Below are 57,617 nucleotides of genomic sequence, written 5' to 3'. Positions count from 1 at the left end.
TTTGAACCCGTTCTGCTTTGCATCTATTCTAAGGAGGATTTTTCCACACGAGGATAAAGACTCTGACCAAGGGTTCTGGATGTTCCTGTTGCCAAAGATCCACCATCAACTGGGTATGAGTTGAATCTGCTCCCTAAAAGTCCATCTCAGAACTTGCGACATAGGTTAGGGAAAAGAGGCAGGATAGTATGATTATACATGTTGATTTTATTATACTGCTCTTGAATTATATACAATTGATTATTGATTTGTATGTCACAAATCCCTGCTTAAGCTTGCTCAATAAATTCATATTATAAAATTCTAACGAGGTTAGTGGACATTGTGGTTAATTGAGTCTATTAATCATCTTTCAGTTCTTTTAAATTGAGGTAAAATTAATGTACATGATTCTAGTAAATAGGTGGCTTCATAATTTCCTTTAGTGAGAATAAATAATGACCCTGGGACTTATATCTAAGTCACTAAAATAAATCTAGCCGGTTCCAAGAGCAAGTTATATTTTAGGAGGCGAGCTACCATTAACAGAAGTGGTTATTGGAATTATGCAGCTGCGAGGGCTACTCAGCTGATTGTTTCTTAACTGTAAAGGGTCGTAGCTTCTGGATTGGAGGTAGTTAGAGCTAGACAAGTCGCTTTCGCCACCAGTTTGAATAGACTATCTCTTATAGATCTCTCTTAGGGTAATACCCAGGTCTCAGAGATTTTCCGGACCTGTTAGACAGAGAACTGGTCAGTAGTCAGCCCAGGGGAGTTGTGAGGAGTGGGCGGGGCTGGCTATTGCGCAATAACAGACACAGCTCAAGTTCAGGCCTGTGGAAGAAATTTTATTGGAAAAACTTGGTGAGTTTTTTAGTTTCCTCCAACATTAAGAGTAAACGATGTAACGACCCTGAAAAGGCAAAATGTTGGAGGAACTGTGGGAATGTGTCTGCAAGACATTTTCATGCCTTTATAGGAATGTATTGAGATCGCCCCCTACTGGTCGGAGGTGATAAAGGAAATTAATATATGATGGACTTAAATTTAACCTGTGATTTTACTGAGGTCTACTCAGGTAGTTTACGTCAAGGACTGAAGAAGTCAGACAGATCTCTAATATTAATATTACTAGCAGCTCAAAGAAAGCTGTAACTCACAAGTGGTTGATGTGGAACCACCATCATCTTTGGACTGGAAGGAAATAATTAAGGAAATTCATCCAATGGAGAGACTGACTTTCATTAAGACTTTCTGCTGATAAATAAAAAATATTGGAAGAAATGAAACGTCCACCTGAACCTGGCACCAAATGTAGGATCAATGTAATTATCTCTTTTTTATTGTGAATGTTCTCACTTTGGGTTTTACCCTTTTTTATTATTTAATTGTCTTTGTTCAACAAGATACTTTGCAGGTTTTGTTAGTGGAAATCTGAATGTTCAATGTATTTATATCTCTAAAACTGCAAAAATAACAAAATATAAAGTAAAATAAATAGTCCAGAGGATGAAGGAAGAAGTTAAAGACCAAAAACATCCAGAAGCAACTTGAAGAAGAAACAGGAGGACAATAGAGCTGAATCAGCATTCACACAATGAAAACATCTGGACTCACCGAGCCTTTCTGCAGTTCCTCACAGCTGGAACCAGTCTCAGTCGTCCTGATTCTGATGTGTTGTACTTCTCCAGGTCCAACTCATCCAGAACCTCTGATACCTGCAGCATGAAGGCCAGAGCTGAACAGTCAGTCTCTGAGAGCTTCTTCCCTGAATCCAGCAGCCGTTGGATCTCCTGATAAAATGAGACGTCGTTCATCTCCACCAGACAGTAGAAGATGTTGATTCTTCTGTCATTAGAGATTCTATCAGTGTTCATCTCCTTCAGGTTGGTGATGATTCTCTGGATGGTTCCTGGACTGTTCTCTGTCTGACCCAGCAGGCCTCCTAAGATGCTCTGGTTGGACTCCACAGTGAGACCATGAAGGAAGCGGACAAACAGGTCCAGGTGGCCATTTTCACTGCTGAGGGATTTCTCAATGACTTTCTTTATGAAATTATGCAAAGATAAGAAAAAATAAAATTTTCCCAACAATGTCTTGATCATTTTTGTTTTCCTCCTGCTGGTGAAACAGTGGAGCATGTAGACTGCAGCCAGAAACTCCTGGATGCTCAGATGAACAAAGGAGTAGACTGAGATGTTGCGCTTCCCTCTCTCCTTTTTAAACATCTGAGTGAACACTCCTGAGAACAACGCAGCATCTTTGATGTTGATGCCGCACTTTTTGAGGTCTTTGTCATAGAAGATCAGGTTTCCCTTCAGCAGCTGCTCAAAAGCCAGTTTTCCTAGAGACTCAATCAGCTTCTTGTTCTCTGGATCTTCTTCAGCTTTTCCATCATACTTGTCCTCCTTGATTGTGAGTTGAACCTCCAGGAACTCTATGTACATCTCAGTCAGGGTCTTGGGCAGCTCTCCTCCCTCTCTGGTCTTCATCACATTCTCCAGAACATTAGCAGTGATCCAGCAGAAAACTGGGATGTGACACATGATGTGGAGAGTTTTTGATTTCTTGATGTGGGAGATGATCCTGCTGGCCTTCTCTTCATCATCTCTGAATCTCTTCCTGAAGTACTCCTCCTTCTGGGGGTCAGTGAACCCTCTGACCTCTATGACCCTGTCAATAGACTTATTTGGGATCAAACTAGCTGCAGCAGGTCGTGTGGTTATCCAGAGGAGAGCAGAGGGAAGCAGTTTCCCCATGAAGAGGTTTGTCAGCAGAACATCCAGTGAAGTGGACTTTTTAACATCAGTCAGAACTGGATTCTTCTTGAAGTCCAGAGGAAGTCGACTCTCATCCAGACCATCAAAGATGAAGAGAACATGGAACTTTTTAAAGCTGCAGATTCCTGCATCTTTAATATTGTCAAAGAAGTGATGAATCAGTTCCACTAAGCTGAAAGCTTCTTCTTTCAAGTTATTCAGCTCTTTGAAAGTAAATGGAAATATGAAGTCGATGTTCTGGTTGGTTTTGCCTTCAGCCCAGTCCAGAGTGAACTTCTGTGTTAACAGTGTTTTCCCAATGCCAGCCACTCCCATGGTCATCACTGTTCTGATCCGTTGCTTTCTAGCAGGGTTGGGTTCAAAGATGTTTTCCAGTTTTATTTTTGCTCCTTGATTACTGGATGCTGTTTCAATCTGTCTGACCTCATGTTCCTGGTTGACCCCTCCAGTTTCTCCTTCTAATATGTAGAGCTCTGTGAAAATATCATTCAGAAATGTTTTCTCTCCACGTACTGCAATGCCTTCATAGATAGATTCCAAGGTATTCTTTAGAGACTCTTTGAGGTCATGTTGACATCGATCATCAAAATCTGAACAGAGAAAAAGACACAAGATGAAACACTTGAACAAATTAAGATTCAATTCATTGAATTTTAATTTGATTGTTTCTATATCAGGATGTTTAAACAAAGATCTCGTTCCAATTATAGACCATGAGGAGGATTTCATTCGGAAGAAACTGTCATGATGAGCAGTGTGAGGTAGACGCTGAGAAACCAGGTAGAAAATGAAGAAACGATGATTTAAGGATGAATACAGAAAAAAACAACAATCCAAAGTCCAGGCAGCACAGATAAAGAGCGGAAGGCTAAGGCTCAAAAAACTGGTAGTAACTGGAAACTCAAATGGACAGTAGTAACAGACGTAACCAGACAGATACGACAAGGACCCAACAAAGAACATTGAACACAGGAGGCATTAAATACACAGAGGGAACAAGATAGAGCTGGGAACAATCACGGGGCAGACAGGACAACACAGAGACTCAATTAACTGAAAACGACACACAAAAACCTAACTTAACACAGAGAAAAAAACAAATCCTTACAGAAACGTGAAACATTCAAATCATGAAGAAAACGAGTCGTAGTACTGTGTAGCTTTGCTTGTTGATAAATTGACTGGACTACAAACATCATGCTGAACATTCGAAGTGTTTTCACACTAGGAGTCGCCTCCTGCCAATCTGCAGGAAAACTTTTCCATAGTCTTTGACCTGCAGCTCAGCAGGAGGTGTTCAACCATAGTGCTCCATTGTTTTTGTTATAACTGTAGTCACTGTTGGATGAGTTCACTTCCACTCAGTCATGATTGGTGAAGGGACTAACCTAAATCAGAGGAGTTAGAGGACAAACTCAGCTGATTGGACAGGGCAGGATCTATAAAGTGAAGACGTTTGATCATCAATCTGCAGGCTCTCTGTCCTTTCATCCTCACAGCATCTATGGTCTCCCGGGCCTTGTCTGCTCTGATTGGGTTCTTCTGCAGTATACCTTCAATCTCTGAATGATTAAAGACGCGATCTGATAGAAGCTCATCAAGGAGTCGTTTCAGGATTTCCTCAGAAACTCTCTCCACAAACTTAGGGCGAACCTTGAAAAGTTTTTCCTCTGCAGACAGAAACAGAAACAGAAACAGGATTCATTCAAACTGACGTCTGAGAGAAAAACATGATGCAGATCAACTATTCATGTTGCTCCATCCAGAGATTCCCCTCAGAGTCTGTTGATCAGCTCCTCAGGTCTAAACCTGTTGTTGTGTTTCTGCCTCATATCTGAGTGATGACCACTGATTCTGTCTACATGAGAACAAATGAAGCTTCTGGTTCATCACTTTATTTCCTCACTGCAGGAAGAACAATAAAACAAACACCTTCTAAATATAGAGCTGCACTATTTTAGAAAAACAGGAAATTATGATATTATTGGTGAAAAATATTGACTTATTAAACATTCTCCTCACTTTCCTTTTTTTTACCATCATCAGGTCTTCACTTCCGTCTCTAAGCTTTAGCATCTTTGTCACCAAATGTTGGAATAAAAGGAACAGCAAGTCTTTCCATCTGAGATAATAAATTAGTAATAAATGATGTGATTACTGGATAAATTAATGAGTGGATATAGTAAATATTCCTGAAGTATCAGAGCTGCTGGCCTGTTCTTCACTTTGGTTCCTTTTAGTTCTGTTTCCATCTGAGTTCAGTTTTTACCTTCAGGTTTCACAGAAACTCACAATGTTTCCACCAGAGCTTCACTGAACAGGAAGCATGAAAACAATAAATACACACTGAGGCTGTGGTTCATCACATGGCAGCAACACAGGCTGTGATTGGTCAGTTTGTTCCTTTATGATGTTTAATTTCTGCTTCTGATCACTTACCAAAATCCTGCTGGACTTCCTGCTGCTGCGCCATCTTTTATCTGGAAAACATGAAGGATTTATTATGTTTCAGGCCTCATTTCATAAATAATTGAGTGATGATGAGAAGCAGCAGATATAAAGACACAGAGGGATGAGGGGGACGAATCTGGACTGACAGAGTTTCATCCTGTTGAAACAAACCAAGTCCTGACTGGTTTTACTGAAGCTGCTATCTGGGACCAAACTGGAGAACTGAGAGGAATTGAAAAGGGGCCAAAACCTCTACAACCCTAAAGGCAACCCAATCAAAATGGCACAATGTAGAAATTTGAAACTTGGCACACAAAACCTTCAAGACAGGAAATAAACTATTGGAGGCAGGTCCAACATGTCAGCCATTTGGGGTCAAAGGTCATTTATGACATTTCACACATACTGAATTTTGACAGAGTTCAAGAAATTTAGATTAATTGGCTTTAACGCATCCGGGTCTTCCCAAACCAGAAGCCCTGGATGACTCAGGAGGTCCAGCGACTGCTACAGACCAGGAATACCGCCTTTAGGTCTGGGGACAGGACCGTCTACAGTACAGCCCGAGCTAACTTGAAGAGCGGCATCAGAATGGCTAAGTCCGACTAAAGGAGGAGGATAGAGGGCTACCTTGACAGCAACAACAGCAGGCAGGTGTGGCAGGGAATCCAGCATCTCACCAACTACAGGACCAACCTCGCAGCTGCGGAAGGCGACGCCACGCTGGCAGAGGAGCTGAACCTCTTCTTTGCCCGCTTTGAGGTGAAGCCAACAGAGGCAGCCACACTACACCAAGCGACCCATAACACCACACCCCTCGTTGTAGAGGAGCATGAGGTGAGGCGCACACTGCGGCCGTCAACCCAAGGAAGGCTGCTGGACCTGATGGCGTCCCTGGACCTGAAAGACTGCGCCGATCAGCTGGCTGGAGTCTTCACCAGGATCTTCAACCAGTCCCTAGCCCTGTCTACAGTCCCATCCTGCCTGAAATCTTCCACCATAGTCCCCATACCCAAGAAACCTCACATCTCCTGCCTCAACGACTACCGGCCAGTGGCACTAACCCCTGTGGTGACGAAGTGTTTTGAAAAACTGGTCCGGGGTCACATCACAGCACTTCTCCCTCCTGGCTTTGACCACCACCAGTTCGCCTAGAGAGCCAACAGATCCACAGAGGACGCTGTGATCACGGCCCTCCATGCTGCTCTGTCACATCTGGAGCAGCAGGGGAGCTATGTGCGGATGCTCTTTGTAGACTACAGCTCTGCTTTTAATACCATCCTCCCTCACAGACTGGTGGACAAATTGGGGGACCTGGGTCTCCCTCACTCCACCTGCATGTGGATTCTGAGCTTCCTGACCAACCGACAGCAGAGAGTTAGGGTGGGAAAACATACATCTACTGCCCTCAGCCTTAGTACTGGCTCTGCACAGGGCTGCGTGCTGAGCCCCCTGCTCTACTGTCTGTACACATACGACTGCACCTCTGCCCACCACAGCAACACCATCATCAAGTTTGCTGATGACACCACAGAGGTGGGGCTCATCTCAGGAGGCGACGAGTCCGCCTACAGGGGTGAGGTGGAGCGGCTGTTGCAGTGGTGCAGGGAGAACCATCTGCTCCTCAACAACTCAAAGACAAAAGAACTCATAATAGATTACAGGAGGAATAAAACGGACATTACACCACTAACCATTGGGGGAAAATGTGTGGAGAGGGTAGCTGATTTCCGCTTCCTGGGGGTCCACATTGAGCAGGGCCTCACATGGAACATGAACACCTTGGAGCTGATAAAAAAGGCCCAGCAAAGACTGAACCTCCTGAGGGTTCTCAGGAGGAACAACGTCAAGGAGAAACTGCTGGTGTCCTTCTACAAGTGCTCCATAGAGAGCATACTGACCTACTGTATCTGCGTATGGTATAACAGCAGCACTACGGCTCAAAGGAAAGCTCTCCAAAGGGTTGTGAATACAGCCCAAAAAATCATTGGCTGCCCTCTCCCCTCACTGGAGGACCTGCACAGCGACCGCTGTCTAAGAAAAGCACAACACATCACAAAGGACACTTCTCACCCCGGACCTTCTCTGTTCACACTGCTGCCTTCAGGCAGAAGATACAGAGCAACCAGAACCAGAACCAACCGTCTCAGAGACAGTTTCTACCCGACAGCAATAACAAAACTAAATGCAATCAAAAACAACCATTAATCATCATGAATGATGTATGTGAGAATGTGGCTGTTCTTATTTATTAGTTGTTTTTTGTTTGTTTGTTTGTGTGTTGCTTTTTTTTACCAGTTATTTGCTATTTCTTACATTGTGTGTGAATTGTGCGACAGTTATTTTTTGTTTTTAAGCATATGCACTGACTGATGGCACTTTTTAAATTTCGTTGTTCTTGTGACAATGACAATAAAGATTTATCTTATCTTATCTTTATACAGTTGGCATTCTTATAAACCTTGGAGGATTAAAAGTTATCAAAATGTTGAGGTTTCTCAGTCTGAAGAATCAGATTGGGGATTAATCTGAGACGCTGCTGAAGCCTGAAATATTCCTCCACTCCTCAGTGGAACAATCAGACCTTCATGAAAACAGAAAACAAACTGTCTCTGAAGTCTGACAATAATGAGAGGAATAATATATGAACATCTCTACCTGCTGTACAGAGAGGACAGCTGATTGTAATATGACTCAATAAGATCAATATTCATTCACCAAACACCATCATGTAATCTGAGATTCTTTGGTTCCCCACGTTGGGCGCCACTTGTTGTTGCGCAACACCCCCCCCCTCCTTTCTGTCTCTATTCTCTCACTCTCTACTTCCTCTTCTGAGAGGGGAGATGTGCTACCAGCTCTCCTTCTAACGGGTTAATTGAGTTTCCTAAATCTGCTGGGATTTACCCTGCCCAGAACTGAAGTAAACTCTGTTTAAGCTGGCATCGAGAAACGATTCGCCTGGTTTCTGACGGCCAACATCCAGGTGTCCCACCCTTCTTCCCCCTGTGAATTAGCCAGACTGAGCAGCCTACAGCCAACTAGTTTCACAGAGCACACCTGTTAACGGTCGCTCGTTCTCTATTTTACAACTTGCATTTCTTATTGAACCAGGTAGGTTTTAGTGACTCGGGCGAGTCCCAAGGATGACGTTTTACATTTGGGCTACCAGCAACCCAAAAACATTTTCCACTTTTTCCTCTCCAGAATCAAACATCACAGCTATTTTACAACCATCAAAGAACTTTAAGGTGACTCATTAACTGAATGTCCACAACATCTTTTAGATTTTCTTTATGCTAAATATTTTATTAATAAGGCATTTTTGCAAGGGTCAGTACAGCTTAATTCAGTAGCAGAAATAATCAAATAAGTAAAATCAATCATCTAGTCTATCTTTCCCTACTGCTGACTGAGAACTAAAAAAGGGAACCTTTGAGAGAGACGGACGGAGTTTGGTGTTTCGAACCCCAGACCTGGCTTGATGATGAAGAAGGTGCTGCAGCAGGAGGAAGAAGTTGATCAGCGAAGGCAGGGATCTCTGTAGGTCTGATGAGCTTCTTCTCCGCATGGATGGTGAGGTCACACAGGACTTGGTGCTGGCAGGAAAAAAGGCACCAGTTCTTCTTCTTTGTCTTTGCCTTTGTCTTCATCTTTGTCTTTGGGGTCTGAACCCAGCCGATGAGAGAAGTGCGATTCGAAGCCACATGTTGCAGGGCTGACGGGTTGGTCCCCATGGCAGGACAGTCTTCGCCTCCGTGGCCCCGGCTCTTCTTCAGCTGCAGAGTTCTTTGTCCATCTCTTGGCTCGAAGCTGCCCGGAGGATCCAACGAAAGGTTCCTCTTTTGCACCTACCTTTTATAGGGTTTATCCACCCTTTTGGTGCGTTTTCATTGGCTGTCTGCTTAGACAGATGACCTCACATCCATCACTGTCCTTCAGACATTATGTCCTAATGTCTGTGCTAATGTCTCAGGGTTGCTCAACCTCCTATGTCCATTGTCTTCACAACCTTTCACCTAAATAAGGCGTTGATCATCTCTGCTCTCCTGTTAGTTCCTTGCCTTTTACCTTTCACCTACTCTCTACCTCCAACATATCAGTGATGTTTAATTGCAGTTACACCTTTTACACCATTTCAAGTTCAATGTCAAAATCACATTTATATCACATTTATTTTCTTTAGCTTCTCTGATTTAGCATTCATTTATAATTTTATAACCATAACTTATATCACATTTATTTTCTTCAGCTTCTCTGATTTATCATTCATTTATGATTTTATAACCATAACTTATTAATTATCCTTATTATAATCCTAATGTGAGTTATTACAGATGTTTTTCTGAAAAGAAACCAAGAATAATCCATGATTCTAATTATTTGATACCCACGTTTACAGTTACTTGTTTTTCTTATAAGTGTTCCCACAAATGTAAGTGTAAGTATGATTACAAGTAAACCAATATTAATATAAGTATTTTACTTTGAATCTTATCAAATTACTCAAAATGTTTTAGATTTCATTCTTTAAAACTTTCATGTTTTAAAATAAGTAATAGTCTCAGCTATTTTTATAAATCTGCAGGCTGGAAACTTACTTCCTCTTTTTCCAGGAAACCTGCTTTTCCTGTTTAATGAATCTCTCTGACTGACTATGATTTCTTATGATTAGATAGAAAAAAGTAGAATTAAAGCAAAGTTTGCATGAGACAAAAACAACACACACAACCAGATTTATTTTATTGACACTTAAGTCTACGGTTGGGCCTAGATGTCACTTGAGTGATTCATTTTAAAGATAACTTTATTTATTATTACTGTTAAACTAAAATCTCCAGCATGGGGAAGTGGGATGAGCTCGGATTTTCTTGACACACTGGATGTTGGGACAGATTGAGATTCCTGATAACTAGTTCATCTTCAGAGCTGATTACAGCAGACATCATCTCTCAGGACTGATTTAGATCAGAACATAAACATTCAAAGTCAATGATTCTCATGTTTGGGTTCTGAAAATAATCACTATTCTTAAGGAAGATTCAACAAACTCTGCTTCTGTAAACTCTGAGTTAACTTAGCCTGAAACTGAGATCCTGGTTCCAAACTTTTTACCTCAAGATCAACAAGCTGAATATGACGAATCAAGAACCACAGGAAGTGGATTTCTGATGCTTTGATCCACCAGGTTTTGATGTCATTAGATTGTTGTTCCTCCAGAGGGCGCTGTTGCTTCTTTACAGCTTGATCAGCTTCCAACAACTGAACCACCTGCAGCCTGGACTGAGATGAAGATTGATGAATAATTTGGTTGAAAATATCCATCCATCCATCCATTGTCTGTTCACCCTTGTCCCTAATGGGGTCGGGAGGGTCGCTGGTGCCCATCTCCAGCTACGTTCCAGGCGGGAGGCGGGGTACGCCCTGGACAGGTCGCCAGTCTGTCGCAGGGCAACACAAAGACATACAGGACAAACAACCATTCACACACACACACACACACGTAGGGAGAATTTAGATAGACCAATTAACCTAACAGTCATGTTTTTGGACTGTGGGAGGAAGCCGGAGTACCCGGAGAGAACCCACGCATGCACAGGGAGAACATGCAAACTCCATGCAGAAAGACCCCGGCCGGGAATCGAACCCAGGACCTTCTTGCTGCAAGGCAACAGTGCTACCAACCGCGCCACTGTGCAGCCCCTGGTTGAAAATATGAAAACTATTAATCAGTTTTCTTCCACGTCACAATGATGCAACAGCTCATATAATACTAATATAATATAATTTATATATCACTTTGTTTTGGTCACATAAATATCAGGTTAACGGGGAAATGAAAATATGATGATGTTTAAAGGGTGTAAATAGTTTCATATGGTTTTGGATTTAAAGTCAGACTTTAAGTTTAGTTTTTGCTTTAAAAGTTTAGATAAATTATCCAATTATGTCATTTATTAAAGCAAATATAAAACTTACTATATAATAGAAAAACTGTTTAAAGACGTAAAAAACTGCCGTCTCAGTTCGTTCATCATGTTGGAGCAACACTAGATGGCGCCATTTTGTTTCTTTGCACAATCAGGTTCGCTACAGAGAAGAGAAACAACCGAACCACTAGGGTCAAAGGTCAAACTCCCGCCACCAACCTAAAGAGGAAAAGTTTCAGTGTTTCTAAAAAACCTCTAAGTTAATTTATATTACATGAACAAACCCAAATATTTAACACTAAAACAAAAATAGAGTTAAAAAAAACCTCTAAATATTCACATTTTGGGGAGAAGTAGATTTCTTTAATTCATCAAAATAAAAAAAATAAAATGTTTAAAACTTAAACAGTTTAAAAACAACAAAACATTTATTACTGTCATTGACTGTATTAAGTGATTGAAACATAAAATACATAAACAGGTTTATTTTTAAGTGTTAACAGTTGTATAGATTATTAGAAATTAGTCTGATTCAACCAATAATTTAGCAGATGTGTGATTTTCTAATAATCAATCATTTAAAAATCCAAATGAGAGAAAATGAGCGACGGTCAGACTGGAGGACAGTTTTCTTCTGCTTTAACCTCTGAGCTCTCCAGGACAAATATGACATTTTTAATCATTTTTCTTTTTTATAAAGTCAAAATGCTTTTTAAATAAAAACTCGACATATTTGATCCAAAATGGCCGACTTCCTGCTGGGTGTGTAAATCGGGTCCAATAGTCATTTTTATCGGTTCTGATGGTTTGATGTTTTAACTCAGTTACATAGATTTAAATAACAGCAGTGGGTGGGGCGGATGTTTTTACATACTCTAGGGGGCGCTGTGTTGTTATTTCACCATAATCACTTATTATTGATCAATAATTGATTGAAATGTGATCAGCTGTCCTCTGTCACCACAGACTGATTCAATCTGGATTTTCTACTGATAAAAGCCCAGAGAAATCCTCTCTGATCAATAAATTATTGACTTCATATTGAAATATTTTCCATCCACCAATCAGGAACCCAGATATCTCAGCCGGGCCACAAACACTCAGAACCTACTGGTACCAGTTTGACTCCACTATGAAACTGGGAGCAAACTCAGCTTGTTGTCTGGGTTACAGATGAAAACTCAGAGAAAACCAGAGTTCCTGATTGAAACCAGGTGCTGCAGCTCTGCATCATAAACAGAACCAGAACCAGGCCCAATTCTGGTTCTGTCCAGCAGCTCAAAGAGAGAAAACCCAGTCAGGACTGGAAACCAGAAGAATGTGGAGTTAAAACTCACCTGATCAGATCTTTGCTTCTCCTTCTGTTCATACAAACCGAGTCGGAGCGACTGGAGAACCGGACCTGATTCTCCAGAACTTGAACCCGACCCACCTGAGGCTCCGCCCCCTCTCACAGCACAGGTGTGGTCACCTATTGAAAAGACAAGAATCCTGTCTGATCATCGTTACCAGGAACTAAATGTTTTAAAAACTAATTAACATTTTAGTTTAAAGATTCTTTATGTTTTAAAAATATTTAGTTTTTTAAATCAATATTTTATTAAATTAATGGAGATTTTCAGCTTTAATCAGATTTTTATCTATAAAGAACTTTATGAAACAACCAAATGTTGCACCAATTTTCTTCTCAGCAACACAATAAAAGAGCAATAAATCACTAATAATATTTTCTTCTGGTTCTGATCTGATCAGCTTGTAGATATTAAATCTGAGGGTCCAGGATTGAACCTTGGGGTTCCCCACATTCTCTTCAACCTGATGAGACGTTTCCTACTGACACAAACAAGTCCCAGTTCTTCAGGTCAGACTGGACCCAGTCCAGAACTGGACCAGAGAGTCTGACCAGTTCTCCAGTCTCTTCTATAAAATGTCATGATGCTGCACTGAGTCCAACAGAACCAAGAACCTTCATGTTTCTCCACATGTTGACACGACCATCTGTTAATATGTTCATATTTTATTAAATACAGATTTTATGAATTTATGTAATCATGTTTAATGTTGATATGAAGGAAACTTTCCATGATGATTCTCACCTGATCCTCCCTCCTTCATTCCTGAACAGAAAGTTTTTTAAGCTTTGGCCTCTTTTAGCCTGGACCCAGTGTTCCCAGTACATAAACTGGACCCAGAGTTCCCAGTACATAAACTGGACCCAGAGTTCCCAGTACATAAACTGGACCCAGTGCTCCCAGTACATAAACTGGACCCAGTGTTCCCAGTATATATACTGGACCCAGAATCCCCAGTATATAAACTGGACCCAGCGTTCCCAGTACATAAACTGGACCCAGTGCTCCCAGTACATAAACTGTACCCAGAATCCCCAGTATATAAACTGGACCCAGAATCCCCAGTACATAAACTGGACCCAGTGCTCCCAGTACATAAACTGGACCCAGTGCTCCCATTACATAAACTGGACCCAGTGTTCCCAGTATATATACTGGACCCAGTGCTCCCATTATATAAACTGGACTCAGTGTTCCCAGTACATAAACTGGACCCAGTGTTCCCAGTACATAAACTGGACCCAGAATCCCCAGTATATAAACTGGACCCAGTGTTCCCAGTACATAAACTGGACCCAGAATCCCCAGTATATAAACTGGACCCAGTGTTCCCAGTACATAAACTGGACCCATAATCCCCAGTATATAAACTGGACCCAGTGTTCCCAGTATATATACTGGACCCAGTGCTCCCATTATATAAACTGGACTCAGTGTTCCCAGTACATAAACTGGACCCAGTGTTCCCAGTACATAAACTGGACCCAGTGCTCCCAGTACATAAACTGTACCCAGAATCCCCAGTATATAAACTGGACCCAGAATCCCCAGTACATAAACTGGACCCAGTGCTCCCAGTATATATACTGGACCCAGTGTTCCCAGTACATAAACTGGAGCCAGAGTCCACAGTATACAAACTGGACCCAGTGTTCCCAGTATATATACTGGACCCAGTGACGTCATAGAAACTTTAGCCAAAGTTTCACAGCAACTTAAAGGTTAATTCTCTACAATCCCAGTAAAAAACAAAAATAAAATGGCCTAGTCCAAGTTTATGATGCAAAGTTAAAAGAACCAAATCCAGAACCTCATCCTGGATTCTCTGTCAGCAGCAGAACTTCTGTCACTTTGGACCAAAACGTCCTCAGTGTTTATTTAAGAGTTTTTTTGCACTAGTTGCTTTAATTTGACAGTCATCCAACAGGAAGTGGACAGAGAGGGAGGACAGACGCAGCAAAGGACCTGAGGACAGAGTCCAACTCAGGACTGCAGTGGTCTACACAGCCTCCAGGGGGCGCCGCTGGAACCGCGTCACCATGCCGACCCTGTTGTGGTCAACTTTAGTTTATAGTTCCACTTTGGTCAATCATTGATATTTTTGTACAATTTAAAGTGTCTGAACTCACCTGGTTCATCTTCTGGTAGAAACCAGTTTAGTGACGTGATTGAGACGAGAGGACTAGTGATGGAAAAAGTCACAACTAGTAAACAATCAACTAGTTGCTGCAACATCCAGTTCAGAGACAATCTGAGTCGTTGCTCCTCACATTGTTGGTGGTTTTTGTTTTCGTGCAACATTTTCATAATTTCATCACCTACGGAGCTTTTCCCATGAACTGGTAAAGTCTCCGCTCTTTACTGGAAGATTCCTCTTTTTGCCGTTGGAACTGGTGTGAAAGATTCTCCCTGCAGCTCCAAACTCTCTGTCCACAACAACTTCCTCTTTTCTCACAACACGTCTGTTCAGTTCCTCGTCTTACTGATGAATGTTTTAGACATTTGCAACCAGAATATCATAGAAGTAACAAAGACTGACTTTCTACATCACATGACTTTCCATTATTGATATTATTGTTCAATATTAATATTTGTAACATTGAATTATCCAAAGTTATCAGAAATAATCTGCCTGCTACAATTTCAACTTGTCGATTAATAATAATCGACAAGTATTGATTAATATAATCAATACAGCTTTGATCAACTTTCCATCAGACAGAAAGAAAAAGATTCAAGTATTTTTCATCCAACATTTGAGCCCTTCATGGTTTGTACCAACGTCTCATCCTGTTGGTTTGACATGTTTCCTTGTTTTACTAGTTTTAGGTTCATTTCTAAAACCCTCACCATGATCTGCTTCTACAAACTGGCCTTTTTCTAAAAGGGCCGGGAGAAAACTGGCAAAGTTAAATCAGTTTTATGTCTAGATGACCAACAACATGCTGCCTAAACTTCTGGAAACTTCATCCTTTCACTATTAATCCTGAATTATCAGCATAGAATAAATAGGATATTCCTAGATTATTTATTTAATACCAACTAAAAATGAAAACATCTAATTGTCAGATCTGGTCTTGTTACTCGTCTCCATCCTGAGGTTGCATCGTCCTAAAGTCAAATCTCTCTGTGTTCTCATAATTTCTATGAGTGGATATGAGGACAAAACCCAGAATATTGTCCAAGGGGTCAAAGGTCAGAGTGATCAGCTCCAGTTTCCCCAGTTGGTCCAGAACAACGTGACCAGTGATCTCTCTTCACTGAAACATCGGAGCAAACTAAATAAACTCGGCGTCGCTTTAAGAAGAGCAGGAAGCCAAGATGGCCGCCTTTCCTGCTGCTCCGTCTCCACTCTCTGCAGTCCCAGCAGGAAGTGGAGACTCTTTCACAGGAAGTGGCTCTGCATGCTGGCTACAAACGCTGAACGCATCAGAGAACAGCGCGGCGTTCCCGACTCCCAGAGAAACTCGGTGAGGCAAAGCGACCAAAGCAGCTTCATTCATGAAGCTCTATGAAATATTCACAGGTCAACAAACAAACCACCTGCAGCAACGAGAGAAACGCAAGTTTAGAGAGTCAACCTGACATGAACAGAGCTGGATTTAATCCGGCTTCCAGGTTTACCATCTGATCCGTCTCAACTCCCAGAATGCACCAGGTTAACACATTAACATGGCAGCACCGGGTCCAGTTCTGGTTCTGCTCACTGACCTCTTAGCCTCCTCCAGCCTGCACAGGTAGAGGTAGGCCACGTTCTGGAGCCACAATGATGCTGATCAGTGATATGAACTGGATTCTGAACCGAATCCTGAGACGGATTCAAGCTGCAGCTTCAACATCAGATCCAGACTGTTGTTGCGCAACATCCCCCCCCTTCTCTCTCTACTCTCTCTACTCTCTACTTCCTCTTCTGAGAGGGGAGATGTGCTACCAGCTCTCCTTCTAACGGGTTAATTGAGTTTCCTAAATCTGCTGGGATTAATCCAGAACTGAAGTAAACTCTGTTTAAACTGGTTTCCAGAAACGATTCGCCTGGTTCCTGACGGCCACCATCCAGGTGTCCCAACCTTCTTCCCCCTGTGAATCAGCCAGACTGATCAGCCTGCAGCCAACTAGTTTCACAGAGCTCACCTGTTAACTGCTGCTCGTTCGGAGTTTGGTGTTTCGAACCCCAGACCTGGCCTGATGATGAAGAAGGTGCTGCAGCAGGAGGAGGAAGTTGATCGATGAAGGCAGGGATCTCTGTAGGTCTGATGAGCTTCTTCTCCGCATGGATGGTGAGGTCACACAGGACTTGGTGCTGGCAGGAAGGAAGGCACCAGTTCTTCTTCTTTGCCTTTGTCTTTATCTTCGTCTTTGTCTTTGGGGTCTGAACCCAGCCGATGAGAGAAGTGCGATTTGAAGCCACAGGTTGTGGGCCTGACCGGTTGGTCCAAATGCGCAGGACAGTCTTTGGCTCTGTGGCCCCGGCTCTTCTTCAGCTGCAGAGTTCTTTGTCCATCTGGATCTTGGCTAAAAGCTGCCTGGAGGATCCAACCAAAGGTTCCTCTTTTGCTCCCACCTATTATAGGGTTTATCCACCTTTTGGTGCGTTTGCATTGGCTAGCACTGATGCTGGTCTTGTTTCATTGGCTGACTGCTTGGACAGATGATCTCATATCCATCACTGTCTTAGAGACATTTCCTGATGTCTGTGCTAATGTCTCAGGGTTGCTCAACTTCCTACATTTGTTGCCTGCACAACATTTTCTCTGAAACGTTCATGTTGTTCAACAATCTGTTTCCAAGTAAAGCGCTGATCATCTCTGCTCTCCTGTTAGTTCCCCTTTTTCCCTTAACCTTTCACCTTTCACCTACTATCTACCTCCAACACATCAGTGATGTTTAATTGCAGTTACACCTTTTTACACCATTTCAAGTTCAATGTCAAAATCACATTTATCACATTTATTTTCTTTAGCTTCTCTGATTTAGCATTCATTTATAATTTTATAACTTATTAATTATTATTATAATCTTAATGTGAGTTATTACAGATGTTTTTCTGAAAAGAAACCAAGAATAATACATGATTCTAATTATTTACTACTAAAGTTACAGTTACTTGTTTTTCTTGTAAGTGTTCCCACAAATGTAAGTGTAAATATTATTATAAGTAAACCAATATTAATATAAGTATTTTACTTTGAATCTTATCCAATTACTCAAAATGTTTAGATTTCATTCTTTAAAACTTTCATGCTTTAAAATAAGGAATAGTCTCAGCTATTTTTATAAATCTGCAGGCTGGAAACTTACTTCCTCTTTTTCCAGGAAACCTGCTTTTCCTGTTTCATGACTCTCTCTGTCTGACTATGATTTCTTATGATTAGATAGAAAAAAGTAGAATTAAAGCAAAGTTTGCATGAGACAAAAACAACACACACAACCAGATTTATTTTATTGACACCTAAGTTTACTGTTGGGCCTTGATGTCACTTGAGTGATTCATTTTAAAGATAACTTTATTTATTATTACTGTTAAACTAAAATCTCCAGCATGGGGAAGTGGGATGAGCTCGGATTTTCTTGACAAGACAAAGATTCTTCTTCATAAAGAACATTTCAGTCTCTGAACCAAGGAACTGATTTCATGAAGACAAGAGAGTCAACAGAGCAGACATGATGTCACAGTCAGAGAGAGAACCGGGTCAGAGAGAGAACCGGGTCAGAGAGGGAACCGGGTCGGAGATGGAACCGGGTCAGAGAGGGAACCGGGTCGGAGATGGAACCGGGTCAGAGATGGAACCGGGTCAGAGAGGGAACCGGGTCGGAGAGAGAACCGGGTAAGAGATGGAACCGGGTCAGAGAGGGAACCGGGTCGGAGAGAGAACCGGGTCAGAGAGAGAACCGGGTAAGAGATGGAACCGGGTCAGAGGGAGAACCGGGTCAGAGAGGGAACCGGGTCAGAGAGGGAACCGGGTCGGAGAGAGAACCGGGTCAGAGAGAGAACCGGGTAAGAGATGGAACCGGGTCAGAGGGAGAACCGGGTCAGAGAGGGAACCGGGTCAGAGATGGAACCGGGTCAGAGAGGGAACCGGGTCAGAGATGGAACCGGGTCAGAGAGGGAACCGGGTCAGAGATGGAACCGGGTCAGAGAGGGAACCGGGTCAGAGATGGAACCGGGTCGGAGAGGGAACCGGGTCGGAGAGAGAACCGGGTCAGAGAGAGAACCGGGTCAGAGAGAGAACCGGGTCAGAGAGAGAACCGGGTCAGAGAGGGAACCGGGTCAGAGAGGGAACCGGGTCAGAGAGGGAACCGGGTCAGAGATGGAACCGGGTCAGAGATGGAACCGGGTCAGAGAAAGAACCGGGTCAGAGATGAAACCGGGTCAGAGAGAGAACCGGGTCAGAGATGAAACCGGGTCAGAGATGGAACCGGGTCAGAGAGGGAACCGGGTCAGAGATGGAACCGGGTCAGAGATGGAACCGGGTCAGAGATGGAACCGGGTCAGAGAGGGAACCGGGTCGGAGATGGAACCGGGTCGGAGAGGGAACCGGGTCGGAGAGAGAACCGGGTCAGAGAGAGAACCGGGTCAGAGAGAGAACCGGGTCAGAGAGAGAACCGGGTCAGAGAGGGAACCGGGTCAGAGAGAGAACCGGGTCAGAGAGGGAACCGGGTCGGAGATGGAACCGGGTCAGAGAGGGAACCGGGTCGGAGATGGAACCGGGTCAGAGATGGAACCGGGTCAGAGAGGGAACCGGGTCGGAGAGAGAACCGGGTAAGAGATGGAACCGGGTCAGAGAGGGAACCGGGTCGGAGAGAGAACCGGGTCAGAGAGAGAACCGGGTAAGAGATGGAACCGGGTCAGAGGGAGAACCGGGTCAGAGAGGGAACCGGGTCAGAGATGGAACCGGGTCAGAGATGGAACCGGGTCAGAGATGGAACCGGGTCAGAGAGGGAACCGGGTCGGAGAGAGAACCGGGTCAGAGAGAGAACCGGGTAAGAGATGGAACCGGGTCAGAGGGAGAACCGGGTCAGAGAGGGAACCGGGTCAGAGATGGAACCGGGTCAGAGATGGAACCGGGTCAGAGAGGGAACCGGGTCAGAGATGGAACCGGGTCAGAGAGGGAACCGGGTCAGAGATGGAACCGGGTCAGAGAGGGAACCGGGTCAGAGATGGAACCGGGTCGGAGAGGGAACCGGGTCGGAGAGAGAACCGGGTCAGAGAGAGAACCGGGTCAGAGAGAGAACCGGGTCAGAGAGAGAACCGGGTCAGAGAGGGAACCGGGTCAGAGAGGGAACCGGGTCAGAGAGGGAACCGGGTCAGAGATGGAACCGGGTCAGAGATGGAACCGGGTCAGAGAAAGAACCGGGTCAGAGATGAAACCGGGTCAGAGAGAGAACCGGGTCAGAGATGAAACCGGGTCAGAGATGGAACCGGGTCAGAGATGGAACCGGGTCAGAGAGGGAACCGGGTCAGAGATGGAACCGGGTCAGAGATGGAAGCGGGTCAGAGAGAGAACCGGGTCAGAGATGGAACCGGGTCAGAGAGGGAACCGGGTCAGAGATGGAACCGGGTCAGAGAGGGAACCGGGTCGGAGATGGAACCGGGTCGGAGAGGGAACCGGGTCGGAGAGAGAACCGGGTCAGAGAGAGAACCGGGTCAGAGAGAGAACCGGGTCAGAGAGAGAACCGGGTCAGAGAGGGAACCGGGTCAGAGAGGGAACCGGGTCGGAGAGAGAACCGGGTCGAAGAGGGAACCGGGTCGGAGAGAGAACCGGGTCGAAGAGAGAACCGGGTCAGAGAGAGAACCGGGTCAGAGATGGAACCGGGTCAGAGATGGAAGCGGGTCAGAGAGAGAACCGGGTCAGAGAAAGAACCGGGTCAGAGATGAAACCGGGTCAGAGAGAGAACCGGGTCAGAGATGGAACCGGGTCAGAGAGGGAACCGGGTCAGAGATGGAACCGGGTCAGAGAGGGAACCGGGTCAGAGATGGAACCGGGTCGGAGAGGGAACCGGGTCGGAGAGAGAACCGGGTCAGAGAGAGAACCGGGTCAGAGAGAGAACCGGGTCAGAGAGGGAACCGGGTCAGAGAGGGAACCGGGTCAGAGAGGGAACCGGGTCAGAGATGGAACCGGGTCAGAGATGGAACCGGGTCAGAGAGGGAACCGGGTCAGAGATGGAACCGGGTCAGAGATGGAAGCGGGTCAGAGAGAGAACCGGGTCAGAGATGGAACCGGGTCAGAGAGGGAACCGGGTCAGAGATGGAACCGGGTCAGAGAGGGAACCGGGTCAGAGATGGAACCGGGTCGGAGAGGGAACCGGGTCGGAGAGAGAACCGGGTCAGAGAGAGAACCGGGTCAGAGAGAGAACCGGGTCAGAGAGAGAACCGGGTCAGAGAGGGAACCGGGTCAGAGAGGGAACCGGGTCAGAGATGGAACCGGGTCGGAGAGGGAACCGGGTCGGAGAGAGAACCGGGTCGAAGAGAGAACCGGGTCAGAGAGAGAACCGGGTCAGAGAGAGAACCGGGTCAGAGAGAGAACCGGGTCAGAGATGGAACCGGGTCAGAGAGAGAACCGGGTCAGAGAGAGAACCGGGTCGGAGAGGGAACCGGGTCAGAGGGAGAACCGGGTCAGAGATGGAACCGGGTCAGAGATGGAACCGGGTCAGAGGGAGAACCGGGTCAGAGAGAGAACCGGGTCAGAGATGGAACCGGGTCAGAGAGGGAACCGGGTCAGAGATGGAACCGGGTCAGAGATGGAAGCGGGTCAGAGAGAGAACCGGGTCAGAGATGGAACCGGGTCAGAGAGGGAACCGGGTCAGAGATGGAACCGGGTCAGAGAGGGAACCGGGTCAGAGATGGAACCGGGTCGGAGAGGGAACCGGGTCGGAGAGAGAACCGGGTCAGAGAGAGAACCGGGTCAGAGAGAGAACCGGGTCAGAGAGAGAACCGGGTCAGAGAGGGAACCGGGTCAGAGAGGGAACCGGGTCAGAGATGGAACCGGGTCGGAGAGGGAACCGGGTCGGAGAGAGAACCGGGTCGAAGAGAGAACCGGGTCAGAGAGAGAACCGGGTCAGAGAGAGAACCGGGTCAGAGAGAGAACCGGGTCAGAGATGGAACCGGGTCAGAGAGAGAACCGGGTCAGAGAGAGAACCGGGTCGGAGAGGGAACCGGGTCAGAGGGAGAACCGGGTCAGAGATGGAACCGGGTCAGAGATGGAACCGGGTCAGAGGGAGAACCGGGTCAGAGAGAGAACCGGGTCAGAGATGGAACCGGGTCAGAGAGGGAACCGGGTCAGAGATGGAACCGGGTCAGAGATGGAAGCGGGTCAGAGAGAGAACCGGGTCAGAGATGGAACCGGGTCAGAGAGGGAACCGGGTCAGAGATGGAACCGGGTCAGAGAGGGAACCGGGTCAGAGATGGAACCGGGTCGGAGAGGGAACCGGGTCGGAGAGAGAACCGGGTCAGAGAGAGAACCGGGTCAGAGAGAGAACCGGGTCAGAGAGGGAACCGGGTCAGAGAGGGAACCGGGTCAGAGAGGGAACCGGGTCAGAGATGGAACCGGGTCGGAGAGGGAACCGGGTCGGAGAGAGAACCGGGTCGAAGAGAGAACCGGGTCAGAGAGAGAACCGGGTCAGAGAGAGAACCGGGTCAGAGAGAGAACCGGGTCAGAGATGGAACCGGGTCAGAGAGAGAACCGGGTCAGAGAGAGAACCGGGTCGGAGAGGGAACCGGGTCAGAGGGAGAACCGGGTCAGAGATGGAACCGGGTCAGAGATGGAACCGGGTCAGAGAGGGAACCGGGTCAGAGATGGAACCGGGTCAGAGAGAGAACCGGGTCAGAGATAGAACCGGGTCAGAGAGGGAACCGGGTCAGAGAGGGAACCGGGTCAGAGAGAGAACCGGGTCAGAGATGGAACCGGGTCAGAGAGGGAACCGGGTCAGAGATGGAACCGGGTCAGAGATGGAAGCGGGTCAGAGAGAGAACCGGGTCAGAGATGGAACCGGGTCAGAGAGGGAACCGGGTCAGAGATGGAACCGGGTCAGAGAGGGAACCGGGTCAGAGATGGAACCGGGTCGGAGAGGGAACCGGGTCGGAGAGAGAACCGGGTCGGAGAGAGAACCGGGTCAGAGAGAGAACCGGGTCAGAGAGAGAACCGGGTCAGAGAGAGAACCGGGTCAGAGAGGGAACCGGGTCAGAGATGGAACCGGGTCGGAGATGGAACCGGGTCGGAGAGGGAACCGGGTCGGAGAGAGAACCGGGTCGGAGAGAGAACCGGGTCAGAGAGAGAACCGGGTCAGAGAGAGAACCGGGTCAGAGAGAGAACCGGGTCAGAGATGGAACCGGGTCAGAGATGGAAGCGGGTCAGAGAGAGAACCGGGTCAGAGGGAGAACCGGGTCGGAGAGAGAACCGGGTCAGAGAGAGAACCGGGTCAGAGAGAGAACCGGGTCAGAGATGGAACCGGGTCAGAGAGAGAACCGGGTCAGAGAGAGAACCGGGTCGGAGAGGGAACCGGGTCAGAGGGAGAACCGGGTCAGAGATGGAACCGGGTCAGAGATGGAACCGGGTCAGAGAGGGAACCGGGTCAGAGATGGAACCGGGTCAGAGAGAGAACCGGGTCAGAGATAGAACCGGGTCAGAGAGGGAACCGGGTCAGAGAGGGAACCGGGTCAGAGAGAGAACCGGGTCAGAGATGGAACCGGGTCAGAGAGGGAACCGGGTCAGAGATGGAAGCGGGTCAGAGAGAGAACCGGGTCAGAGATGGAACCGGGTCAGAGAGGGAACCGGGTCAGAGAGGGAACCGGGTCGGAGAGAGAACCGGGTCGGAGAGAGAACCGGGTCAGAGAGAGAACCGGGTCAGAGAGAGAACCGGGTCAGAGAGGGAACCGGGTCAGAGAGGGAACCGGGTCAGAGATGGAACCGGGTCAGAGAGGGAACCGGGTCGGAGAGGGAACCGGGTCGGAGAGAGAACCGGGTCGGAGAGAGAACCGGGTCGGAGAGAGAACCGGGTCAGAGAGAGAACCGGGTCAGAGATGGAACCGGGTCAGAGAGAGAACCGGGTCAGAGATGGAACCGGGTCAGAGATGGAAGCGGGTCAGAGAGAGAACCGGGTCAGAGGGAGAACCGGGTCAGAGAGGGAACCGGGTCACAGATGGAACCGGGTCAGAGAGGGAACCGGGTCAGAGAGAGAACCGGGTCGGAGAGGGAACCGGGTCAGAGGGAGAACCGGGTCAGAGATGGAACCGGGTCAGAGATGGAACCGGGTCAGAGGGAGAACCGGGTCAGAGAGAGAACCGGGTCAGAGATGGAACCGGGTCAGAGAGAGAACCGGGTCAGAGATGGAACCGGGTCAGAGAGGGAACCGGGTCAGAGATGGAACCGGGTCAGAGATGGAAGCGGGTCAGAGAGAGAACCGGGTCAGAGATGGAACCGGGTCAGAGAGGGAACCGGGTCAGAGAGGGAACCGGGTCAGAGATGGAACCGGGTCGGAGAGAGAACCGGGTCGGAGAGAGAACCGGGTCAGAGAGAGAACCGGGTCAGAGAGAGAACCGGGTCAGAGAGAGAACCGGGTCAGAGATGGAACCGGGTCAGAGAGAGAACCGGGTCAGAGATGGAACCGGGTCAGAGATGGAAGCGGGTCAGAGAGAGAACCGGGTCAGAGGGAGAACCGGGTCAGAGAGGGAACCGGGTCACAGATGGAACCGGGTCAGAGAGGGAACCGGGTCAGAGAGAGAACCGGGTCGGAGAGGGAACCGGGTCAAAGGGAGAACCGGGTCAGAGAGAGAACCGGGTCAGAGATGGAACCGGGTCAGAGAGAGAACCGGGTCAGAGATGGAACCGGGTCAGAGATGGAAGCGGGTCAGAGAGAGAACCGGGTCAGAGGGAGAACCGGGTCAGAGAGGGAACCGGGTCACAGATGGAACCGGGTCAGAGAGAGAACCGGGTCGGAGAGGGAACCGGGTCAGAGATGGAAGCGGGTCAGAGGGAGAACCGGGTCAGAGAGAGAACCGGGTCAGAGAGAGAACCGGGTCAGAGAGAGAACCGGGTCAGGGAGGGAACCGGGTCAGAGAGGGAACCGGGTCGGAGAGAGAACCGGGTCAGAGATGGAACCGGGTCGGAGATGGAACCGGGTCAGAGAGAGAACCGGGTCAGAGATGGAAGCGGGTCAGAGAGAGAACCGGGTCAGAGGGAGAACCGGGTCAGAGAGGGAACCGGGTCACAGATGGAACCGGGTCAGAGAGGGAACCGGGTCAGAGAGAGAACCGGGTCGGAGAGGGAACCGGGTCAGAGGGAGAACCGGGGCAGAGATGGAACCGGGTCAGAGATGGAACCGGGTCAGAGGGAGAACCGGGTCAGAGAGAGAACCGGGTCAGAGATGGAACCGGGTCAGAGAGAGAACCGGGTCAGAGATGGAACCGGGTCAGAGAGGGAACCGGGTCAGAGATGGAACCGGGTCAGAGATGGAAGCGGGTCAGAGAGAGAACCGGGTCAGAGATGGAACCGGGTCAGAGAGGGAACCGGGTCAGAGAGGGAACCGGGTCAGAGATGGAACCGGGTCGGAGAGAGAACCGGGTCAGAGAGAGAACCGGGTCAGAGAGAGAACCGGGTCAGAGAGAGAACCGGGTCAGAGATGGAACCGGGTCAGAGAGAGAACCGGGTCAGAGATGGAACCGGGTCAGAGATGGAAGCGGGTCAGAGAGAGAACCGGGTCAGAGGGAGAACCGGGTCAGAGAGGGAACCGGGTCACAGATGGAACCGGGTCAGAGAGGGAACCGGGTCAGAGAGAGAACCGGGTCGGAGAGGGAACCGGGTCAAAGGGAGAACCGGGTCAGAGAGAGAACCGGGTCAGAGATGGAACCGGGTCAGAGAGAGAACCGGGTCAGAGATGGAACCGGGTCAGAGATGGAAGCGGGTCAGAGAGAGAACCGGGTCAGAGGGAGAACCGGGTCAGAGAGGGAACCGGGTCACAGATGGAACCGGGTCAGAGAGAGAACCGGGTCGGAGAGGGAACCGGGTCAGAGATGGAAGCGGGTCAGAGGGAGAACCGGGTCAGAGAGAGAACCGGGTCAGAGAGAGAACCGGGTCAGGGAGGGAACCGGGTCAGAGAGGGAACCGGGTCAGAGAGGGAACCGGGTCGGAGAGAGAACCGGGTCAGAGATGGAACCGGGTCGGAGATGGAACCGGGTCAGAGAGGGAACCGGGTCAGATATGGGGCTGCTGTTAATGTTATTTAAATACTTTTATAAATTTGACAGTAATTTCAGTTTGAAATGATTAAAATTTAATTTGCTGATAGAACCGGGTCAGAGAGGGAACCGGGTCAGAGATGGAACCGGGTCAGAGAGGGAACCGGGTCAGAGAGAGAACCGGGTCAGAGAGGGAACCGGGTCAGAGAGAGAACCGGGTCAGAGATGGAACCGGGTCAGAGATGGAAGCGGGTCAGAGAGAGAACCGGGTCAGAGGGAGAACCGGGTCAGAGAGGGAACCGGGTCACAGATGGAACCGGGTCAGAGAGAGAACCGGGTCGGAGAGGGAACCGGGTCAGAGATGGAAGCGGGTCAGAGGGAGAACCGGGTCAGAGAGAGAACCGGGTCAGAGAGAGAACCGGGTCAGAGAGAGAACCGGGTCAGGGAGGGAACCGGGTCAGAGAGGGAACCGGGTCGGAGAGAGAACCGGGTCAGAGATGGAACCGGGTCGGAGATGGAACCGGGTCAGAGAGAGAACCGGGTCAGAGATGGAACCGGGTCAGAGGGAGAACCGGGTCAGAGAGGGAACCGGGTCAGAGAGGGAACCGGGTCAGAGAGAGAACCGGGTCAGAGAGGGAACCGGGTCAGAGGGAGAACCGGGTCAGAGAGGGAACCGGGTCAGAGAGAGAACCGGGTCAGAGATGGAACCGGGTCAGAGAGAGAACCGGGTCAGAGAGAGAACCGGGTCAGAGATGGAACCGGGTCAGAGAGAGAACCGGGTCGGAGAGGGAACCGGGTCAGAGATGGAACCGGGTCAGAGATGGAACCGGGTCAGAGAGGGAACCGGGTCAGAGATAGAACCGGGTCAGAGAGGGAACCGGGTCAGAGATGGAACCGGGTCAGAGAGGGAACCGGGTCAGAGGGAGAACCGGGTCAGAGAGGGAACCGGGTCAGAGAGAGAACCGGGTCAGAGATGGAACCGGGTCAGAGAGAGAACCGGGTCAGAGAGAGAACCGGGTCAGAGATGGAACCGGGTCAGAGAGAGAACCGGGTCGGAGAGGGAACCGGGTCAGAGATGGAAGCGGGTCAGAGGGAGAACCGGGTCAGAGAGAGAACCGGGTCAGAGATGGAACCGGGTCAGAGAGAGAACCGGGTCAGAGAGGGAACCGGGTCAGAGATGGAACCGGGTCAGAGAGAGAACCGGGTCAGAGATGGAACCGGGTCAGAGAGAGAACCGGGTCAGAGAGAGAACCGGGTCAGAGATGGAACCGGGTCAGAGAGAGAACCGGGTCGGAGAGGGAACCGGGTCAGAGATGGAACCGGGTCAGAGATGGAACCGGGTCAGAGAGGGAACCGGGTCAGAGATAGAACCGGGTCAGAGAGGGAACCGGGTCAGAGATGGAACCGGGTCAGAGAGGGAACCGGGTCAGAGGGAGAACCGGGTCAGAGAGGGAACCGGGTCAGAGAGAGAACCGGGTCAGAGATGGAACCGGGTCAGAGAGAGAACCGGGTCAGAGAGAGAACCGGGTCAGAGATGGAACCGGGTCAGAGAGAGAACCGGGTCGGAGAGGGAACCGGGTCAGAGATGGAAGCGGGTCAGAGGGAGAACCGGGTCAGAGAGAGAACCGGGTCAGAGAGAGAACCGGGTCAGGGAGGGAACCGGGTCAGAGAGGGAACCGGGTCGGAGAGAGAACCGGGTCAGAGATGGAACCGGGTCAGAGAGGGAACCGGGTCAGAGAGGGAACCGGGTCGGAGATGGGGCTGCTGTTAATGTTATTTAAATACTTTTATAAATTTGACAGTAATTTCAGTTTGAAATGATTAAAATTTAATTTGCTGCTCTTGAATAAAAGTTTATTGTTTCAGAGAGAAAAACAACAGAAGTAAAATTTATTACTTCAAATGAAAGCTAACAGAGGAACTGGTTTCTATGGCTCTAGAGGGCAGAAACCGCCCTGCTCTGATATTAATAAATTCAGTTCGCGGCTCTGCAGCTAAAACATCAACATCATTCTGACTGTTTCCAGGATAATTTAACTTTTCATAAATATTTTCCTACCTTCAGACCGGAAGCTCAGCATCTTAGCGTCTAAACCAGAGTTGTAGAGCTTTGATTCAGCTCTGTTGGAGCTGAAGCTCCAGTTTAGGAGCCACAGCTGCTGCTGGAGCCTGTTAGCATCGTTAGCATCGCTAGCTCCGCTCAGAGTCTCTGCGGGCTGTTTTCATCTCTGTGGAGCTGCTTCTAGTTCACACTGACAGATAAAACATTGATTTCATGTTAAAGTAGAAAGAAGATTTAAGAAATAAAACAGCAGAAACACGAAGAAAGCAACAAGGGCTTCATTAGCCAATCAGGAGCGGGAAACTAGCTAACTGCTAACTTAGCCTTCTGCCCCCTAGTGGACTCACTGTGTAACTACAACAACCAGAGTAAAGCTAGAGAGCTGATATGTGAAAAGCACTTCCTTTGGGTTCTTTCAAAGTAAAACACAAGGAACTAAATTCTCCTGTAAATACATTATAGCTCGTTAGTTTATTATATTATCAGAAAGCATAAGGGTGTAATTTTCTTAGGATGTTATATTAATTATATAATTGGTCTCTGAAGCCAAATTATCGTAATTATACTGTTTTCTAGAAAAAAATAAATATTTCATAAATATTCTCCTGATTCTAAAGCGGAAACTCAGCATCTTGACCAGTTATTTATTTAATCGGGAAACATTATTATGTAATTTATTTAGAATATATAGATGAGTTATCTGTACGTAAATAAAACATCTATATATTAAATCATCTGTCAGTCCTTTAGACAGACCATAATAACATTAATATTTATAATGAGAAAGATATAAACGTGATCAACTTAACAGAAATCAGAAACCAGCTGCAGCTCTACAAACTCACCTCTATATTCAGAGCGGGGAATTTCCGCCCTCTGGTGGCCATAGTGGGAACTACAGTCCTGATAATGCTGCATTATTTACATTTAATATCCACTTAATGTGGAGTTTAGAGAAAAACTAACAGTCTTCCTGAGTCATATTGACAGTTTACTGACTCGAATATTATCCTGACATTTTTCAATTCACTGTTTGGAGTTATATATGTAATAAAAACAGTTTTAAATCATAAAATAAAGCTGCTGTGTTAAACTCTTAAAGATCGTTTTTCTGGTCAGACTGAATAAAATCCTGCAGTGACTCTTATTTAACGACAGTAATGTAAGCTGACTTGATCTAACTTTATAACATTTAAAATTATAATAAAGATAAACATCCGGTTGAACAATTTCCATGAAGAATGTCTGTAATTGCCTAGCGATCTGCGTATCGGTGTATAAATGTGTGTGTGTTTGTGAGTGCGACTGGGTGAATGTGACTCTAGTGTAAAGCGCTTTGAGTGGTCAAAATGACTGGAAAAGTGCTATATAAGTTCAGTCCATTCAGTCCATTATTAGTGATGATAGTTCACCACCAGAGAGCAGTAAGAACTCAATCAACCATCATAAAACTGCTGAGAAACACAAGAGCAATAAAACTCATAATAGTTGCTGCTTGTTCTATTCTGAGTCCAACAGAACCAAGAACCTTCATGTTTCTCCACATGTAGAAACGACCATCTGTTAATATGTTCATATTTTATTAAATACAGATTTTATGAATTTATGTAATCATGTTTAATGTTGATATGAAGGAAACTTTCCATGATGATTCTCACCTGATCCTCCCTCCTTCATTCCTGAACAGAAAGTTTTTTAAGCTTTGGCCTCTTTTAGCCTGGAGGCTTTAAGTTTTATAACTGGTTTGTCTCAAACGTTTCCAACAAAAAGTTAAAAAGCTGCTGAGTTCCAAACAGGTTTTAACTTGCCGTTTACTGGAAGATGTTTCTGAGTTTCTGTCTCTGCTGTGCAGGAATGTTCCCTCGTTCTTCACTGCAGGAATGTTCCCTCGTTCTTCACTGCAGGAATGTTCCCTCGTTCTTCACTGCAGGAATGTTTCCTCGTTCTTCACTGCATGAATGTTCCCTCGTTCTTCACTGCAGGAATGTTTCCTCGTTCTTCACTGCAGGAATGTTCCCTCGTTCTTCACTGCAGGAATGTTTCCTCGTTCTTCACTGCAGGAATGTTCCCTCGTTCTTCACTGCAGGAATGTTTCCTCGTTCTTCACTGCAGGAATGTTTCCTCGTTCTTCACTGCAGGACTGTTTCCTCGTTCTTCACTGCAGGAATGTTCCCTCGTTCTTCACTGCAGGAATGTTTCCTCGTTCTTCACTGCATGAATGTTCCCTCGTTCTTCACTGCAGGAATGTTTCCTCGTTCTTCACTGCAGGAATGTTCCCTCGTTCTTCACTGCAGGAATGTTTCCTCGTTCTTCACTGCAGGAATGTTTCCTCGTTCTTCACTGCAGGAATGTTCCCTCGTTCTTCACTGCAGGAATGTTTCCTCGTTCTTCACTGCAGGAATGTTTCCTCGTTCTTCACTGCAGGACTGTTTCCTCGTTCTTCACTGCAGGAATGTTCCCTCGTTCTTCACTGCAGGAATGTTCCCTCGTTCTTCACTGCAGGAATGTTCCCTCGTTCTTCACTGCATGAATGTTCCCTCGTTCTTCACTGCAGGAATGTTCCCTCGTTCTTCACTGCAGGAATGTTTCCTCGTTCCTCAGTTTGGGTCGAGGTTCATCTGTCACACAGACTTTTAACTCTACAATATTTTAATTAAATGTAGAAATGACTTTGCTGCATTTTCTAACAAACTGCTTCTGAAAAATCTTGACATTTTAGAGCTTGATTTGCTCTCTATTGGTTCTGGTTCTGGTTCTGATCAGGACCGATCGTTCAGATTGATGGTTTTCCAGCCTGTCGGCTCTGCAGCCTCCAGTTCTTAAGAAAACAAACTTCATCCACCAGTTTAACCAGTTTGAACATTTATTTATAACCTGAGAAGAAAACAGAGGAAACGTTTTCATTACTGCAGATTAGTAGAAAGATTAAAGGTAAAAAATAATAATGAAGGACAAAATCTAAAAATGAAACATTACTGTGTAAAAGTTTTAAAGCCGTCAGTTTGTTCAGTTTTCTTTCCCTCCAAAGATTCGATCTTTGTGTAAAAACGCTTTTTGACTGTGATCACCTTTACAGGAACATTATTATCTCCTCTGCATTTCCACTGTTTTTATCAAGATAAATAAATTATCTGGGCAGAAGAAAAAGACCCAGAAAGGAGGAAATAAAGTTAAAGTTTGTCAGTCGGATCCATCCAGGCTTCTTTCACTACATGACCGGCTTCAGTCCCTGATCCAACTGGCTCTAAATAGTTTCTGTTTACTTTTCTAAATAAAAAAGAAATGATGCTTAATAAATTCCAAACATTTCAAAATAACTCAAGAACCCTGGCCTTCATATATCTGAGTCATGATGATATTTGAAGGAAACGCAGGAAGGTCAAAGGTCATCACAGACGTTAATTAGCATTAGTGTGACCGGTGTGTGTGTTATGTGGTGATTGGACAAACCACAAAACACCACGTCTGGGTTTGGAGGCGGTCTCCGTTATTTAATCTCTCCCCAGTGGAACGAGGAATAAAAGGGAAGAGGAAATGAACAACTTAATATTTATAGGACCCTGAACAAAAGAAGAAGAAAGTAGGGCGGAGCTGGAGGACCAAACCCCTTATAGCAGGCACAGAGGAACAAAAGGACAGACAGGTATAAGAGGACAAATACGTTAAAGAAAACATTTTGTGAAAATATACAACTATTAATATAGTTACATTAGCATTAGCATTAGCTAACGACAGTCAGCTGGTTTTCACTGAGGGTCCAGCTGCTGCACTTACCATCATTACTCGTGCCTCTTGCTTGTTCAGTTTTTCCTTCCACTAAACCTTCCAGTCAAACGTTTTTCTCATTATTAATATTATTATAAGAGAATCTGTAGACTTGAGCCACAATAATGTAAATGAACTAAATCTTTCTTAATGATCCAGATGGAGATGGATCTGTACCGAACCTCCAGTTGGTGGCAGTAACCCACCAGTTGGTTCCGGTCCAACACCAGAGCAGATCGGGTTCTGATCAGGAGTCTGAAACCGATCAGATTGAATGAAATCCATCATGTGTTGTGATTAATCCAGAGTCGGAGCTGCTCTGTAGCCGTTGTCCTGGTGGCTAACAGCGGGTTAGCACCGTTAGCCTGCAGCGGCTAACTCATTTTCACATTAAAAGTCGCTTTTAGCCGCAGCTACAATGGAAACAACAGCGACGAAAAGACGAGACAACAAGAAATCCCTGCGGGTTAAAGTCATCAGCCTGGGGAACGCCGAGGTGGGGAAGGTACGACAGTTTCTGACTATTTCACATCAAATCTACATGGAGACTGGTCCGGTGGAGCTGGACGCGCCAACACGGACTAACCTCACTGCTTTATATCATAATTAATTGTTTATTACACGTAAATACATGTAGAAACTGCTGACAGCCTGGATTACAAACCCTTTCTTAATGTTACTAAGGCAATATAGCGATGCTTTTAGTTCTGAGGTCAAGACGCTATTGTTTATGGTAGACTTCATTTAAATAATACGTTATTTTATTATTCCTCATAATTTATGTAAATTTCAACATATTTGAATAAATGTCCAAAAAGGCTGATAAATGCTCTACTATTCGGCGTACACCTCACCTTTATAAATGCTTTATATAGATATTATAACGTATGTCATTCAGGAATATTACCTGATGCAGTGGGCTAAACTAAGTTAAAACGGTATTTTTATTTACAGTCCCTCAATTTTTAAAATCTATGAGTAAATTAGATTATTCTACCCTCTGATTCTGCAGTTCCTAGAACCAATGAGGCCTGAGTAAAGTTCTTTAGACAGTTGGTACATCAAACGTTTAGCACAAACCTTACAGTCAGTTTCTAGGTAAACTGATCATCATTGTTGACAGAACAGAAGAACCACTGATTTATTAATGAGTATGAAACCAACAGGCAATGCCTGGCCACAAAATGGAGGTAGGAGTTGAACATCCTGGTCCTTGACGTTAACCAGAAACCTGTTTGTACCTGCAGAGCTGCATCATCAAGCGCTACTGTGAGAAGAGGTTTGTTCCAAAGTACCTGGCAACAATCGGCATCGATTACGGAGTCACAAAGTAGGTCCTCACACCGACCGCTGTCCTGAACCAGACGGCTGTACGTCGTAGTGATGTGTGTGTTGGTGTGTGTCAGAGTTCAGGTCAGAGACAGAGAAATCAAGGTGAACATCTTCGACATGGCCGGACATCCTTTCTTCTACGAGGTGAGACCGTTCAGGACGTCACAGGCGAAGGTCTGGACTCTTTCAGCAGGTGGAGGCTCAGCGACTCGCTTGTCCCGCTCTGCGTTTCAGGTCCGTAACGAGTTCTACAAAGACAGCCAGGGAGTGCTGCTGGTGTACGACGTGGGGCTCAGGGAGAGCTTCGACGCCCTGGACAGCTGGCTGGGGGAGATGAAGCAGGAGATGGGCTCTCAGGCCAACATGGACAGCATCGTCTTCGTCGTCTGCGCCAACAAGGTCCGACCCGATCAACCGCCAAGTCATCAATAACATGCTGAACAGCTCTGGGTCAGTCCTTCTGGTCTCTGGCCTCCTCAGGTGGACCTGACGAAGCGGCGGGTGGTGGATGAAGGCGAGGGTCGTCTGTGGGCGGAGTCCAGAGGGTTCCACTACTTTGAGACGTCGGCACAGAGCGGCGAGGGCATCAACGAGATGTTCCAGGTAGTCCTGACGTCCTGTGAGCCGCAGAGGTTGGTAGAGATGCTCTGAGGTTCTGCTGGTTTCCTCCGCAGGCGTTCTTCTCCTCCATCACTGACATGTGTGAGAACGGCGGGAAGCGGCCGGTGTCAGAGGTCAGCGTGGGCTTCACCAAGGAGCAGGCCGACACCGTTCGACGCATCCGCAACAGCAAGGACTCCTGGGACATGCTGGGGGTGAAGCCGGGCGCCACGCGGTGAGTCCGGATCCTCGCCGAGGTCCGACCTGCGGCGTCTCCTGACGCTGACGCTGTCGTCTGTCTGCAGGGAGGAAGTGAACAAGGCGTACAGGAAGCTGGCCGTCCTGCTGCACCCGGATAAATGCGTCGCCCCCGGCAGCGAAGACGCCTTCAAGGCGGTGGTGAACGCTCGCACCTCGCTGCTGAAGAACATCAAATAACAGAGACAGAGAACCGCCGCTGCTCCAACACGGCTCCTTATTTATCTGGATATTTAGTCTGTCTCTGTGCCACAGTGCTGTCTGCCAACCCTTAACCTTTAACCTTTAACCTGAGGACAGGCAGGTCTGATGATGAGGACGGCAGAGTCCACCAGAACCAACCAGGTCCATTTAGAGATCTGAGTCTGTCACTGAAATATTATTTAGATTTAACATCTATTATTGAAATATTTTTATTCTTTTCAAATGTTTAGAAAAGTTTCCTGTTTTTTGTAAAAATTTAAATTTTCTTTAAAGTTATAATTTTCTTCCATAAACTTGTAAAAATGTGTATTTTAAAATCAAAATTAAATATTTATTATTTTAACATCTGAACTGATAAATTAATATCAGGATTCTTTTAAAATGGTTCCCTAGTATTATTATTAATAATAATCTAATTTTAAAAAATTTAACTTCTTTTAATATGTTACACTTTCTGTGAGCCTCCACATATGCAAATTAGGTTCACAGATATTTAGGGAATAAATTCTTTTTAGAATTTTTGTTTAGTTTTATCAAATATTTAATTTGGTTATTTATATATCACAACATTTTTAAAAATACTAACACTTCATAAACATTGCACTTAGCTTGCAAAATAACAAAAAGTGAAGTTTACTTTAGCCAAAAAAAAAGTAAAAATTTTTTTAAAATGCCAAAATTATAAGGAATTTTATGTAGAATTGCAGATAATCCTTAAATTCTTTTTAGAAATTTGAGAATTACTTTAAATGTTTAATATGGATTTAGTGTTATATTAATAATATTCAAATGTTTTAAATTAAATGTTCCAAATTCAACATGGTTATAAAAAATATTCCTAAAGAGTAAGTGTCACTTCCTGTTGCTCTCATAATGTTTGTGTTCTGCAGCTGATGGACCGGCTCGGTTCTGTTGGTGTTCTGTTCATCAGAACCTCACCGTGTTTATAAAGGTTCCCAGGTGAACAGGTCATGCAGGGTCAAAGTGCATGCTGAATGTTGAGATGTGATCCTTTCTGTTCCAAACAAACTACCAGAACCCGACCAGAACCAGACCAGAACCAGACCGGCATGGCGCTCTGTCAGAGCAGGAACCAATCAGGAAATCTCTCCAATTACCCATAATTCATATGGAAAGTTTATTTACTCAATAATTTATTTAATTAGTTTTAACTTGTGATTTTTAAAGTTACACATTTTACAGTCATTTGTTCACCTGATATTCATTCATTTATAAATGTCAGTTTCAAACTAAGTTTTATATTAAAAAAGCTAAATATTTAGTTTGAAGCTAAGTATTTAGCTTGCCAACTAAATATTTAATTTTATACAAATTATTTAATTTGGAGCTAAATAGTTAACTTGCTAACTACATATTAGGTTTGTAAACTATTAGCTTACCAACTATATCTTAAATATTTAGTTAGCAAGCTAACTAGTTAGCTACAAATTAAATACTTAGTTTGAAGCTAAACAGTTAGCTAGCGAAACAGATAGCTAAATATCTATTTATCTAAATACCGATTTAGATAGATAAATAGATAGCTAAATATCTATTTAGATAAATAGATATTTAGATAGATAAATAGACTTGTCACCTTCATATTAACTCATTTTCATCAACAATTTTCATCATTTTATCTGAAATCTTGGTTTAGTTTGTTTAATTTGCAAGTTTAGTGATTAGAAAACATTTCTCTGAAACTATTTGGATGTTTTTTTGCAGAGGTTTACCAGAATATTTAAATTAATATTTTATTTTCCAGTGAAATGATGAGAATCAGCCTCTAAACTCTCCTTATTTCCACTGCCAAACGTTAAATCCTGTCCTTTATTGTTCAGTTTTAACTGGACTTTCTTCCCTTACGTTGCCATAGAAACGGTCGTCATGTTTCCCCCCAAAGGTTTACATGAAGGATCCAACAGAACCATCTGTGACTGTTTACGGACTTTTATCAGGTCGACTGTTTGATGACAGCTGGCATGGATACATGTTATTATTCCAGTTTTATATTTTTACATGTTTGTGTCCACAGGAATGAATAAAATCAGCCTGAGCTTCCACATGTTCAATCAAACTGATTGATTGTTTCATTTTTCTAATTCCACTGAATTTGTTTTTTTCTCCAGGTTTTTAGTTATATTTGTGATTTATAAAGTGAAATAAGTCCTGATATGGATGATTACCAGGAAATACCTTCATTACTTCACATCCAGTCTGGACATTAAATACAGTGAAGAGGTTTCGCCACCAGGTGGCAGCACACTAAACCTACATCAGTGGATCAATTTTTAGCTCCCTGATCAGATACTTACAGTCCATCTTCTCAGGTTTCTGTCCATCTGTGAAGTTGCCGTCAACATGGTCACACAACCCGAGCACACAAACACAACCTGGCCTGGTTGGAGGCCTGCCAATCCCATCAGGCACCTGAACGGTCAGACACAGCCACATGCTTAATCTGGCCGATTAATGAGCCGCCTTTTGTCCATTCGAGGGGTTCCTGATGGGATTAGTGCAGCACTGGGACATCTGCTGGTCAACTTCAGCTCATTACACCAAGCTGCTGCGCCTCACTCAGACCTGCACTTCAGGAGCTACAGGTTCTGGTTGTGACCCGAGAGTACCGTCCGTCTTTACTCACCGACACCATGACGACTGGACGCTTCCTGTTGACGAAACCTTCATGAAGAAATGAGGAGCTTGGAAAGTGTGTTTGTTTCCTGAATAAATCATGATGAGCTGAACAAGATGGACCTGAGATGAACAAGGAAGCAGCAAGGAAACAAAAACAGGACAAAGACGAACCAGAGTCCTTACTGGAGATGATCGAATCAATTCTGCAACCAGTGAGTACAACTATGACTCCGTTCAGTTTTTCATCCTATAAACTAATCTTCAGAGGATTCAGTAAAACCCTTTACCTTTTCTTACCTACTGATTTGTTCCCATTGAGCCAATTTAATCCAGAAGGTCTACCTTCAGTTTGGTGTAAAGCAGGAATCCTCTTTAATGGTTCTGGATACTTTAACATGGTTGAGTCAACAGGAAGTTGAAGTACAGCATGGCAGCATGGCGCTGGCCTCACCAGGCATTAGATTAACACCATCTGCTTCATCAGCACTGACGGCGTCAATGGAGGCCTCTGCTAATTACAGACAAGAAAACCGGAGCATTATGATCAGACACAACGTAGAAACCACTAAATAAATGGAAATAGAGAATAAGATGCACTTTTAAGCATAATGATAAAAACTGGTTATATCTGTCAACGTTAAATCCTCTAGGAATCAACAGTGTGCAGTTTGAGAAAACCAAAGAGGCAAAGAGTAAAACCCTGAGGTTCACCTCAGAGAAACGTTTGGCCCATGATTTAAAAACCATAAAGTGGAAAATGAAGGGACCTATCAGATTATTATTGAGTGACTGCACTGATTTGGCATAATGGACAATGGTCTGGCAGAGATCCTGACTGAAATCGTTTTATGGTTTCTGCTCCGTACCTCAGTCCTACCATCCACATAACCATGACTGAAAACCACACCACTCTGATAAATGGCGACTGTGAGTCAGCCAGACAGCCCAGTGACATCACCTTCAGTGCGAACATCAGCCCCGCCCAAGGTCTACGAAGGAAACGTCTGCTGTGGCAGACCGCCGTCAGGAACATCATCGACCAGCACAACCTGTACTCTCTGAGGCTCGCTGGTGGCTTGGAGAGAGGCAGACACCGCATCACCGTCACAGACGCCTACATTGCTGACATCAACAGGTACGACACCTGATGCCATCACCTGATGCTGATGGCATAAGGTCCCAAAACCAACACATTGGTTTTGGGTCTTTAATTGATTCCTTTCTGTGGCTCTGCAGGCAGATACGCAACAAGACGTCTCGTGGTAATTTTTGGCAGAAGCGTCGTTCGTCTGCAGCTCGAGTTCATCCAGCAGCTCCAAGGATTTCTGTACAAACACAAGTCGCACAACGTTTGCTTACCGATGCCGACTTCTTTGTGTCACACGGATCGACGATCCGAGGCGTCTTCATTCCTACCATGCAGCTGACATTCAAGTAGAGAAGCACAAACAAAAAGGTAAAACAGTCTGATGTTCAACAGTTTTTAAAACTTGTGTCTCATCTGGACCACCAGGTCTGCTGACCTGGAGTTGACCTACCAGCAGTTCTCCTCAGCTCAGCGAAGAACCTCTCTGGTTGTCACCAACCTCATTGACATCTTCATCCGACTGTTCATCTCTCTGGTGATGTGGCCAACAGGCTGGGGGGCGATGGCTTGTGACTGGCTGACCGGCCTGTCGCTCGTTCTGTGGGCGGGGGTCTGTGGCCTGGCAGTGGCAAACCAGGAGGTGATGACTTCACCACAGTGGCTCAGGTATGTCTGAAGCTAAAGGCTGTTCACCCTCTCAACAATATTTGATGACCAACTGCTAAAAACAGGTCTGGACTTGCTGTCCGTCCTCTCAGGTCCCTGTCGGTGCTCACCTGGGTGTCTCAGACCGTCCAGGTGTTGGTCGGTGTTTTCAGCTGGGCTGAAACCGATCACTCCTGGTATGTCTTCTTCACTCTGTTCTCCACCTACACCCTGTTGCCGCTGCCCCTCCCATGGGCGATTGCTGCAGGGACAATCACATCCACCCTGCACCTCCTAGTGGATGTCTGTTGGCACTACAGTGACCAAATTCTGATCAGAAGGGTTAGAAAATTTTTATACTTTCACTTTTTACTGTCATATGATTTCCCTTTTCATTCTAAATGCTTTTCCACCTGCTTTATGTTCTGTCCTTTGTCCAGGTGTTCTCAAAAGGCTTGTTGTACCTGGCGATGAACACCGCCGGTATCTTTATGAACTACCTGTCTGACCGGACTCAGCGGCAGAGTTTTCTGGAGACACGGAGATGTATAGAAGGACGAGTCCGACTGGAGAGGGAGAACCAAAGACAGGTAAAGTCTTCCCCACTTAGGCACATTTACTCTTATGTAAGACAAACATAAGAGGTCTTTCTCTCAGGAGCGTCTGGTAATGTCCATCCTACCACGCTTCCTGGTTCTGGAGATGATTGCCGACATGTCTGCAGTGGACGAATATCTGCTGCCTCAACAGTTCCACAAAATCTACATCCATCACTACAAGGACGTCAGGTTGCCAAACACTTTCTGACCTGAAGCAAACAGATTTTATGTGACCTACAGCTTCTGACACACCAGGAAACATCTTTGTTTGTCCAGCATCCTGTTTGCAGACATCATCGGCTTCACGTCTCTCTCTTTGATTCTTTCGGCTCAGGAACTCGTTAAAACTCTTAACGAGCTTTTTGGACGCTTCGACAGGCTGGCTGAGGTCTGGTCCCCTTTTCGACAGTTTCTAAAATAAAAACTGTAACCCTCCTTTGAGGACGAGGTTAAAGTTTCTCTTATGTGTGTGCAGGAGCACCAGTGTTTGCGGATAAAGATCCTCGGCGACTGTTACTACTGTGTGTCTGGAGTCCCAGAGCCCCAGCGCGCCCACGCCCGCTGCTGTGTGGAGATGGGCCTCAGCATGATCAGCACCATACGGTAAGAAAACAGACACCCCAAACACCAAGTGCGCAGAAGTTTCTGTAACTCATGAACATGTTGTTGCAGGTATGTCCGTCGGGAGCTGCAGCAGGAACTGGACATGCGAATTGGCGTCCACTCGGGTTCTGTCCTCTGTGGGGTGTTGGGTCTTCAGAAGTGGCAGTTTGACATCTGGAGCTGGGATGTTGACATTGCCAACTGTCTGGAAGCTGCAGGAGTTCCAGGGTCAGCACCTTAAACCAACACCTGGGTCTCCCCAGAACAGCTAAAACCAGCTCATGTTTCCAGTCATTGGTAAAGAGATGACTTCCTCTCTCAGGCAGGTTCACATTTCACAGGCCACTCTGGACTGTCTGGGTGGGATCTATGAGACAGAACAGGGCCACGGCCAGGACCGGAGCGAGTTTCTACGGAAACACAACGTTGACACTTACCTTATCCGCCCGGCAACACGGGAGGAGGCCCAGCCCCCTAAAGCAAGGCGTCCAAGTTATGATGAACTGACAACTTGGAGTGCTGAGTTGCCATTTGGAGACATCCTGGGAATGAATTTCGTAAGAACATGAAATATAGTTGACAAAAATCTGGATATTTCAGGAGTCATGTCATTATTTCTTCCCTTGTCCTTCCTATAGATCCTGGCCACTTTCACCAATGGCTCTCTCACCCAGCTGCCCAATCACATCGCAGCTCAGCGTTCCGGTTCACGGGAAGTGAACAAGAGGATCCGTCAGGCAATGGAAGTGCGAAGCAGCGAGCGAATGAGGAAAGAGCACATCACCACTTTCACTCAGGTGTTCAAGGACTCCCAAATGGAGGGAAAGGTAACTTCCTGTTTGGATATTGGCTTGTTTGTTTCAGGTGTGATGGGCAGGTGACTGATCACTTCTTTTTCAGTATTCTCAGATGAGAGATGAACTCTTCAAGTCTAACATGGTTTGTTCCTTCATCCTACTCATACTGCTGATGGCCGTCCAGGTGCTAATTCCTGCACCAAGGTATGCTTCTCCATTAACCAACAGATTAATTCCTACCAAAACGTTTCTAATGACATAAAACGGGTTTTTAAACTGAATTGTTTCAGTTTTATTAATATTTAATGGTACACTGCTCCTCACAGACTTCTGGTATAAACAGAACATCATCAGCGAAACGGGGAACGCTGAGTATTTACCCTCGTTTACCAGACCGGTGCTGTTTCTGTCTTTGTTGAGGTGGAGTCCGATGGTGGCCCAGTTCACCATCAGTGGCTTTGTCTACATCCTGCTCCTGTTGTTGACTCTGGGGGAGGAGTTTAAACGTTGCCCCTCCCCCCTACAGTCACTCTGCTGCTGGGTTCATGAAACCAAGTACGCACGAACTGTCCTCATGCTAACCGCCATCACCGTCAACTCTGTGATCGCCTCTGTGAACATCGTAAGTCTGAATGTTTTGATTTTAGTCATTTTGACAGTCAACCCACAGAAGGTCATTGGCTTCATGCTGTGTTCAGGGCTGCTGGGAAACTGGATCCGCTGCTGTGAAGGTCAAAGTTTAAGCACTGAAGCAAATGAAGTTTCTTCTTCTTTCAGCTCTGGTGTGATTGGTCAGAATCCGGCGTTACTGAAGCGTTTGTGACTCCACCTCCCTCCAGATGGTCAGACATGAACATCTGTACTCATCCAGAGGTGAGAACTCCTTCATTCTGGACTCCCAGAACATGAAGCTGAAAACCTACGAAAGTAACCTGCAGCTGTAGCCTGTAGCACTAGCCTGTAGCACTAGCCTGTAGCATTAGCCTGTAGCACTAGCCTGTAGCACTAGCTTGTAGCAGGAACATGACAGCGGCCTTCAACCTGTGCAGCTTTTCGTTGACAGTTCAGTGGTCGCCATGGTTACCTGTGCAGCTTTTCATTGACAGTTCAGTGGTCGCCATGGTTACTTGTGCAGCTTTTTGTTGACAGTTCATGGTGCTGAGCGCGGTGGTCGCCATGGTTACCTGTGCGGTGTTCCTCAGGCTGAGCTGCATGCTGCAGCTGGCCTTCCTGCTGCTGACCGCCGGGTTCTACACCTACATCATCGAGACTCAGAGGTACGTTCAGGTGCCGTGGGACGTCTCTGAGTGGACGGACGCCTCACGCCGTCCCCTGTCTCACCTTGTCCTCCCTGTTGATCTGAGGTCAGCTCCCAGCAGCTCTGCCAGGGGGGAGTTTGCCTGGTTCTCATGACGATGTTCGTGGTCGCAGTCCTCTACAACAGCAGACAGGTGAGGCCAGCGGGACAGACTGCTCACCTGAGCTTCTGTCTTCAGCATCTTATTCTCGCTCTTCTTCGTTGGTAGCTGGAGGCCATGGCGCGGCTGGACTTCCTGTGGCGCCTGCAGGCCGGGAAGGAGGTGGAGGACATGAAGGAGCAGCGTGAGCACAATGAGTGTCTGCTGCTCAACATCCTGCCGTCTCACGTGGCTCAGCACTTCCTGGAGAGAGACACCAACGACGAGGTGACCGCCTGGGCCGGCCAATCCCATGATGCATCAGTCTGTCTCTGTAGCTGGATGAACCAACCTGCCGCTGTGTTTGGACGCTAGGAGCTGTACGCCCAGTCGTACCAGCGGGTCGGGGTTCTGTTCGCCTCGCTGCCCGGGTTCTCTGACTTCTACGAGCAGAAGGAACTGGTCCATCAGCACGTCGAGTGTCTGCGGCTCCTCAACCACATCATCAGCGACTTTGACGAGGTCAGAACGGCTCAGACCCGGTTCATTAAACTTTATACCAAAACGAGCAAATTTAAAGCATAAATTCCCTAAATTAAGAATAAAAAAATCTAAAGGAACTCCGTGTTTCAGCTTTTAAGAAATTATTGACTTAAGACAAACTCCCATATCACATGAAAAGTTACGTGAGTCAGTTTTTCCTTATGTTTCAAGTGTACTAACATATCAGTTGTTCTCTATTGTTGTTGGACAATATATATTTTTGTACCATTCTCGACTCGTGGTCAGCGGCTAAACAAAATCATTTCGGGCCTCAAACGGCCCCCGGGCCAGACGTTGGCCCACCCTGATTAACCCGCCTGCCTGTCGCTGCAGCTGCTGGATGAGTGTTACTTCCAGGAGGTGGAGAAGATCAAAACCATCGGCAGCTCCTACATGGCCGCCTCGGGCCTCTCACCTGACAGACAGGTGAGTGTCCTCCTGCCTCGGCTCGGTGCTGCGGCCGGTTGCTAACGGCGATGTGTCCATCAGGACAGCGACGACGGCTGGCGTCACCTCAGTGAGCTGGTGCTGTTCGCTCTGGCCATGCAGGAAACACTGCGGCAGATCAACACGCAGACTGGGAACCAGTTCCAGCTCAGAGTCGGTGGGACAGAAACACACACACAGACAGAAAACACACAGACACACACACACACACACACAGAAAACACACAGATACACACAGAGACAGAAAACACACAGACACACACACACAGACAGAAAACACACAGATACACACACACAGACAGAAAACACACAGACAGAAAACACACAGATACACACACACAGACAGAAAACACACAGAAAACACACAGACAGAAAACACACAGATACACACACACAAAAAAAACACACAGATACACACATACACGCACACACAAAAAACACACAGATACACACACACAGACAGAAAACACACAGACAGAAAACACACAGATACACACACACACAAAAAACATACAGATACACACACAGAAATAATTTAATTTCAAATTCTCACCTTATTTAAAAAACTATTTTCATATATTTGTTTTTGTTTCTTATAAATTAGATTTTTTTTATTTTATGTATATGTTCTTAGTTTTTTCAATTCCAGTATTTCCCATTTATTTCTTTCTAAATATTAATAACTCTTAAAGTCATTTCAAATCTTCATGCAGTTCTCTCTCTGGCCTGCAGGTGTCGCCCACGGCCCGGTGATCGCCGGTGTGATCGGCGCCACCAAGCCGCAGTACGACATCTGGGGGGCGACGGTGAACATGGCGAGCCGGATGGAGAGCACCGGGGTCAGCGGGAGGATCCAGGTGAGCACACCTGTCTGTGGGAGGAGCTTATGCAGCCATCATCTTCATCATCTTCATCTCCTTCAGGTCCCAGAAGCCACCAGCTGCATTTTGGTGGAGCAGGGCTTCCTACGGCAGCTCAGAGGGGACATTCATGTGAAGGGCGTCAGTGAGCGACATGGAAAGGTCGGTAGTTCAGCTCCAGGTCGCGGCGTCAAGGTGAAGCTCTGACGCGTCTCCTCCTCCAGGTTCGGACCTTCTTCGTGAGTAATCGGGACGAGCGGTCCAGCTTCGTGGAGCGCGGCGGTGGGCGGGGCTTCAGCATGAACAGGAACACGCTGGGAGCGGTGGTCTACAGCCTGGTGCAGGCCAGGAAGAGGGAGAGGCTGAGGGAGGAGAACGGAGGCTTCCACCTGGTCCAAGCCTCATGATTTTCAAAATAAAAGCCTTCCTGCGACTGATCTCAGCAGAAGCATTGAAGGCAGATTCACACATGAAACCCAAAGACATGTTCAGACTGATCTTTTACCTCAAAGTTCTGACAAACCGGGGCCAACAAGCTGGTCCTTCCTGACCCGACCCAACTGGACCTGACGAAGCCATAAAGACACATCGCTCAGTGTTAGGTTATTTTTTACTGTTTGAAGGAGCTATAGCGCTGAAATGTAAATGTTTGGAGCTTATTGTTGTATTTTTGTATCATTTTAATTCCTAAAATGTAAAATAAAAACGTATAAAACATGTAAGTGAATTTATTGGGAGTGGAGTCCCTCAGGGTTGTGTGTTCGGTTCCCTGCTTGTAGCTCTGACCAGTTAAAGGTTTCACATTAAAACGCCGCGCTGCATCGTCTCCATGGTAACCAGCAGCAGAGTCTGGATGTTTCTGAGCTCTGGAGGGCAAATCGAATCGATTCGAAGCCGTGAATCACATGAGGCTCAGAGTGAAGCGACTCTGATGTGAGTCAGGATCCAAACGGGATCCGACCTTTAATACGGAGGACAGAAAAGAAAATTAAAGATTTAACCTGAATCAGAGCGGGTCAAAGGTCATCCTCAGTGAGGTTACAGATCCATCAGCATGAACACATGATTTTAGGTTCCTTTTACACACAGGATCATGTTTTATGACATTTAAACATTTTTACTCAGATTATCTTCTTCTCATATTGAAATTAATGATCAGAAACTTTTAAATTGAATAAAAAAAGTACAGAAATCTGAAAAGGTTCAGATATTTTTTTATATTTCTGTGTAAATATTTCACTTATTGATAATAAAGTGTGACTGGATCCGTGCATTTAGTTTGTTGATGGATCTAAAGAACATTTTATGATTTATTAGTTTTTTCTGCGTATTGAGTGTTTTATCGTATTTTTATGATTAATAATCGTCGTTTTTACTCTCCATGTCTGCAGCATGTGACCTCACGCCTCTGCACCCGTTACCTAAGCCATACTGTTCTGACCTTTGACCCCCAGCTGTGAATAATTAGCCTGCAGGGGCGTGTAATAAGTTTATGATCAAAGTTCTGACTGTGGCGGGTCGTCGGCCCGACTGCAGCATCGCTTCTCCTCACGTGACTGGAACGGATCCGACTCCCGTTGGACCGCAGGTTCTGGGAGGAGGAAGAGGAGGAAGAGGTGGGGCCTTCCTCTGAAGGAGCTTCATTAGCACCAGCAGGATGGAGACCAGCAGGAACAGAACCATGGCCGACTCTCAGAACCGGACCGGCTCTGATGAGCTCATCTTCTTTGTGAATGGAAGGAAGGTAAGACCGGGTCGGTTCTGGTTCTGGTGGAACTCAGGAGTTCAGTCTGATCCCATGCTGCATGTTGACCCACTGATACCAGGCTCGGTTCTACTGACCCGACCCGAATGGAGAAATCTTCATTAATCATCTGCAGTTTGGAGAAAACAGAAAATATTGAGAAAGGATTTAACTGATCTGAGCTGGTTCTGGTTCTGGTTCTGGTTCCAGACCCAATCCGTCCTTTACTGAGGCTCCAGTATGTTTAGTTTATATAAACAAGGTTTTAATATTGAAATCTAGATTTTATTTGTTTTATTTTCATTTATTTATTAAACTTTTCCCTGATTTAGATGTGTCATTATTTTTATTTTTTTTATTATTATTTGTCCAGTTATTTTAATTAATTTATTATATTTTAAATGGTTTTTATTCATTCATTACATTCAATAATTATTTTTTGTTTTAAAATGACAGAACTGGTGATACACACAGGATTTTATAAGTTAGATTTTATTTGGTAGTTTGTTTATTTATTTGTATTTAATTTTCATTTATTTATTTATTACTACTTTAAATTATTTCTTCATTTTTTTATTTGTTTATCTTTTTATTTTAAAAATGTTCAGAAATTAAAACTTAAATCTTAATTTTTATTTGAATGTAATCTTATTTATTCTTAATATCCACCATAATATATTTTTATTTCATTTATTTTATTTGTGTATTTAATATTTTTTAATTCTTAAAATGTTCAATTTAATTTCAGTAAATTCATTTTAATAATTGTTGTTCTTTGTATTTTTAACTTACATCACTTTAATTTATTAAATACAATTTTTAAAGTTATTTTTATAGTTTTTTTAGGTTTTTATTCTGTTAACTGTTGCAGATTGTTGAAAAAAACCCAGATCCTGAGACGACTCTGCTGACGTACCTGAGGAGGAAACGTAAGATCCGACCCACGTTTCATCATCAACCAGTTAAATGTTTTTATATCAACTTCCTGTCCCTGAGGAACCCCAGAATGAAGTACAACTAGAAAAAGGTCAGAGGTCAGAGAGAGACTGATGGAGAGGAAGGATGGGTCAACAGAACCAAAGAGACCCGCTCAGTATCTAGTGAAAACCTTCTGGGTTTTATGGTAAAAACTGTTTGTAGGAGACAGCAGGTCAGCAGGACGATGAATCAAAACCGAGTTTGAGGAGAAACATGATATGTAGCATGAGAAGGACCAGAGATCGTGACACGATGTTGGACATTATGAGATTTAAGACTCAGACTGTGAAAGGTGATTTCCCTTCAGGTCTCTGGTTGAGTGAAGACGTTTGGACTTCCTCTGGCTACTGCTGATTTAGATCAGGATTGTAGTTTTGAATCTTAAACATTGAGTACATGAGCAGTCAGGAGGTCAGAGTGAAGATTTGACCAGTTCTGCCAATGATTCCCTGATTTCCACATTAACTCACGGTGTGTGTCCCTCAGTGGGGCTGACAGGAACCAAGCTGGGCTGTGCTGAAGGGGGATGTGGTGCCTGCACCGTCATGCTGTCCCGATACCAGGCGGAGCCGCAGCAGCTGCTGTATCCTCCGCTGGGTGAATGAACCGTGCCTGGACTGCGGTCATGTGCTTCCATCTGACTTCTGAGACTCTCCACACCAACAAACTGATTTCACAGCTGCTCAATGAACTGTTGTCTTCAACTGATCTCAGACATTACGCCGTGAACGCCTGCCTCGCACCCCTGTGCTCTCTACACCTGGTTGCCGTGACAACGGTGGAGGGAATTGGCAGCGTGGCGAGGAAGCTGCACCCTGTACAGGTGAGACCAGGTGTCACCGTCTGAAGCTTCATCAGTGGCATTAACGTCCGTCTCTGTTCAGGAACGGATCGCCAGGTCTCACGGCTCTCAGTGTGGTTTCTGCACTCCGGGAATCGTCATGTCCATGTACGCACTGCTGAGGAACAACCCCACTCCAAACATGGCCGACGTGGAGGAGGCCTTCCAAGGTTGTTGTTAATGGAGGCATCAGACTCTGACGCTCATCTTAATCTGAGTCGTTCTCACCGAAGGACTGAAAATAATCTTCACTTTCAGGAAATCTGTGCCGCTGTACAGGATACAGACCGATTCTGGAGGGATACAAAACCTTCACAGTGGTACGAACGGATGGCTTTGTGTTTCTGGTTTCAGTAACTTTAACATGTCTGTACCAACGTAGGGACCATAAGCTGTCACCATAGAGACAGTAACAACTACCAGGTGTAAAAAAACAAAACAATGATTCATGGTGTTTACCATGAGACAGCAGCAGATTCCAGCTGTCCACATGAAGACAGTAACAATTTTAACTTGTGTTCTTCTAGAAAGGTGGATGTTGTGGAGGCAAAGGACAAAATGGCTGCTGTATGACCAATGGGAACGGAGCTTTCCAAGGGTCAAAGGACAAACCAGAGGCAAGCCTCACTAAAAGCCGACTTCAGTACGAATATCTTTGGTTTGACCAGCATTAAATGTAGATTGTTTCACAGGAGGCAACATCTCTGTTCAACCCAGCAGACTTTGAGCCTTACGATCCCACACAGGAAGTCATCTTCCCCCCTGAACTCATGGTGAGGAACCCAACACCTCTGGAGATTCATTCAGAGAGGATTCAGGAGTTAAACCAGGCAAAGTACCATGAATATGTTACATATAAACCTGACTATCATCTGCGTATGGTTGAACATAGGCTTTTGTTTCAGCCAAAAATCTAAACTACACAAAGGAACCGGAGCAGTCCAGGTGTACTACAGTACTACAGTACTACAGTACTACAGTACTTCAGCTGTAGTATCATTACGTTTAGTCTAATTTTACACTTTGTGTGAGAAAATAGTCCACTACCAAGTTATTTTAACCCTTCACTGATTATTTGATGAATGACTTAAACGTTTCTTCTTGCCTTTCTTCTCCCGTAGAATCTGTCTAAAGGTCAAAGATCATCACGTTCTCTGTGTTTCCATGGAGACCGGACAACATGGCTGCAGCCAGAGAGCCTGGATGAGCTTCTGCTCCTGAAGTGGAAACATCCAGACGCCCGACTGGTGGTAGGAAACACCGAAGTGGGTGAGTTTTCTGCTTCCCTACCGCCATCCATCCATCCATCCATCCATCTATCATCCATCCATCCATCATCCATCCATCATCCATCCATCCATCCATCTATCATCCATCCATCCATCATCCATCCATCCATCTATCCATCCATCATCCATCCATCCATCATCCATCTATCATCCATCCATCCATCCATCCATCTATCCATCCATCTATCATCCATCCATCCATCCATCATCCATCTATCATCCATCCATCCATCCATCCATCTATCATCCATCCATCCTCCATCCATCCGTCTGTCCGTCCATCCATCTATCATCCATCTATCATCCATCCATCCATCATCTATCATCCATCCATCCATCCATCCATCCATCCATCCATCCATCCATCCATCCATCCTGTTCCAGGTATTGAAGTCAAATTTAAAAACATGGTGTACCCTGTGGTCTTGGCTCCGGGTTTCATCGCTGAGCTGAACGCAGTGACTCACACTGAGGATGGTGAGAATGATTCTTCCTAAAGTAGCACAAACATCATAAACTTCATTCATTTTAACACTAAAAGTCCAAAATATACAACACAAGACGTGACTAAGCATCCTCTCTGGTCTGTAGGCGTCGTGTTTGGTGCAGCATGCACCCTCAGCCACATGGGGGCGGTGCTGAAAGAGGCCGTTCAGAGTCTTCCTCCTCACCAGACTCAAGTCTTCCAGGCCATCTTGGAGCAGCTGCGATGGTTTGCAGGACAGCAGATCCGTAACGTAGCTGTGAGTTTCTAAAGTTCAGATCATCTGAAGTCATCACAGGAGTACAGTCTGTGTAACTGGTTGTGTTTTCAGGCCATTGGTGGAAACATCATGACAGCCAGTCCCATATCAGACCTCAACCCTGTGTTTATGGTGGCGGGCTGTAAACTCACGCTGAGGGACAAAGGTAGAACTTTTCCTCCTGGTTTATCTGGTTCTGTTTCTGTGTGAAAATCATCCTAAAGATGAAGCCACAGAGACAAAACGTCCTGATGTCACACTGTCTCTGTTTGTCAGAGGGGGCGGAGTTTAAGCGACCTTTAATCAAGAGTCCAAACTGGATGTTTTTCTGAATGTAAACAGCCTGTTACACAAGTTTTCACCAGAACTTGTGCAATGTGCAGTGTTTAATGTTTTCGGACTCATGAACCTTCAGTCCTTTAGGTTTCCTGTTCCACAGGACAAAAGGTTGATGAGTAATTCAGTTAGATCTTCTCATTCAGGTCTTTGCAGATGATTAACAGCAAATCCCACATTCATCTCTGTAATGATCATAATGGGTAAACCTTTGTTCTTCTTGCTGCTTCAGTAAAATCTTTGATGTGCTGCAGAAACAGGAAGTTCATCAGTTTGATGAAAGACCTCAGATCTGGTGTTGCCCAACTACCCGGGTCATCTTCAAGTCCATCAATTAGCAGACAATCTGTCCTCTGGACAGATGAGACCAACATAGAGACGTTGGACCATTATGGACAGAACCAAGAGTCAAGCACGGTGGTGGAAGGGTGGTGTGGGTTTATTGTACAGCTACCGGACCTGAACACCTAGTGGTCACTGAGTAGACCATGAAGCTCTCTGGAGCCAAATGTCACAGGAAATCAAGAAAACTTTTCCATTTTCCTATGACTGCATTTTAATTGCCACCCTTCTCTTCTCCATCCACCAGATGGCAGTCGGGAGGTTCAGATGGACGACGGTTTCTTCACAGGTTACAGGAAGACAACTGTACGACCTCAGGAGATCCTGCTCTCTATACTCATCCCATACAGCAAGAAGGTTGGTGTCACATCAGAACTATGGTCTCTCACCAAACTATCATGGACGTCTCGAAGCCTAAACCTGAGTCTGGTTGTCCTCCACTGATGACCTTCTCTGCCTTCTTTCATCCTGACTCTCTCCTTTGAGGCCGCTGACCTTTCCTCTCTCCATAGTGTCAGTTCGTCTCAGCCTTCAAGCAGTCCCCACGCCGTGAGGATGACATCAGCATCGTCACCGCGGCGATGAGCGCCATCTTCTCTCCTGGGACTGATATAGTTAAAGACCTGAGGCTGAGTTATGGTGGCATGGCGCCGGTGACGGTACTGGCCAAAAAAACGGCAAACCGGCTGCTGGGAAGGTAAGAACTGGAGGGTAAAGATCAAACCGTTAGAGGAAGACTGGATTCAACAATGTGCTGCGTTATGCAGGCAGTGGGGGGAGGAGCTTCTTCAGGAGGCTTGCTCCTCATTGGCTGAGGAGATGAGCCTCGACCCCTCTGCACCCGGTGGCATGGTGACGTACCGGCAGACCCTGACCCTAAGCCTTTTCTACAAGTTCTACCTGACGGTTCTACAGAAGCTCAGATTGCAGGTTTGTCTCGTTGAGTTCAACTTCTTCCATCTAATGAAAGTAAAACCAGACAGTCTTTAAGATTTGTTGTTCTGTCAGGGTCTGAGTGTTCAGGAGGTTAGCTCAGAGTGTCTGAGTGCCACAGAGATTTACCATCCAGAGACACCGTCCAGCGTTCAGGTCTACCAGGTACAGCAAACACACCTCCACCACGCAGACAAACACATCTAATGTCCAGGAGTATAATTCTCTGCTCGACCTCCAGGCGGTGCCAGAGGGGCAGAACCAGGATGACATGGTGGGCTGTCCCATAATGCACCTGTCAGCCTTGAAGCAGGCCACAGGTGAGGCGGTTTACTGTGACGATGTGCCTCTCTACGAGAATGAGCTTTACCTGGCCCTCATCACCAGCACCAAGGCTCACGCTAGGATACTGTAAGACACACTGCGGTCACACCTGGACAGTAACACACACCTGGACAGTAACACACACCTGGACACCCCCACACACCTGTCTGGTCTCACCTGCTGTGTGTTCGCTGCAGCTCTGTGGATGTATCAGCGGCAGAGCGGTGTCCCGGAGTCGTCTGCTGTCTTTTTGCCAGTGACGTTCCCGGCAGTAACGTAACTGGAGTAAGACAAGACGAGACAGTCTTCGCCGACGGCCAGGTGTGTTTCTGTCACACCGATCAATCAGGTGGTTCTGTCATGTTCAGGTTAATGATGCGCCTGTTGTTTTCACAGGTGACCTGTGTGGGTCACATTATCGGTGCTGTGGTGGCCGACTCTCAGCTTCATGCTCAGAGAGCTGCCAAAGCTGTGAGGATCCAGTATGAAGAGCTGAAGCCCATCGTCACCATCCAGGTGAGACCAGAACCACCTGGACGCTCAGTAATCACAGTAGAACTCACTGAACCACATTTTTGTTTCCTTTAACAGGAAGCCATTGCCGCCCAGTCCTTCTATGAACCAATCAGAGCCATCCAGAATGGAGACATGGAAGCAGGCTTTAAACAAGCTGATCACATACTGGAGGGTACAACAATCTGCCCCTTGACCTCCATCTGACCTTGGTTAATTAGATGGTAATTAGCCAATGACTGTCTCTAAGGTGAGATCCATATGGGAGGTCAGGAGCATTTTTACCTGGAGACAAACGTCACTCTAGCTGTTCCCCGAGAAGAAGATGGAGAAATGGAGCTCTTCATTTCCAGCCAATCACCTTCCGATTCTCAGGTAACAATCAGAATTCAGTACCTGTGTTATGCAGAGTCCATAACACAGGTACGCCTCAGGAAGCTGTCAGCCATGTTCAAAAACTAAAACCACAAATAACCTTAATCCTATTTCTAAGTTTAAATGTTCACTTTCATTCAGAGTAGAAAGAATCGACCCTCCTATCTGACACATTTTGTTTGTCTCTTGTTCTCCAGTCTTTTGTAGCAAAGGCCTTGGGTGTCCCAGCTAACAGGGTGCTGGTACGAGTTAAGCGAATGGGTGGAGGGTTTGGAGGAAAAGAAAGTCGGACCACTGTGTTGTCCACTGTTGTTGCCGTGGCAGCAAACAGGTAGGTGTCCCCTTGTTTCATGTTAAAACTCTGAAACTCTGGGGCGTGCTGTGGTGGCGCAGCGGGTTAGCACGCCCCACGTTTGGAGGCCTTAGTCCTCGACGCGGACGTCGCGGGTTCGACTCCCAGTCCCGACGACCTTTGCCCCATGTCTTCCCCCCTCTCCTCACCCTCCTTCCTGTCTGCCTACTGTAGAAAAAATACGAGCCACTAGCGCCGCCGAGAAAAAAAAACTCTGAAACTCCAAAGATTTAAAGAGTTTTGTGTGTTTCAGGTTGAAGAGACCTGTCAGGTGTATGCTGGACAGAGATGAGGACATGCTGATCACTGGAGGTCGTCATCCGTTCTACGGGAAATACAAAGTATACATAGTTCCCCTAAGCTTCTGATAGAGGTAACATTATTGGGAGGATCTGAGCTTCACTCCTTGTTTCTGTGGTAGGTTGGTTTCCTCCAGAGTGGGAAGGTAGTCGCTCTGGATGTGTCTTTCTACAGCAATTCTGGAAACTCTATGGATCTCTCCCAGGCAGTGAGTTTCATCCACAACCAGGATTTCTCTTCTTTTCATCACACGCTATGCTGACGATACTTTGCTTCTTTGTATTCATTCAGATTATGGAGCGTGCTCTGTTCCACATGGAAAATTCATACCGGATACCAAACGTGCGTGGCCAAGGTTTCATGTGTCGCACCAACCTCCCATCCAACACGGCCTTCAGAGGCTTTGGAGGACCTCAAGGCATGATGGTAGCTGAGAACTGGATTACAGATGTGGCTCATAGTCTGGGCCGCTCACCTGAGGAGGTCTGTCCATGAATAAATGTCTGAGCAGCTGGACTCTGGTGTAGGAGAGTCCAGTTAACGTGTCTGTTCCCCTACAGGTGCGCCGGTTGAACCTGTACTTGGAGGGAGAGTCAACGCCCTACAACCAGATCCTGCATGGCCTCACACTGGATCGCTGCTGGGACGAGTGTCTTTCACGGTCTGAATACGAGCAACGGCGAGCTGCTGCTGATCTCTTTAACAGGTAAAACTACTGAATCTGAAGGAAATGTTTAGCTCCAAACTGACAACAACTAGACTGATGGATGTTTCTGACTAGCTTTGACCTCCTTTACCTCCGAAGTTTAACTGACCAGAGTAAAGTTGTGCATAAAATGGTTTTTGTGTTTCATTTCAGACAGAACCGATGGACCAAACAAGGACTTGCGATCGTGCCCACTAAGTTTGGCATCAGCTTTACAGCCACCTTCCTCAATCAGGTTTGCTCTACTGGGCAGTGATCTGCTGCAGGTCAAGCAGTGTTTGAGGAATCTAAGGAGTTTATTCATGAATAAGTTTGACCTACGGTGTTCTTTGTCTTCAGGCTGGCGCTCTCGTCCACATCTACAGAGACGGCTCTGTGTTGTTGACTCATGGAGGGACAGAGATGGGACAGGGACTTCACACCAAGATGGTCCAGGTGGAGAACTGAAAAAACAACAACTTGTTAACACACAACCCTCTTTAAATCATCAACCACGTCTTCAGCTGCTGATTTGACCTTATTTCAGAAGGAACTGCCCCGCCTCAAAAAACAGCAGCTTTCTAGAAAAATAAATTACTGTATAAAGGCGCTATATTAAAATATGTAAGGAAATCAGTTCAGCATCATGTGCATCTGAACTGTGTCCAGGTTGCCAGCAGGGTTCTGGGTATTCCCTGTTCAAAGGTTTTCATCTCAGAGACCAGCACCAACACCGTGGCCAACACCAGCCCCACCGCTGCGTCCGCATCCACCGACCTCAACGGGGCGGCCGTTCAGAACGCCTGTGAGACTCTGCTGAAGCGCCTGGAGCCGTTTAAGACCAAGAATCCCAAAGGATCTTGGGAGGACTGGGTGAGAAGAACAAAGAAGTCACACGACCTTGTTGTTTCTTTTTCTTTAATCTAGATGAACCCAACATCTTGGGTCTTTTAAATGTCCCAGTGTTGGTTTGTGTTTTCTAGGTGAATGCTGCTTACTTCGACAGAGTCAACCTCAGTGCCAACGGCTTCTACAAGTGAGCTTTCAAGTTCAGTCACTGCTTTGATTTGAGTTCAACCAAACTGGAAGGGTTTCCTTTGCTTCACTAGGACTCCAGATCTGGGCTATGACTTTGACACCAACTCAGGCAGAGCCTTCAACTACTACAGCTACGGAGTGGCTTGTTCAGAGGTGGAGATAGACTGTCTGACTGGAGCTCACAAGGTGTGTACTGTCCTTATACTTTAGCCCTCAGATTAAAGTATAAGGAAGGCTTTTTGACTTTTCTCGTCACTTTGTGTGGCAGAACTTGAGGACCACTATAGTGATGGACGTAGGTCACAGTTTGAATCCAGCCATCGACATCGGACAGGTAAGTCATCAAACACTCTGCCGTGGTTTAACCGGATCCCCGGTCTGGTCTACATCTTCTCCTGTGGGTGCAGGTTGAGGGGGGCTTCATGCAGGGTCTGGGCCTCTTCACGCTGGAGGAGCTCCATTACTCCCCTCAGGGGGTCCTCCTCACTCGGGGTCCTGGTTCCTACAAGATTCCAGCCTTCGGCGACATTCCCACTCAGCTGACCGTCTCGCTGCTCCGAGATTCTCCCAATGAAAAGGCCATCTTCGCCTCCAAGGTAACATCGTTGACCCTGCAGACAGAAACATCCCCGCTCTCATCCAGAGCAGGACGTTTTAAACCGACTCTCTCTCTACCAGGCGGTGGGCGAGCCTCCTCTCTTCCTGGCGGCGTCTGTTTTCTACGCCATCAAAGACGCCGTCAGAGCCGCCCGGGTGGAGTCACAAATGATGGGACCCTTTAGGCTGGACAGCCCAGCCTCAGCAGAAAGGATCCGCAACGCCTGTTGTGACCAATTCACCAAACTGGTATGAAAACCTCCAGGAAGATGCTTTAGTGGTGCAGAAATAAAAACCTTCCTGATTGTTTGGTTGTGCTGGTTTCCTCCCAGTGCCCTCCAGCTGAGCCAGGAACCTTCACGCCCTGGTCGGTACGGGTTTAGAGGACGATCTGGTCTCAGTTTACAGACGCCGTGATCGTCTGATCATCCTGGCTGTGATGAACTGCTGGGGTTCTGTTCTGGATCCTTCTGATGATACAGAGAACCGCAGAGGTTCTGGGAGGATTTCCACAAATCTGCTTCGTCTAATTTCACCATCTGTAAGGACCAAACTGGAGCTACATGACGATGACTGTGTCTGGAGAAAATAAAACTTGATGAAACCTGCTTGACTTTCTGTGTTATCCTTCAGAATAAAGCTGCATTCTGAACTCTGGCCAGCAGGGGGAGATGCTGTTTGAGAAAGCATCAGTTTGGATGCAGGGAAGGCTTTATGAATTCATAGATGAGAGATCTGTAGTTTTAGGTGTAGGAAGATTCCTCCTTCCATCAGGTGCTCCCCTCAGTGATGTCACTTCCTGTTTTAGAGTCACAACAGCTTAAAAACACATTTTAAACATGAAACTAGCATCTTCAGTGACCATATAAGGTGTTCCTGACAGCTGCATCATGTGATGTGGTTACCAGGTGATTTAGTTCAGATCAGTTGGTTTAGTTGTCCACAGACAAACAGTTTGATTTGTGGAGGTCTGATGAGACTAAAGGAGAAATGTTTGGTTATAATGATCATTGTTACGTTTAGAGGAAAGCAGGGAAGCTCACCATCCACACTGTGAAGCATGGAGGTGGCAGCATCATGCTGAGGGCTGTTTCACTGCAGGAGGACCTTCATAACGTGACACCATGAGGAAAAACCATTATGTAAAAACATTTAAGGAGCATCTGAAGACAGGAAGTAAAAACCTGGTTGCTGATTAAATGTGAACTTTTGAGTTTGAAGAAAGAATTAAAAGATGTTTTAGCTGCGATTTCTGCTTAGCAAATAGAAAAACCTGATGTAATCTAACTGACCTAGAGGAGGGGAGGTTTGGTCTGATTTAACTTCAGTCAGTGACAAACAAATCGAGGATGTTTGGATTTATTGGGAACTTTATGTAAAGTTCTGGTTTCAGTAGATCCAGGTACCATCTGGGCTTCCTGTGGCTGTTCATATTCAGAGGTGGATCATAAGGACGGATATTCTGAGACACTGATGAGACCTAAAGAACAGAACCTCCTCCGACCCAACAGAACCTCCATGGTTCTGCTCAGCAGTGTTTCTAACTTTGATCTGATCAGATCTTTGTAAAATTCAAACTAGATGAACGACTAGCATCTCTCAGGAAGTCATGTTGGACCGATGCTCTTTTCAGACCTGGCTGGTGTCCAGAACCAGGTCCATTTCCTTTGGGGTTGTTGTTTTGAGGCCCAGTTCTGTAGAACCCGGTTATGGCCTGAAGCTGGAGCAGCAGCGGTTGGTTAAAGCCGTGGTTATCGGGCCGTCCTGGACCGAATCTGGGCGTAAAAGAACAAGAACCTCTGTGTTACTCTGGCCGTGTCTGCGGCCCAAACACCACCTGCGGCAAACATCAAGCAGAGTCAGAACTGGACCTCGGTGCCACTGAGCCTTTAATGTGGCGCTCCAGCAGAACGTCACGCGGACCGTACTGATGACCCGGTTTCTCTCTGGTTTCTGTCCCACTGAGGGCCGGTCTGTAGAGGAGGCACCATGTGACCATCATACTTCACACCGCGACCACACAATTCACACGGCGGTGAGGGGGGGTCTCACCCCCACCTCACACCACCCGACACATTCTGGACGTTCACTCGTTCATCTGCGTTCACCCAGAACCCAAACTGATCCAGAACCGCTCCGTAAAAACTCTAAAAACAAACTTTAACTGTACTGATTCTGAAGAATCCCTGTAACGTTCGAGGATGTTGCAGTTTTATTTCCCTCCAGCAGAGGGCGCCGTTTGACGCGTCAGAGAGCCTTCATCAGCCCATACAAAGACAGAGGAAGAAGAGCAGCGGGTCCAGTTGAAGTCAGACTGATGATGGCTCCCAGCAGGATGGAGACCAAACCGGTGATCTTCATCCTGAAGACGCTGCTGCTGCTTTACTCCTTCATCTTCTGGGTGAGGACCTTCCTCTTCCTCCTCTTCCTCCTCTGGCAGGCTGAGGAAGAGGAGCAGAGTTTACGTTTCTCCTTCTGCAGGTAGATCCTGGTTTCTAGAGGCAGGTAGGAGCTGAACCTCCACAGTCAATCAGATAAATTAATTATTTAACATCTTTTATTTTGTTAATTGAAAGTAAAAAGACAGAATATTCTGACTTTATGACTTGAGATAAAATTAATAAATTAAATTAGGCAACAAAACCAATAACTTTTGGCATAAATAACCAGACCCATTATTTAAGGAATGTAATGATTTGATTCTTTTGGACCCGGTCCGCCTCCCAGA

General features: G+C 46.3%; 5 protein-coding genes and 1 long non-coding RNA gene across 9 annotated transcripts in view; 4 read left to right on the top strand and 2 right to left on the bottom strand.

Annotated features, from left to right (window-relative positions):
* Nucleotides 1–1,604: 1,604 nt before the first annotated feature.
* Nucleotides 1,605–28,523, bottom strand: LOC116715663 (NLR family CARD domain-containing protein 3-like; the record flags this gene model as incomplete). The annotated part of the gene is made up of 4 exons (XM_032556252.1): nucleotides 27,723–28,523; nucleotides 5,199–5,239; nucleotides 4,148–4,429; nucleotides 1,605–3,349 (listed from the first exon to the last, which is right to left on the bottom strand). Coding segments are annotated over exons 2-4 (2,061 nt in total), but the record flags the coding sequence as incomplete, so codon positions are not given.
* Nucleotides 28,524–31,236: 2,713 nt separating this feature from the next.
* On the top strand, nucleotides 31,237–35,435 carry dnajc27 (DnaJ (Hsp40) homolog, subfamily C, member 27). Its single transcript, XM_032556326.1, has 7 exons — nucleotides 31,237–31,995; nucleotides 32,738–32,820; nucleotides 32,897–32,966; nucleotides 33,057–33,221; nucleotides 33,303–33,425; nucleotides 33,497–33,657; nucleotides 33,728–35,435. Exons 1-7 carry the CDS (start codon nucleotides 31,909–31,911, stop codon nucleotides 33,858–33,860), a joined length of 822 nt encoding a protein of 273 aa, XP_032412217.1. The 5' UTR covers nucleotides 31,237–31,908; the 3' UTR covers nucleotides 33,861–35,435.
* Nucleotides 33,624–37,588, bottom strand: LOC116715745 (uncharacterized). 3 transcript variants are annotated; one of them, XR_004338240.1, is made up of 3 exons: nucleotides 37,480–37,588; nucleotides 36,529–37,032; nucleotides 33,624–33,721 (listed from the first exon to the last, which is right to left on the bottom strand). It is a non-coding gene; the product is annotated as an uncharacterized LOC116715745 (long non-coding RNA). The 3 variants fall into 3 exon arrangements; XR_004338237.1 differs by lacking the exon at nucleotides 33,624–33,721 and having other exon boundaries at nucleotides 35,585–37,032; XR_004338238.1 differs by lacking the exon at nucleotides 33,624–33,721 and having other exon boundaries at nucleotides 35,585–37,029; nucleotides 37,480–37,566.
* Nucleotides 37,076–43,906, top strand: LOC116715629 (adenylate cyclase type 8-like). The gene is made up of 23 exons (XM_032556159.1): nucleotides 37,076–37,656; nucleotides 37,758–37,955; nucleotides 38,035–38,274; nucleotides 38,367–38,595; nucleotides 38,694–38,843; nucleotides 38,911–39,041; nucleotides 39,129–39,240; nucleotides 39,328–39,455; nucleotides 39,525–39,683; nucleotides 39,778–40,012; nucleotides 40,094–40,282; nucleotides 40,356–40,456; nucleotides 40,673–40,874; nucleotides 41,030–41,125; nucleotides 41,402–41,529; nucleotides 41,622–41,703; nucleotides 41,779–41,937; nucleotides 42,025–42,171; nucleotides 42,526–42,618; nucleotides 42,682–42,796; nucleotides 43,372–43,496; nucleotides 43,563–43,661; nucleotides 43,724–43,906. Exons 1-23 carry the CDS (start codon nucleotides 37,370–37,372, stop codon nucleotides 43,904–43,906), a joined length of 3,588 nt encoding a protein of 1,195 aa, XP_032412050.1. The 5' UTR covers nucleotides 37,076–37,369.
* A 1,168-nt stretch (nucleotides 43,907–45,074) lies between these two features.
* On the top strand, nucleotides 45,075–55,497 carry xdh (xanthine dehydrogenase). 2 transcript variants are annotated; one of them, XM_032556156.1, is made up of 35 exons: nucleotides 45,075–45,243; nucleotides 46,115–46,172; nucleotides 46,708–46,804; nucleotides 46,936–47,044; nucleotides 47,106–47,232; nucleotides 47,321–47,382; nucleotides 47,590–47,679; nucleotides 47,755–47,835; nucleotides 48,184–48,331; nucleotides 48,736–48,828; nucleotides 48,943–49,094; nucleotides 49,167–49,260; nucleotides 50,020–50,129; nucleotides 50,285–50,469; nucleotides 50,540–50,702; nucleotides 50,781–50,870; nucleotides 50,947–51,116; nucleotides 51,227–51,350; nucleotides 51,426–51,545; nucleotides 51,621–51,717; nucleotides 51,793–51,917; nucleotides 52,115–52,248; nucleotides 52,523–52,610; nucleotides 52,691–52,777; nucleotides 52,861–53,052; nucleotides 53,130–53,275; nucleotides 53,429–53,510; nucleotides 53,615–53,710; nucleotides 53,924–54,127; nucleotides 54,238–54,290; nucleotides 54,364–54,478; nucleotides 54,561–54,626; nucleotides 54,700–54,888; nucleotides 54,971–55,138; nucleotides 55,222–55,497. In XM_032556156.1, exons 1-35 carry the CDS (start codon nucleotides 45,157–45,159, stop codon nucleotides 55,270–55,272), a joined length of 4,053 nt encoding a protein of 1,350 aa, XP_032412047.1. In that variant the 5' UTR covers nucleotides 45,075–45,156; the 3' UTR covers nucleotides 55,273–55,497. The 2 variants fall into 2 exon arrangements, with proteins under 2 accessions (XP_032412047.1, XP_032412048.1); XM_032556157.1 differs by lacking the exons at nucleotides 45,075–45,243; nucleotides 46,115–46,172; nucleotides 46,708–46,804; ... (1 more) ...; nucleotides 47,106–47,232; nucleotides 47,321–47,382 and adding an exon at nucleotides 47,394–47,485.
* Nucleotides 55,498–56,966: 1,469 nt separating this feature from the next.
* The window catches only part of LOC116715705 (tetraspanin-7-like), a 3,135-nt gene continuing 2,484 nt past the window's right edge, over nucleotides 56,967–57,617 (top strand). Inside the window, exon 1 of the mRNA XM_032556328.1 lies at nucleotides 56,967–57,290. Coding sequence (XP_032412219.1) covers nucleotides 57,207–57,290 — 84 coding nt within the window. The 5' untranslated portion in view covers nucleotides 56,967–57,206. The remainder of the gene's footprint in view (nucleotides 57,291–57,617) is intronic.

The sequence above is a fragment of the Xiphophorus hellerii genome, chromosome 24, assembly GCF_003331165.1.
Source record: "Xiphophorus hellerii strain 12219 chromosome 24, Xiphophorus_hellerii-4.1, whole genome shotgun sequence".
NCBI lineage: Eukaryota > Metazoa > Chordata > Actinopteri > Cyprinodontiformes > Poeciliidae > Xiphophorus > Xiphophorus hellerii.
Note: the sequence above shows the minus strand (reverse complement) of the source record. Positions and strands in the feature narration are given on the sequence as shown.

Bases quoted from the DNA above. Each gene is read 5' to 3' on its own strand.
- LOC116715629 (XM_032556159.1), top strand. From the start codon at position 37,370: ATGGTTTCTGCTCCGTACCTCAGTCCTACCATCCACATAACCATGACT. The intron at 38,275-38,366 runs GTATGTCTGAAG...CCGTCCTCTCAG, and splicing joins ACTTCACCACAGTGGCTCAG to GTCCCTGTCGGTGCTCACCT. The intron at 38,844-38,910 runs GTAAAGTCTTCC...TCTTTCTCTCAG, and splicing joins AGAGGGAGAACCAAAGACAG to GAGCGTCTGGTAATGTCCAT.
- dnajc27 (XM_032556326.1), top strand. From the start codon at position 31,909: ATGGAAACAACAGCGACGAAAAGACGAGACAACAAGAAATCCCTGCGG. The intron at 32,821-32,896 runs GTAGGTCCTCAC...GGTGTGTGTCAG, and splicing joins ATCGATTACGGAGTCACAAA to AGTTCAGGTCAGAGACAGAG. The intron at 33,426-33,496 runs GTAGTCCTGACG...TTTCCTCCGCAG, and splicing joins GCATCAACGAGATGTTCCAG to GCGTTCTTCTCCTCCATCAC.
- xdh (XM_032556156.1), top strand. From the start codon at position 45,157: ATGGAGACCAGCAGGAACAGAACCATGGCCGACTCTCAGAACCGGACC. The intron at 47,045-47,105 runs GTGAGACCAGGT...GTCTCTGTTCAG, and splicing joins GGAAGCTGCACCCTGTACAG to GAACGGATCGCCAGGTCTCA. The intron at 53,511-53,614 runs GTTTGCTCTACT...CTTTGTCTTCAG, and splicing joins CAGCCACCTTCCTCAATCAG to GCTGGCGCTCTCGTCCACAT.